General features: G+C 39.2%; 1 protein-coding gene and 2 long non-coding RNA genes across 4 annotated transcripts; 2 read left to right on the plus strand and 1 right to left on the minus strand.

The window, feature by feature from the left end:
• The first annotated feature begins 16,674 nt into the window (after positions 1 to 16,674).
• On the plus strand, positions 16,675 to 21,009 carry LOC138066875 (uncharacterized). Its single transcript, XR_011140492.1, has 5 exons — positions 16,675 to 16,861; positions 17,054 to 17,221; positions 18,043 to 18,148; positions 18,438 to 18,668; positions 19,635 to 21,009. It is a non-coding gene; the product is annotated as an uncharacterized lncRNA (long non-coding RNA).
• Positions 21,010 to 21,908: 899 nt separating this feature from the next.
• Positions 21,909 to 42,615, plus strand: LBR (lamin B receptor). The gene is made up of 14 exons (XM_068940172.1): positions 21,909 to 22,097; positions 26,608 to 26,787; positions 28,595 to 28,783; positions 30,440 to 30,523; positions 31,204 to 31,381; positions 32,118 to 32,311; positions 33,137 to 33,191; positions 34,759 to 34,953; positions 36,426 to 36,529; positions 36,838 to 36,963; positions 37,055 to 37,223; positions 38,315 to 38,395; positions 38,501 to 38,623; positions 40,058 to 42,615. Exons 2-14 carry the CDS (start codon positions 26,623 to 26,625, stop codon positions 40,216 to 40,218), a joined length of 1,824 nt encoding a protein of 607 aa, XP_068796273.1. The 5' UTR covers positions 21,909 to 22,097; positions 26,608 to 26,622; the 3' UTR covers positions 40,219 to 42,615.
• A 248-nt stretch (positions 42,616 to 42,863) lies between these two features.
• Positions 42,864 to 51,076, minus strand: LOC138066876 (uncharacterized). Of its 2 annotated transcripts, none has more exons than XR_011140493.1 (7): positions 50,966 to 51,076; positions 48,150 to 48,424; positions 47,411 to 47,524; positions 46,317 to 46,411; positions 45,312 to 45,438; positions 43,855 to 44,041; positions 42,864 to 43,240 (listed from the first exon to the last, which is right to left on the minus strand). It is a non-coding gene; the product is annotated as an uncharacterized lncRNA (long non-coding RNA). The 2 variants fall into 2 exon arrangements; XR_011140494.1 differs by lacking the exon at positions 42,864 to 43,240 and adding an exon at positions 45,709 to 45,757 and having other exon boundaries at positions 43,983 to 44,041.
• Positions 51,077 to 72,089: the final 21,013 nt, after the last annotated feature.

Consider the following 72,089-nt stretch of genomic DNA (forward strand, 5'->3'; position numbering starts at 1 on the left):
AGGGTGTTGGAAAAAGCATAGAGCTTTACAATGCCGCCTCTTAAAATCTCTTTTGCAGGATGACATCTGTGCTTTTAAGCAGAAGTAAAACTGCATTAAAAAGAGACTTTTGTAAGGCATGTCAGTATTCTTACAAGAAAAGATTAACATGACTATAGCTTCATAGCCTCCTTATGTTTTGATATGCATTTGATATGCTTCAGAAATATGGGCTTTGACGTTTGAGTGTAAATGATTGTTTAGAGCTGTATCCACTGGTTTTGGTAATACACTCTACATTACCTATGAGAAGGGAATCAGAAAAGGAGGACCAAAGGAATCATCAGCACATCAGGCTAACTTTGATCTTCAAAAGATAAGGAAATTAAAAATATATCTGTAAGTATTCAAACGGTAATTTGGTTAAAAAATAGCTAATATGGTTTTGGATAGGATTTGCTCTCTTCAAATCACTTCCTTGACAAGGTCACCTGCGTAGTTGATTAGGAGGAAGACGTTAAGATCGCATCTCAAATTTAATGATGCGCTCAGAGTGTCCCATGAGACTTTATAAGGGAGTTGACAGAGTGTAGTCTAGAGGCCATTACCATTATAGTAATGGCTCAAACTGGTTTGGGATGGGGGATTCTCGCCCCTCCTCCCTCCTCTGCCCCCCCCGGGAAATGCAAGGAGTACTTTTTATTCCCTAACTGAATGCAAAGGGGGAGGGAAGAAGATATACTGTCACAGGGGAGAATCCTGATGAATATCTGTCCTGAGCTCGTGTCTGAGTCCTTTTTAAATAAATGACTTGAGTTCAGCATAAGTCTGATCAAATTGAAGAAGTCTATACATGACATTCAGTATAGGTAAGCTGCAGAATACTTATTGAATGCAATATGAACACAAACACTAATATGTTATGTTTATGTAATATGTTATGTTTAAGCAATATTTGAGGAAATAGGATACTGTGGGATACTAGGCAGAATAAGCTGGGTGTCACAACCGATGTGAGCACATGATGTAGTATTTGTTGACGTTTCTCCCCCCCCCCAAAAAAAAAAAAAAACAACTGAGATGTAATTAAAAGCTTATTGTACAGATGGCATGCATGTGTAATCCTACCACACCTGTGGTTCCTCCCTGGAACTGGTGGGTCTAGCTAGAGTTGGGGGAAGGCGGAGTAGATTAATTGAATTTAATTGAAGGATAAGAGGGATAAAATCTGATGCAAGAGCTAGAATGACCTGCGTGGAAAATCAGAAAGATCCAGATACATTGTTTCTAGAAAAAGTGAAGTCTGAGAAAGCATATTGACCTTTCAATATGAAAAATTTGTTCATAAAGATGCTAGAATCAGTGTTCTCCATGGTTGCTTTTCACTAAGCAAGAAAATAATGTCATTAGTGGCAATGAAGACCTATGAAGGTTATTCAGAAAAATTTCACAATATTAACAGGGCAAAAGTGTGAAACAGGTTATAAAGATTTTGCGTTCTTTTTCACTGTAGTATTTGTTAAGTAAGATCTCAGTGATACTGTGTGAGGCTTTCCTGATCCAGTGTCACTGCAGGAATGGGGCTGGCTGATGTCTGAAGGTCCTATCTGTGCCCACATTCCTGTTACATTTATGGTTGAGTAAAAGCATCCAGGAGATGTAATCTATGCAAATTCTATGCAAGAACACTAACGCAGCCTGCAACGATAGAGAGATTCTTTGATTAGAGGATCTATCTAATCCTTTAGCTCTCAATTCAGAGCTGAAGCTCTGCCTCTGTGAGGACTGTAAGATTAGACGTTTTAAAAAGTTTTCTGTGCTGCTGTTACTTATGCCTAGCAAAGTACGTAAGTAATATCACAAGAAACTTGTGGTCATTCTTCTCATTAAATCAGCATCTGCTCTTTTATTAGTCTAGTAAAGCTATTTAATTGCTGATAAGCTTTTCATCCATAAATCTTAGTTCTCAACAAATGTAGCTCCAACAGTTTCAATAACATCTGCTTTTTGCAAGAGCAGATAAAATGCAGGCAATAGGCATGTGAGTGGAATTCATGTTTTCAGGCTGAAAGGCCTACTCTGCCTGTGGATTTAATCTGCTTTGCCTGTGGCCCTAAATTTGTATTGAACATATTCAAATATTAGATGGTTCTACAAAAGGAACAGTTAAAACTTCAAGGGAGGACAGTAGAATACCATCAAATATCCATAGTCATTGGGGAGGAAGGGAGAAGGGGCTTTGCATCTGCTGCTTTTGTACTCTTTTGTCAAATGTGCAGCTGCTGTGAATTAGGGATATTTTGGCCTAATTGCGTTCATTCTTCTACGTGTTTTTTATTAAGGAATTCCTGTACTTATTTTTTTATTTTTCATTCCGCCACTGACTGAATGGCTCTTTATTTGATCTTAGCCCTCATGTTCCGATAACATTTTCTGAAACGCAAAAATAAATATGTTTCTGAGGAATGTCTGATGTCAGTTTAGGCAATGTTTGGGGGGTTTTATTTGGTGCTTCCTCATCAGCCTTAGATGCTGTATAGTGTAAGTGGATGAGTGAGAAAGGAGGGATGAGGCATTTGAGAAGCTAGACTCAACTTACTGTAATTGAATCCTGTTGCATAGGAAGATGAAAGACATTTGACAATCAGCCAAAAAAAAAAAAAATTCTACCTTCTAACAGAAATACGATATTGAAGCCCTTTTACTTCTGAGAGCTGACCCAAGGAGCTGCTGTTAAAACTGCAAGAAAAAAAAGAGAAGGAAATCTTGGTTATGTGGTTTGAGTTGTGTTATTTCCTGCCATAAGGCAATACGTTTCTGTGCTGGGAACATTCAGTTAAGCTCACGGAAAACTGCATTGCACAGAATTGCTAATCCCGTCAATGTGTTTAGAATGAAGACACACAAGTGTTACCGACCCATATCTAGTAGAGTTGAGGGCCGGTAAGGCAGAGAGGCTTTGGGGAGCCAGTAAAGCTAGCGTGGTTACTTACAGGAGCCGAGGCAATTCAGTGCAGCTGTTATTTGCGCTGCAGAACATTGGCGTTAATAGACGCTAATTGCTTAAACAGTACTGTGTATGGGGGAACTATTGCGGAGAGCATCTCTTCTGCCTAAACATCTGCTCTGTCAGCAGAAAGAGAAGCGCCTTGGGAGCGGTATGAAGAGTTCCTCTTTTCCCAGGTGGGACCGGAAGAACTTGCTGCCTCTCGGGAGCAGCAGGAGGTCAGGCACGCTAATTCCCAAGGGTAGTACTGGTAGCCCTAGAGGAACCCTACAGTTTAAGGAGAGATTATTTACACCATCTGACTTCATACACACAAGTTACACATTGAAGTCTAAACTTGTCAGCCTAGGCTATAGTCAGTGGAAAGAATAGGCATCTCCAGAGGATGAAGGCTTCATCTCTTTCCAACAGTGGCTCGAGAGTTCGTTCTTTCCTCTTTTTCTCCTGTGGGATTTGTTTCGGGCTAGGTCAGTCCTCTGGCCACAGCGTGAGTGGAAGTTTAAATGCGAGCTTAGCATAATCTGACTCAAGATCAGTGAGGTTACAAAGGAGGAGTGGGATTAAGCAACGCGTACACTTCTGTGTGCGCTCCTCCATCCCTGAGAGTAGCATGAGCACAGGAGAGTTGACCTCTGAGACACCCAGGAGCTGAGATGAGACTTTTCCAGCCTGCCCTCCAGGGAGGGGAATGCCTTTCTCCCATGTCCCTCCTTGCGTCTCTCAGAAGCTGGCTGGCTCGCTTCAGCCCCTACAACGTTCAAGAATTGTGTGGAAACCACAGTTCTGGTTTAAATGTGTTCATTCATCTTGTTCCTATTGCCTCTTCTAAGTAAAGCTATTGTAGATATGTCGTCTTGCCTTCCTGTGTTCAGCACAATTGTCTTCGGAAGTGCTGATATAGTAATTATCGCTCTGTGATTTGAAGATCCAGTTCCACGTTATTTGACTTCTTTAATAGCCTGTGGTCCCTAGCTTATCTCTCTCCCACTTCCTTCATGGGTCCTTTGTAACAATAAATTTCATTTGAAAAAGTAATAATAATTCTCTGACAGCTGCAGGAGGTCAGGGTGTGGTGTTGCATTTCTTGCTGCTGGGGGGAGCCACTCCTTGGATAAGTCGCTGGCCCAGCTGTCAAGCCCCAGCACAGTGTTTGGAGCCTTATCAGGCTGCTCAGGCAGCTAAATTGGCAACAGTCGGGAACGTTTCTGCAGCTGGGCTGCTTATATCACTAGGTAACTGTCTCTAGCTGCTGTAGGCCAAGAAATGCAGAGTGTCTATGCTACTGTTTCTCTGCAGTCCCTTCAAGGAAAGGCACATATTGGCTGGCAAGTTTACTAGCCATTGTACATAGCTTTTTTGCCTCCTCTCTGAGGAGAAAAGTGTAAGGATGTTTGGAGGCTGAGAACCAAACAGGGGCATAACCAAGAAAATAACTAATGTGGAGCCTTTGTGCTTAGAACAAGTGAAACCGTCATGCTTTGTAATATTGTGTTTTTGTTTCCACATTTAAGACTCTTAAGAGGGACAGTGGTATTGAAGGATTTTTAGGAATTTTGTTCCAATGACCAGTCGTTGATTTATGCGATTTTGTGAGGTTTCTGTGTAGGGTACCGAGTCAGTCATCAAGACAGCTGTCAATGAACAAAAGGTCTTCAGCATCTCCCTTCCTCCCTCCCTTCCTCCCTTGCTCTCCAGCGGTGCATGCTCACTTGCGCTCTCTCTCCTTTTTTTTTTATTTTTTAATATCTTTACTGCAGTGGCATCTGCTGGCAAGGTTTACAACTGCAGTGTTTTCAGTGATAATAGATCAAGTATCTGGGTACAAGTACAGACATTAAAGATGTTTTATTGAGCTATTTAAAATGCCCCGCAAGGAAATAGAGCCACATCAAGGGAATTAAAGCTCTGAGTAAGCAGACCTGGGCCTCATAGCTGACCTGCTTTGAGGAGGAGGTTGGACTAGCGACCGCCTCAGGTTGCTTCCAGATGGCATTATCCTGTAATCTGTATTGCAGGCTAAATTCTTTCCTTTAAATAACTGTGGAATAGAATAGAGTGAACTCACTGATATATACAAGCACATGTACGTATGTTTGTTTAATTTCCCTGAATCGATATCAGTGTTCAGTGTATCAGACCCTTTGTGAGAGGAGCTGCTAGTCTCCTTTATATGAAGGTCTGACAGAGACGAAAAGCGGCTGAACCATATGTGCTTTCCTTTCAGGCCAGGTAATTTCAGCAGCTTTAATATGGACACTATGAAAGCAAGTAATATGTCCTCAAAAAGGAGAAGCGCAAGCGAAAGGAAGTGACTCAGGAAACGGAGAAGGAGAGAGAGGGTATGAATGAACCTGAAAAATGCAGACGGAGTGCAGCACATCTGCTGCGTTTGTACACGTCTCCCTGGGGCTTGTCTATGTAACGTGTGCGGATGTGTAGAAGACAGCACAGATGTAGTACAGATTATTTCTGAATTAATTTTGCTGTGGAAAACCAGTCAAATACCATGCAAGTTTTGGGAATTCTATTTCACAAGAAAATGAATTTTCAGTTTAGTTATGCTAATCCCAGGCCTTTCCACTTGGGACTCAGCTTATCTTAAATGTTAAAGAAGTTACTTTTTAGGTGAACATTCAATGATTTATACTAAAACAAACAAAACTCTTCTTCCTTCTCGTCCTTCAAGGTTCCCACCGCCAAAAAAAATATATAGGGTCTTCCAAATTTCACAGTTTCAAAAAGAAAGAACACATTTTGTCTCTTTAAAACAGAAGGGAGGGATTCACTCCACTCCACTGAAGGTAATGTGAAAAAATGTTAACGCATCTTTGCATATACGATGTTAGTGGTAAATGTAAAAGCAGTGGCATCAGGGACTTCAAAATCGTAGTAGCTCACTCTGTTTTATAGTTCCAAGTGGTGCTGTCCAGTATTGAAATCTTCTGAAGATTTGAGATTGTATGGCAGGCTGCATATTTTGTCTAAAATGGCATCAAATGTGTTGCACGCAATTAAGCCATTGCATTACAAAGTAAGGTATCTTTTTTCCAACATGCAAATGGTAACTTGCTGTATCAGACCTGTGTGGATATTCTCTGGATTCAGTGTTTCAGATAACTATAGCAAATATGTACATGTGTGACAAGTACAGTGGTGAAAGAGTGAATAATTAGCTAGATGGGCCTATTCCTATAGTACAAAGTAATTTGGCAAGTAAACATATTGCTGGTATATAAATCAAAGGCTTCATTAAAAAATATCATTACTTTTTTTTTTTTTTTTACCTTTTTTCTGAGTAATTGCAAGAGCCATTCATACGTGCAACTTCCTCACTGCGGTAGGAAGCAACAGATAAATTATAAACAGCAAAGAACTGTTTAAGCTATGTGAAAACAATTGTGTATTGTCTTGGTGCTGTGTAAGTGAAGCATGTTTCCCAAAGAGCCATGTTATATTTCATTGCTACAACAAGGTAAACCCAGAACAACTCATACTATTTTCATAGAACGTAACTTGATCTGAGGTGTTATTTGAGGTTTTTATTGAGGAAACTCAATAGGACTGGCGTGTTACGCTTGGGGGATATTACAGTGGTATCTGTGTTAGAACAGAACAACGAATGGCCTAAAGTAGCTTAAGGTTGTCCTGGCTTACCAAATATATTAAGACCCTTGCCTTGTTGTTCAGTGCCTGACAGTTTACTGAAACTTGATTTGTTTTTGACAAAATCCTCACTTGGTTGCTTTCGCAGCAACGCAGAGAAACGCCAAGGGGCTGTGGCAGCTAGCAGGAAATGATCTTGAAGCACAGAAACCACACTGCTGGGGTAGCTATTTCTGTGCGCTGCTAAAGGCTTTCATTTGCTTGGGGTAGGGGGAATCAAAATCCAAAGAAACCAACAAAAACCCTCGGCCCGTTCCCCCCACCACAACCGTTCTGATGCCACCAGCTTGGCCTGTTGCCAAGCAAGAACTGAGTGAAGTAGAAAACGCGGCTGCAGACCTTTACAGCGCGTTCTGAGTGTGGCCCTGTTTGGCAGGACTTCAAGAACCTCAGCGAGTTCACTTTTTAACAGAGACTTGGCTCTACATCGTGTCTGGCTCCACCTTAAGATTTAAACTGATATTTTACATGAACTTTCACTGAACTTGAATCATAGTTGTCACATTTGCAATCTCGTCTACTTCCAGTGGTAGACAAGTACTTCTTGGCAATCTAGCAGCCGCCGCCTCTGTGAGAGGACCCGACTTGACAAGTCGGGCAGCCTGGGTGGAGGATTTGTTCGGCAGTCCTGGGTGTGTAGCTCTTGCACCTATGAAGGTTGGTTGCACATCTGTTATGTCAAAAGCATCCCGCCCTTGACCTACTGCTTCCGGGCATGCTGCTATTGGTAGATCTGAATTTTATCCAATGTGCTGAACTTGAACCTGGGATGAAAAAGAGAAGAAAAAAAAAAAAAGCTTCCAGTTAAGAAAAAAGTAAAAAAACAAAACAAAACAAATTTGTTCTTTTTTAATTGCACAATAGTTGGATGGAGGGAGCCCCGCTCCTGGGCCGGTCCTATTCTGCTCTATCCCACAGTGTTTTTAGCAGGTGGCCGCCTAGTCCCTGGTATGTAAAAAAGGCTGAGAGGATGGCCAGTTTTCAAGCATAGCATAAACCAGCTCTGCCCGAGGAAGCTTGGTGCAGGAGAGTGTGGCTTTTCAGCCCTCTTGCTGCTACGTTACAGAAACATGGTCAGATGTGATTTGGCTCTAGAAATGGAAACTGGGTGGTCTGTAAAACTGTTTCTCTTAAAACCTAAATAGGCAACTGAGACTCAATCACGAAGCTAAAGAGTTCTGGCAAGGAGAATTTCCAAAATTGACAATTGGTTTGTAAATCTAGTTCGATTTATAGAAAGATGTGCTATGCTTTTTTCACAGGAAAGACTCTTTCCTCAAATAATGACTCAGCGTACCTATAGTGCTGGTGTACCTGCATCCAGGAAGCCTAGAGCAATGCAGGTATTTTCTGTTCCTTGTTCTAAGGCAATTCCTGTGAGAGTTGCTGCTGTCTTGCTGGATGCTTGGCTCCAAGTAGTCCCTGTGATAACGATGGAAGACAATTGAAACTGTCAGGGTGCAGGATTTAGCATGAAATGCCTATTCCACCCCAAAATCAAAACATGCATGATTTGTTACAGAGCAGAGCTCATGAGGCCGTAGGTGTAACGTTAAAGGGATGTGATTGTTTTGTTCATATATAATTTCCAATGTCTCTTCAAATTTTTAATTTTGCAGAGACTACCAATATTTTTTTTAATCTCTTAAAGTGTAAATTTCAATGCACCAAATTTACACAGTTTCAGTGACTCATGGCAACTGGGGGAAAAAAAAAATCAAGATTTAAATTATGATTCTGCCCTGTAGGTTTAAAGTTCAGTCAAAATGATTCTGAAATCTTTTGCTTGACAACACAAAAATAGTCTTAAGGAAAAATCCACCTTTGGACGGTTTATGAACTTTAGATAATTTCAGTTTTTTCAAAACTTCTCCTGAAGTTAAGGTCTGAACTGAACTAGCTCAATTCTGTACATGAACTGATTGGGGGGTGGGGGGGGTCCTTTTGCAATCTGACCGGGAACTAGACCTAAATGCCTAGAATAGAGTTGAGGTTGTTCAACTTGAATCAAAACAAATGCCAATTTGATTCCCTGCTATTTGAATCGATCTTTCTACTCCTTGATGCGTATTTCCATAATCCATTTTTTATTTCCCTCTGTGTTACTGTATGCTGTTAATGTTCTTATCTATGCATTCACTTAATTATGTGACTGTTTTCTCAGCTTATCATTGGTATTTCATAACGTGGGTAATTATTTCTCTGTGGGCTAGCACAAGCGCTAATGATGCTTTGTTGACTGTTACTACTGTGAGAGCTGATCACTTTGAGTTAACTTCTGCTGAGTGTCATTAACGTTAGAGCATATATGGTAAGGAAAATGTAGGTCAGAGCATTCTCAGGATTGCTTCATAGAAGCATTAATCATGACTGGGTTTTTTCCTGCGTCAAGTTCATTACAGCTAACTGTGCTAGGCCCTTTGCATCTTCTGTGCTTTCACCAAAAGGATGTTCTTGCGCCTTTATACTGTAACTTTTGATTTGCGTGTCATACGTAGATTACGAAGAGATCTGCTCCTTGCATGTCCCTGAGGTTGGAGATTTTATGAACTCTCTCCAGATGATAATTTTTACTCAGCTACTTGTTCAAAATGCAGCGTTCAGAATCAGAAGCTGTCTCCTGATGAAAGAGAGGATTCAGTTAGTTCCTCTGATTTACTGGCCAAAGCAATCCTTTCGGCTTTCCACGATATCTGAAAGCTGACAGTGACTCCAGTAAGTGCAAAATGAGTCCTTTCTGCACTTCAGTATCTTCATATAAATTAGCGTACCAGCAAATAGTAAATCTTATCACGTTGAAATCACAGATGAAACAAACTTTCTACAAAAATTAGAACCTTTTATTACCGCAGCTTGAAATTATTCTGATAAAAAGCTGACAAATATTCTTGCAATTCTGGTCATGAAACTCATTTTGTAGACCTGTAATACTGTTTGTACGCAGATGCTGTTACATAGTAAAGGCGTTCTTTGCTCTCAGACGCTTCTGTTACCCTTGAGCCCTGCAACATCAGACACAGATTGCAAAATGGTCAAAGAAGAGACTGTGAAAGAGGTGTCAGATGAAGATTTTAAACTGTGAGTAATTTTTTTCAGATAAACAAGGAGGGATAAAGAACTAGCGTCTCACCCTCAAGCAACGTTTTTTTCTGCCCAGCCTGCCTTTTTTAAGGCCAACATCTAGCAAATCACACCCAGTTTTGCTGGGTATGCGGAGCATGGGTCAAAAAATGGCATCTTGAGTAGGCTAGAGCAAGGTCATAGCTGCATATGGGAAAAGCAGCACTACCCCCTGGCTACCACGCGTGCATTCATGGTACACAAGGAAGCTGCTACGCAGCTCTGCTTTCTCATCCAAAGGTACATGAGGTTCCCTGGGGATTTAGATACTGCATAAGTATCTCTTACGTGGTTCTCCACATGGACCCCAAATACAAGAGGGTTTTCGGGGGGTGGTCGAGAGTTTTTTGTTTTCCCCTTGCTCATTGGCACAGTGAAGAAGCATGCTTTGCTCTTGAAAAATGTGTTTGAGAAGCCAGGATCGAGGCCGCCAAATATTGACAATGGGGAACCGAATGAGCGCAATGAAGTAACGGTGAAAAGGGGTGCCTCGCGCTAAGGATGGGGGAAGGGTGTATTTATATATGTCTTGTTTAATGAGCTTTTTCCTCTGAAGTTATAACTGCATATTGAGAACATGAAGCTTCTCTGCTGTCCACAGTGATAAGAGCCCTGCCTGTGCCGTCACAGGCTGCAGCAGAGAAGCGCGGTGGCTGCGACCACTGAGCTGATGCTGGAGCGTTGCGTGTCCGCAGGCTTCAGGCTCTAGAAACGAGCCGTAAGGGACGTCCGGGAACCTGATCACCACAAAGTGCGCAGCCCGTGCGGCGAAGTGCTGCCCTAATCCTCTGCTGCCTCAAGGGTGGGCTAGATACGACCTCGCTCCCTCAATGTCCATAAAGTAACGCTGCCCTGTGTTGTGTAAGTTCTTGCTCCGTTTTCAGCTTATGAGTCTTTGATCTGTGAATTACTCTAGGAAAATGCAAGAGAAAAGGAAGCCTTTTGTTCAGATTCTTGACCTTGCTAAGCAGTGGCGTGCACTTTCATTGGCGAGTCCACAATCTACAAACTGAAAGAAGTTAACTGCTGGAAAGCGCAGGCAAAGCGTAAGCAGTTAATGGGCAGTGTTGGTTTTTTTTGCCTAGGAAAAGAGAGGGACAGAAGCTTTACAGACCATTTTTCTCACTGATAACTGTAACGCTAATTCCTGTGGGTTTCCTGCATGCGTAGCATGAGGAGTCAGAGCCTAGCATTGATTGCTTGGCTTTCCTCTGGTCTAACAGCAGCACCTCAAACCAGAAAGCAGTATCACATGTTGACAGTAAGTTCTCCAGCTTGTGCAACAGATACCCGTAAATGGTCCTGTGTGTTTTGAGTGTGTTACCGTGTTTGGGTTTGTGTGGGAGGTTGCTGTGGAGGCACGGCGGCGCTTGGGATTTTTGCTGAGAGAAGCGTAGTTTGCTTTCAAGTCTCTCAGTGCTGTGTGATGGTTTGTCAGAGGGCTACTCACGGAAATCACGTTCACACAACCTTCACGTGCACGGGTGAGGTATGTGCACGCGCGTGTGAAATGCTGTTTTAGCTGACCGAGGTGGTTAGGAGGAGAGTAGGACCAAGCAGGAATGGAGCTGAGCTGCCACACCACTTGTGCATGTGGCTTGGAGGCTCTTTTGGAGCATCAGGTGTTAAACACAGAAACCCTTTGAGCGCATCTGTCTACATAGTCCCCAGATATATATGAGAGTGATTTGCGTGGCTGCTCCAATGCTAAGAAGCTCCCTTTAGGGGATTATTGTAACACTCATCTCGTCCGCCTTGGGTGGAGACCAGTTGAGCTCCAGCAGTCCTTGGCTCTTACCCTTACGGAGAAGCAGCGTATCCTGCACCCGCTGCACTGGCACAGGGCAGCCTTTTCAGCTCGAGCCAGTGTCGTAGCCATCGGTTTTAGACGTGCGTGACAAATCCTAATATTCAGGTTGGATGAGGAAAAATAAGTTTACCAAGTATTATCCCCCTACGAGTGTCCCCGTGTGACAGGTAAGTTGCGCTGGGGATCACCTTCAAACAGCTTTCTCGAAGAACGGGCCAAAGGATTGCGTGTCTGGGGGGGGGAGGGGGGGTGCGAGACGCAAAAGCGGTTGCATCCTGTGGTCATCAAATTCAGCCTTGTAAATTCTGCCGTTGCTGGCCTGCGCACTTGTAACCAGTCCCGTACAGCGCTACGCGAGCGCTAGGAGCGAGAGCTCTTCACCTGGAGATGTAATGGCTGCTGAAGCTGTAACGGACTGAATGTGCTGCTGCAGTTTCAATAGGCAATCAAAACCTACAGGAAACTTTGTGTAAACACTGGATAAAAATAACTTGCCAAGGTAGTGAACCAAAGCCGGGGCCTTTTTTTTTTTTTTTTTTTCCTCCCCCTGTTGGAATAATTCCTGAGGTTGTCAGGGCACTGGGACAAGTAAACTGCAATGTAAGAACTGTTTTTCTTTGTGCTGCTCTGATTTCAAAGGTGCCTCAGAAAGCAAAGGACAACAATAGCGGGCTGAAGCAGTGTGAAAAAGTCTGGCTAGATTCGGATGTCTTCCCCAGAGGAATGGATCTGAACTTGCAAACAGCAACGCTGGGTCTAGCAAAGCTGATTTAACAGTCTGATGGTGCATAGTACAGAGTGCTTGGTTTTAGTTTTCTGTTCCGACTTCTTATCTGGTGTTCTTGATCTAAGGGGAATAAACGTGTCCAGACAAAAACCATCTAGATGAGTTAATTGTTGTTGCTTGCTTATCCAGCATCCTTCTGGCAAAGAGCGTCAGGGCGCGTTCACACGAATGAGACAGCTGCGTGTGTGACTGCTCTTTACTATGCGCAGCCTTTCAGAGGGCTGGAAGAGGTAGAGAAAGATGTAAAAGAACAACAGACAGGAGGTGGAATGAAGGAGGAAGGAAGGAAGAGGGATAACTTCTGTGTGTGTGTGAGTGTGTGTGTGTGTGTATATATATATATATATATATACACACACACATATATGTTTTTCTTTCAAAGAAACACTGTGTAGGCTATCTATTCCTAAAATAAGAGTCTGGCCTGTAGTGGTTGATATCCATAGGAAGCCAGCCACCAAGGCAGGGCCTTTAGTGCCAGGCCATGAAGTAGAGAGGTGAAGGAGCTGTTGATAGCTAGCTCAGCAGCAATCATACATAAACTACAGCGGTTGAAACATGTACTCCAAAGGAATGTGAAATTTTAGTAATACTTGTCAGTTAGGCGTGGAGTAGTCCACAGTGGAGGCAAAGCCTTGGTATCCTGTCTAATATTGTCAATGCTCCCGAGTTTCTTATCCAAGTAATAGACAGGGTGCTGGCTTCCTTCAATTTAAGTAAAGCTCTTGCTGTAGTTCTCATAAAAAGACTCTTCCGTAGTGTCCCGTGTCTTTGTTACTTCTCCCTCTAATACTATAAATTATAATTTTATTCTGTATCATATAGATCAGAGAGCAAAAACAACTTAGATTAGACTGAATAGATTAGGTTGTAAAGGTAGCACAGCTGTGAATAAACCAGCTGTATTTTGTGTGAACGCTGCATGTGTCATTGCAGAATTTCTCTTCACCTTGTCCTGCTTTCTTTCCCCACCTGTAGGATACTGCAGCAAACCAGCACCTGAAAACACGGGCTGAGGAGCAGAAGGCAGCGCACCACGATGTTGGTGTCAGTGGCTCCTTTGAGACCATTCCTAAAATATAGTATTTTTATTGAGCGGCAACAGGTTGCCTTTAAAAACTCTCCTCCGTTTCCAGACTTTCTTCCTTCCCACTCGTACAGGTATGACCCCATATAACACAGAACAAGGCTCCATGCGAATGGTCCCACCTCAAAGCCGCTAGGCACTTCCTTAGAAACCAGTCTGAACGTTTGTGGTCTCACTGAGGTAATGCTACAGGGATGTGATTTCCTTTGCTGGGTGGTACAGCCCAGCGCTTGCACTCTGCAAACGAAATATAGTTGTGACAGTTTTCCCCAGAAACTGGGGGTGTTTGTGCCCTCCCCCCGGCAGGAAGCTCCACCAGTCTGAAGTGGAGCCTCGACCCAAAACTCAGCTCTGCTCCTCTTGCCCTTCAGCAGGTGCTAAGCAAGTTTGGCTGCTCTGTGATGGGATAGACGAGAGGTGGAAAGAAATGTGCGGAGAAGAGAAGAGAACTGCTTAAAAATGAAAAAGTGCTACTTTTTTTTTTTCCTTTGCACCTGCTCTTTGGCACGTACTGGAATTGGGTAATTTGCAGTAGCTTAGGAAAAATTATTGTAACAAACAGGATCCCTGAAGCAAATACTTAGGAACTGCATTAGCAGGGCAGCTGATGAGGATGCCTGCATTACAATAGTTTTCCTGTTCAGGGAGCAAAACAATAGGCCACAGATGCTTGGCTTCTAGAAACACTTGCTTACAGGCAAAGCTTTTAAATGCTGGAAGTGTCGAAGTTATAAACCAGATTTTTAACTGCAGCCTATAGATTTCAAGTAAAAAATGCCTCCCAGAATTCCTGAGAACTGACTGATAGTTGCCTTTACCAAGTAAAAAAATTTTATCTTACAGGATTTCTAAAGTGTTTGTTAATTTAAAAAAAAAAAAAAAAAGGTCTAGAAATCTTTGATTTGTATAGCATTGTCTGCTAGCTACTGAGTTAAATAAGAGTTGAATCCAATTTATGACCCAGTTGCTCTTCAGCCCTTGGGAGCTGTGACCCCTGGCCTGTCTCTGTGCCCATGCAAAGCAGCACTGCAAGTCTGGAACAGAAGAGCAGTAGTGAAGTGTGTGTGTTAGCTCTAGCATGCTAATAATTACAACAGAAGAAACAGGGCAAGTATGTGCGAGTCTTTAAAGACTAGTAGGGCTCTCATACTGCAAAGGAAGTCAGTGGAAATCACTGGTGCTTATTTACGCTTTGGAAGCGGGGACTAATGAGGAAAGGGTATCAGAAGTAGGACGACCTCTTGCAGTTACGTGGTGCTGTTAACCCCTTGCGCCTTGTCAATACAGAAAAAGCAAAAAGGGGGAGGACAGGAGAGTTGAAAAACTTCCAGTTAGCGAACAGAACAGCTGAATGCATATGAAAGGGGCAAAGGAATTAGCATTTGGGGTGGGGGGGGGGGGGGATTGTCTTAAACTTGCAATGAGTTATATAGCACAGCTAGAGGAGAAAGCCTGCAGCAACGGGAGGAGGTTCTCGGTGCTCCGAAAAGAGGAAATTCTGTCCCAGCAAAGGGAACTTGCAGCACTTGAAGATTCAAGAAGCTGTTGGCAACGGTATACAGGAAGAGAAAATACACGTCTTGAACGTGAAAGCAAAACTCACTTTCAAATGCAAACGAGATTGGCTATGTGATTGCTTAAGTTTACGGTTCAGGTGCCCTGTACAGTATCTTTATTTAAACATAAATGCAAAGGTAAGAAAACGGTTAGAAAAAGCCCTTCTCCTGTGGTTCTTTTTGAAGTGAGAGAAGCTTCCTTGGGTTTTGTGCTTTTATGAAATGCACGTTTTTTAAAATGAGGGCTGTGGCTGACAGCCAAGAGCTGCTGGAAAGCAGAGGGAAGGAAGGAGGGACCTGTGGCGGGTTCAGTAGCTGCCTCAGAACTGGCATGGCTGACCTTAACTTTGTAAGGTGCTTTAGGACACCTTGAACAGGAAAGTTTCCACAACGCTACCCTACCGTGAGCCTGACTGACTATTTTAAAGATATGTCTTTAAATAGTCTTTATTCTGACTACTTTAAAGATATGTCTTCATGGCAGGGTTCTCAGCTATGTTGCTTTATTTAAAGAAAAGAACAGAACTAGTTGAACAGGTTTAATCAGAGAAGTCGTTGATGTATTTAAGAGCAGATCTGTGGCAATACTGGCTTCTAAAGCCAAGGTGCATGAGCTCCTCTCTTCTGAGATGCATCAAACTGACTTTTTCATTCATTGCCTCCGATTTGGGCACAAATGTTTTGGCAATTAATTTTTTTTCTAGAGTAAGAAGATGAGAGCGGTGTAAGGAAAGGAGATATAAACAAACACATATGACAGTCTCATAAATAAAAAAATTAATAATACAAAAGTAAAAAAAAACCCAGTTCTTCGGTGCTTGTACTCTGGTAACAAATTTATCAGCTTTCCTGCATATCCCATTGTTATCAATGTTTGTTTACGCAAATATTTACCCCTGCAAGTAGTGTGATTTTCCTTTCTCAACACCACTAAAAATATGATAGTGTAATTCCGTATAATTTGGAAATTTGGCCTTGGATGCAGTATTCCATCTTGATCCAGTGCTGTTGCGCGTCCCTTTCCTGAAACAAGCTCGGGTGTTGCTGCGGGTCTCGCGTTGGCTGAGCGCGAGCAGCTGGACGGTAGCTCTGTACCCTCCCTATCCTGTACTGCAAAGCCTCTTAAATATTAGCTTCACCTACTGCAAGGAGCTGTGCGCATGCCAACCAGAAACACTAAAAAAATCATGCGTTGGTTCAAAAAATAAGGCTTGAAAGTCAGATTTTTGATCACTTAAAAATATATTTTTGTATGTATTTGTTCACCTTGTCATTTCAAAGCCTATGGACTATATTTGTTTTGCATTTTCAATATATATATTTTTTTTTCCAGAGACCATGGTGATTTAGGGAAGTAGTATTGTCAACAATAAATGGGGATTGAGGGCAAATTGCTCCCTTTATCTAGGGCAGGTGGTTGTGCAGGAATCAGGAAGATCCGCGGTGTCCCCGCTCTCCTGCGGCGATCCCAGCTGGCTGCGGAGTCAGCTGAATGAAGTTGCTCTGTAATCCCCTTTCTGGAGGCTACAGGATGCTGGCTGCAAAACCTCAAGCCTCCCATGAACCTGCTTGCGAGCCGGGGGGGGGGGGGGGGGGCTTGGAACGCAGAAGAGCAGCTACTGCAGTAATTAAGTCGATTATATTTTAAAGCAAGTATGTTTTCTTTCTTATTCTAGAATTAAAGCTACCTTCTGCTCAAGCACAATTCTTTAATACAAGTAGCTCTGGCATGTCTTACAAATAGCTGGAAATACTGTAGCCTCTCTTTGCCCTGTTGTTCCCTTGAAAAAGGGACTATTCCAAGGGCTTACTGCTGGAGTAATTTGGCAGTCACGCTGCAAAAGCTGGGAAGGTAAGCATCCCCGCAAAGGATACAGTAGCCACCACCCTTATCTCAATACCCATTACTTAGAGAATTGCATCAACTTCCCTTAGTCAATAGTGAGTCTTATTTACAAGATCTCATACAATACAAAAAGGGAAGCTGGTTGCACCGTGGTGGAGATCAAAGTCTGAATGTGTTTTTTCTACTTCTCCTGTTTAGAGACGCGAAGCCGGTTTGCATACATCTGCATCCCTCCTCTTACCGCTGAGCACAGCGCTGTTGATAGCCTTGGCCCTTTTTAAAAAGCTGTTTCTGAAGATAAACGTTTTGTTAAAATTCCCAGAACGCAAGCGCTCAACGCGCGTTCACCGAGAGCCGTGCTGTTCGGTAGGATGCCGTTCCTTTGTACGGGGTGGGCGAACGGTTAAGTTCCAACTGCGATCGCCATGAATTAATATCTGAGGAGGAACTTTTTCCATGATCAAGGGTGAAATCCCAGCCTTGCTGAGGTCTGTGCAAATGGACCCTCCCAACGGTTTAACTCGATAAAATCGGCAGTTTAATCCTAAATCTCCTGCTCCTTTTTAGGAACCGCTATATTGCTGAAAAAATATGAAGAAAATTACGCGCACCGGTCTGAACAACCCCCAACGTGCCTGAGCGCGTTCACTTTCTTTGATCTTCGACAGCTTTAAAAAGTGCGTTGTCCTTAGTTGTTCAATGGCACTTTGAAAAGGAAAGGCAAAAGGCTGGTGGCAAAGAGCAGAATTCAGTCTGCCTTTGCTCCCCTACTGCCCTGTGTGACCTAAGCTATCGGAGGTGTGTGTTCATCGCTCGGGGGTTTCATCTTTTAACTGAAAACAGCAGAGGCCTTTCGCCTAGACAGGCGAGGATGCAAGGATAAATCAGTCATATATAATACTGTATATGTGTGTGTATGTTTTTACACATAATGTAAAAACAAAACAAAACACTCTACTAAGGCAGTCTTATGGGTGTTTTCTTCCACAGAGGCAAAGAGCTAATCAAGAGAGGAAATGGCAGCTAATTACCCCACCCACTTCTGAGGCCTCGGCTAAAACTATTTATAATAATGTCTCTGTCGTCTTGGATTAGCAGCTTTATATGAGAACTTTTTTTTTTTTCTTTCCCTTTACAGCACCTATAACAGTAAGGGTAAAAAAATCCCCTCCCAATATTTCTCTTAGGCATAGAGATGGCGAGGTGCGGCGAGGTGCGGCGCGGGCACGTGGGAGTTCCCTGAACTTCCCTGCGGTGTGACTGAAAAGGTCAACTTTGAGCAGGAGAAATGCTGTAAGTATTTCAGAGTGAAACGAATTGAGGGGAGCTTGTGATCGGCTCTTGTTACTGCGGTACGTAATGGCTTTATTTTGCTAAGACTGGAAACGTCTGTATCCTTTTGCCTTGGTGCTGCGTGAGCAGTTAGGTGAATTCAAAGCAGTTGCAGGTCGGTGAAAGACGGAGGGGGGCTGCGTCTCGCAACTGTCTAGGATTTCGTGTCGCTCTGCTTTGGATGTGAGGCGCGTCTAGTGAAGCAGTAGTTTTGATGTATACCTTTATCGGGTATTTTCATACTTCATAGGTTTCCTCTTCCTTCAGAGCGCATTTAAAATGGCCGTGTTAAAACTCGCGATAATCCTGTGGGATGAGGAGAATGCTGCTTATACCCATCTTCAGTGACGGGCAGCCTGTCACCAAGCAATTTAAGTCCAAAACTGGAAAACCGTTTTGAGGGCAGCAGGAGCTCCTCTCGTCTTCTCTCTTGCCGCTTGCAGTTTTTTCTTTTCTGTAGATGAATTTCCGAGTGGAACGTGTAAGTCAAGCACTACTGTGTTGTGATGGTTATAGCTCTAAAAAACAGTCTGAACCTTATGCCATTAAAAAAAAAAAAAGACGCTCAGGTAGGCAGAAATCATATAAAAAACGAATGTTAGAACTTTGGTCAATGAAATTTTCATTAATTTTTGTCTCTAAACCAAAGGGATCCCTTTTAAAAACTCTATTTGAATGAAAACACTTTTGAGATAGGGTTTATTTTACTTGTCAGCCACAAACATTGTCATGCAAATTGAAGAACAGGAAGGTGAAAAATGCAAGATCGACACTGTATATGTAATCATTACTCTGTAACTACAAAAAATTAGGGTCAACGTTTATAGTAAGCTCTATGTGTCAGAAGTGCTTACAGATAAGGAATTAGAGAAAACAAGACAGGTTGGATATTACTTGAATTTAGTTCCATAGACTTTATTTAGCTGAGGGCTCTAGTGAGAGCCCCGAATTTACTTACGGCATTTATACAGCATATGGTTATGACCCTCAAGATCTATGAGCTTAAACATTAGTACACACAGTAGAGCCAGTAGTTCAAAATATTACAGGCAGCAGTTACCAGTTAATTACTGTTCAGTGGGCTTAAATGGCCACCAGTTTCTGGGACTGTTAACCAAGAAGCTGGTGTTGATGTCTCCAGTCTCAGAGGGGCTCATCACTTGGAGAGAGGTCCTCTGTAATGCCAGCCAGTCGTACCAAAACCAGTTAGTATAATGAAGTTCTTGCGGCTACTTATGTATGTTTTAAAAAAAAAAAAACAAAAAAAAAGGCAAGCATAGTATGCAGAGCCCTTCATAGCTCTGAATCAAGCTATTTTAGATTTCAGGCCTGCAGGTGATCACAAATTCTTGTCTGACAATACTCGGACTGTACACAGAGTACAGATAATTTTATTTGTGTTAAATTTCTACATAGTCCATCATTTCATATTTTCTCTTAAACTCAGGCATGATTTACTGCTAACTGTGCCTTCTGAGAAGACTTGAGAACTGCGGTCTACCTGTAAAGCCATTTTTCCTGATCCTTCCTGGAGGAGAGTAAAATAACCCTATGTTTGGTCATCAGTATTGTTTTCTGCCATTCTTCTGAGCCTTGCCATGGTTACCGCTCCTTGCTTCAGTGCCTCTTGGATCACTTCTTCCCAAAGCCTGGCTCCTTTTTCTTCACCTCCCACGGAAGAGTATTTTAGGGATGGAGCCAGCCGAAGGAGTGGTGTGGCAAGCACCCTCGGCAGGGTGAGCTTCAGCGCCAGCCTCCCTCCCAGATCCCCCTTACGCCTCTTCTTACTGAAATCAAAAGGAGAACTGATGGGTGAATTTTGAAGTATCTAACTCTCAAGGGCATATTGCTGTCCCAGTGTTTTCAGGCAGATGTGATATAATAGCGTTTGGATTAATATTTATTGTTAAAATGAAAGCCTGGAATATTTTTTTTTCCAGTTTTATGTTGCATGATCGAGGTGCTTTATTGGCCGATTCCTCTCTTTGAGTCCATTATACAGGTGTTAAAAACCTAACTTGGAGCAGGGCTCAGATAACATCAAATTGGTGGTGATGGTCTGACTGCGTTTCAAATTAGTCCTGTTTAATAGTTGATCTGCGATAGTCCCATAAATATTTCCATGATAATCTCTGAAACTTATACCGCTATCAACAGATTCATTGACAGATTTGTGAGAAACGGTTCTTAATGGCCAAATAGCTCCTTAATCCAGCTTTGATAAACAATTCCAAAAGAAAAGCCGTACTCCGAAGGCATGTTTATTCTCCAAATGGGATTGCAACTAGAAACCTTCATATTTAGGCATATTAATTGCAGGTCTCTTTTGCCAATAGAACAAAGTGGGCTCACTCCGAGCATTAGTTGCTGTAATTAAGATGTTCTACTGGAAACAGTTCTTAACATTGTAATTGTAAACTGTGCAATGAAGCAAGAAACTCTGGTTATTTGAAGCCAGAAATGAAGCTTCTTTTACACAGCGTTATCAAATGTCTTGCAGATAAAAGCTTACTGCCTTAGCACAACTAAAGAGCAAATTTCTTCTGACTGCATCTGTTTAGATCTATGCTAATACATGACTAATTTTACTGAGACTTTTAATCTCACTTAGAAGCCTCTCATTGGCCTCTGTAATTGAAAAATGACACGAATGCATAAGAAAATGCAACCCGAACTATTCGGTTTAAACCCAAGGGGCTATTTTATGGCTTGGGAAAATCAGAAAGTTCATGGCCAAACAAGGCAGGATGAATAATAAGATGCATTTTCTTCGATACTCCACCTATCAAAGGCTCAGTTCCTGCCTTCACTTAGATGAAAAGCTTGCCTTAGCTTTCTAGCTGTCATGCTTTTAAAAAAAGCGAAATTACCTCAAAAATAACAGTGAGCAAATAACTGAGACTAAACCTCAGACTGCTGAAACCCAGTTTATAAGGGCAGAGGCCCTTATTCATAGGTTTTTTTCCTGTCTCTATTTTGAGATTTATTGGTGCATCGATGTGGCATTTCCAGTGTCTGGTGTTGCAAAGCGGTTGTCTTGTCTTAGTGCTATTTCGCTTTAGTGCTGAAGCCTTTTGGGGTTAGAAAACGAACTGTCAGCTGGGGTCAGCTGGGGCCCCTTTCACAATTTTGTGATTAAAGGAGGATTCAGTGGTTTTTTTTTTCCCCCGATTCCAGCAGTAACTGTCCTTAACCAGGCCTTAGCTGGTGCCTCGCTCCCTTTTTCACAGTCTGGTTTTGTTCCAGAAGCGTCGCTGACGTTTCCTGATTTCGAAAGGCGCCAGGAGCGCTTCCCTCGTGGGGGCGCGGCACGTTACTCGTTCCTTTGTGTTTATCTGCCCCGTTTAAATGTAATATCGCACATGTACTATCGTATCCCCGTTCTGGGAATACAGCTTCCCCCGGCTGTGTTTACTCCCACCCCCCCCCGGCTGGGTGGTTTGTGGCGTATATCGCAGGCAGAGCTCAAAAAAAGCCGCCCGGCGAGGGCAGGGCGCCGCGCCATTCCGCCTTTTTTGTTGGGTTCCCAGCCCCGGGGGCCGCCCCGACACCTCAGCCCGCCCCTCCGCCGCCGGGGGCAGCGGCCGGGGCCGGGGCGGGCGGGCGGCCGGGGCTGGCCGAGCCCGGGCGGCCGGGACCGCGCCATCGCGCGGCAGCCAATGGCGAGCGCCCACACGCGATTCAAACGGCGCGTCTTAGCCAATGGGCGCGCTTGGCGCCGGGCCGCGGCGGGAAGGGGCGGGGCGCCGGGGGGGGAGCGGCGGGGGTGGGGGGGGTGGAACGTTGCGCGCGGCCGTAACCGTCGCTCAGGGCGGTTGTTGCCGTCGCCGCGCAGAGCGCCGCGCTCGGGGCCCGGTCCCGCTGCTCTGCCGAGGAGCCTCCTGCCCGGCCCGGTGGGGGCGGGCGACAGGTAAGGGGGATGGCGGCACCGGGGCAGACAGGGGGCGGGACACACCCCCCTCCGCGGCTTTCCCCGGGGGGAAGCGCTCCGGCCAATCGCCGCCGCCTCCTCTCTCCGCCCCCACGCGCGGGTGGCGGGCCGCGGCCTGGCTGAGGCGTCCCTCACCGGGGGGCCGCGGAGAGGGCGGGCGGACGCCGAGCAGCTCCCCCCCCCACCACCGCCGCCGCCGCCGCCTCCGCCTCCACCGGCCGGGCCGCGTGCTTGGGGTCGGAGCGGCCCTCGCCCCTGTGCTTCGCCGCTTTGTTCGGCTCGCTGCAGGCGCCCCCCGCTCTGTCCGGGCCCGCGGCACCGGGACCGGCGCGAAGGGCGGCGGCGGCAGGAGCGCGGAGGGGCGGCCTGGCCCGCGCGGCGCCGCCCTGGCCCTGGCCCTGGCCCTTCCCCTCCCCCGCGCGGAGGCCGCGCGCCAGGCCCGGGCCGGGGGGGCGGGGCGGCGGCGGCGCGCGCGACGCCAGGGGGCGGGGCTGGCGCGCCCCCCCCCCCCCGCCCCCCACCTCCGGCCAAGTGCGCGCGCGGAAGCCCCGGCCCGGCCGCCTCGGTCGGTGGAAGCGCAGCTTGCTAGCGTCCCCCCCGCTTTCGGGGCTCCGCGAGAAAAGCCTGTTTATTAAAGAGAAAGACTTTGCTTCCCAGCTCGGAGGTTTGCTTTGTGAGGGCTGATAGGTTTCTACTTTACTTTGATCCTTCTTTGTGTATGATGTCGGTGGCGCAGCTTTAATTTGCCTGTTTAGCCGAGCTAAGCCTGAAGGGTGGTAGATGCTGACACCGTCAGGGAGGTGAACGAGCTGAAAATGCAGAATGAGTACTGGTGATCCTGGAACAATCCTTCCCAGCTTAATCTCTTTGGCGAATTCAGTAGTAACTTTACCTGTCGGGAGCTCTGTCCTGCTAGTCATGATTATCGGTATTGATTTTTCTGATGGAAAGGTATTATTCCTTTCTTGCATTTAATTGGCTTCCTCTACAGACATACGCAACGTTATCAACTAACGTTTAGACGTTTGAATTAACAATCAGAAACACTAGATTCATCTGAACTTTTCACAACTCTTCCAAGTGGGAAAGCTCTGTTTAGTTCTTTTTTAATTTCTTCTTCAAATTGTGCACCTAGCTTTTAATGACTACAAGCTAGCGTTGTTTTCCTTCTTTTTTTCTTAACTGTAGTGAAATACTTTTCCACACCTTTAACGATAAAGTCATTAAGAAAGGCCAGAAATGAACGTATGGGTCACTATGTTTTACTGTCATGTTTCTCTTTAATCATTTCATTCATGGTTGAATCAGTAGTAGCTTTTCTTCCTGACCAACCTTTAAACTCCAGAGAGGTCTTTATTAAAACTTTCTTGGCTTGGCTGAGGATATGAAATCATTTTGAACCGTTTCCTCTGATCCTGAGTTCTCAAAGGGAAAGCATAATAGTGCAGAAAACATAAATTTCACCTCAGAAGAAACTGAATATAGATTATTTGGAATCAGGTATCGACTCAGTACAGGATTCGCTATATGAAATAATTTATCTTTTAGACTCAGTTAGATACGTATTTTGAACACTAATAAATTAAAAAGCCTGTATGGATGTATAGTGTATAGTAAGCTGAGGCATGATACATTGACGATTATCAGGGACATGCGTGTAATGCTTGAAAAAGTAGTAGGCTCAAAACATGATTTTTTAAACTGGATGGTTTAGGTTTGTTATTTATAAGACAACCTATCTTTATTTTTTTTCTGTCAGTGATGATTTTTTGTTATCTGAAGACATGAAGGCTGCCTTTAAAAGATGTAGCTTTTTGAGTTGGGAAACATGGAGTGAGGTCTGCAAACCTCCCTTACAGGAAGTGCACTGGTGCATGAGAAAGTCCTAATTTTTGGTAGGCTGAGAAGTTACTCTTTGCATTTAGGGTTTGATCTCATTATTAAGTATGAATATGTAAGGAAAGAATTGGAAAAATAAGTAGATCTTTCTAATACTAAGGTTGTTTGTTACTTCTTAAACACAAGATAATATTTTCAGTTACTTTTTCATTTGAAATTTTGTCTCTCAGACATTATCCCAGGCTGAAATATTTAATAGTATTTTTTAAACTTCAGCTGTTTCAACTACATTTTTTTAACTTTTCAAAGCCAACTTTAGCTGATTTTGAGAACAAGGTTTGAAGGACAGGGGTTTTTTGTCTTTAAAAAGAACTAAATCGTCAGGTTGTCTTTTTTCTTTGAGCTGTTTTAGTGTCCGTGGTTGTCTTTTTTCTTTGAGCTGTTTTAGTGCCCGTGTACTTGTTTACTTGTTTCGAAGTTTGGAAGAGAATTGTATTTTTAATCCCTGTGAAACAGTACCCAAACTTAAAACTAATTGGAAAAATTTTAAAGCCTAGTTTGCACGTCCTTAGTAGTGACTCCTTCCTGAATTCGTCTTCGTCGTCGTCGTCGTCTTCTTTTTTTTTTAAAAGGAGTTGAACTCCAAAGATTCTCCTCTTGATAACTTTGCTCTAGGATTTGGCAGCTCGTCCATGGTCAGACTTTGGGTTTACAGATCATGCCTGAGCCAGTCCAGGTCAAGAGAAGAAACATTTTTCTGAAATGTAGGAAGTAGAAAAGCAAAGAGGAAATGAAGGAATAGAACAGGTCATGACATCTGGTGAAAGCCATGACTGGATTTGGGAGAGGAATTGGTATTTGGACCATGTTTAGAGGAGGATGAAGAAACTGGAACTATGAAAGAAACTGGTGGAAGAGTAGTGGTAGAGATGGATCTCCTAAAGAGCTGGCTTTTGGGTGAGAAAACTGGACAAGGAGGCAGAGATGGGGAACTGAGATCACTTCTTGAACGCAAAGATGGCAATGGGGAACTGGAACTAGTTTGGAGAATGAGGGCAGAAAAGGCAGAAAAAAATCAAGGAATTAAAGGGGCAAGAGAGAGAATGGAGAAGAATTTGAAATGAAAATGTGGAATTTGCGTTTCATGGGGTTGTTAAGATAGAAGGACTGGAATGACTTTGAGGGAGTTAAATTGACTGGGATAAAACAGGGTCAGATGAGTGGGCATTGAGAAAGAAGAAGAAATTAAAGTGAGACTGGGACAAGAAACTGTGGGGAGAAGAGAGATGAGCTGGAAGAGCCTGTAGGTATGGATGCACAGAATGGAACCCTAAGTTTGGAGAGGTGATCTAACCGGCAGATAGCAGTGAAGCCAAATAATAAAACTTACTTTTTTCATTCCTTCAAGTGTTAGTCAGCAAAGGGTCTTTCTGTTTTAACATTAGCAATTTGACCAGATCTTTCTGTTTTGACGCTAGCAATAAAATCCACCTGAGGGAATTTTGCTGAGTTTTTTGTTTGCTACTTTTATAATTTAAAATGCTTCATAGGCGTAAAATCTAAGAACTGCAGCAGCCCCAGGAAATGACAGAATGAAAGTTGATTGTGCAGCCTCACTTAGCCCCATCCCCCACATGCGTTATGATGGGCTCTGATTACCTATTAACTGTATTTTTTGCCAAAGAATCCAACTTTTCACTGCAGGTTAGTTAATGTGTAGTGAATGAGTATCTAGTTAAATATTTGTTTTCACCTCATTTTGTGTGCCTTCTCATCTTATTTATGGCAAACAAGTCAAACTGTTTTGAAAACCAAACACACAATATTTGCTGATTTTCCTATTCTAAGTTCTTATGTTCCTGTCATCATACAAATGATGATAGTGTATAAGTTTTTTTTTTTTTTTTTTTTACTTTGCCTTGAACTTGTAAGATACCCTCATTTTGTATGTGGAGACCTGAGTTACAGAAGTTCAGGTTAAAAGTATCTTGTACTATGGATACCTATTTTCAGATGACAGTGACATAATACAAGGCACTCCAGAAAGTATTATACATAGTTTATAACTTTATATAGTTGCAATTATGATTTTCCAAGTGGAAAAGAGACGGAATTCCACCCAGACCAGGAGCCTAAATTGTGATGTTTCCTAACTGTTGCATGTTAGACATAACAATTTCCAGAGAGTATGTAATATGGGTAAAGCGTGCATTGGCTAGGTTAGGAACGTTGTTTTCACGTTTAGAAATCATCGCATCTCTAATTCTTGTAGAACCACAGAAGATAGGGCTAGAGAATACCCCAACTCACTTTTCTTCCTCTAGACAGAATCAACTACATTTATGTAGTTTTTGTCAAATATTTGTTTAGATTGCTCTTAATGGTCTCTGATGGAGATTGCTCATCGTACTGCATCTAGATTAGTATTTAATTATTAATACAGGTAGAACGTTTTTCATAACATCAAACATGAATCATCTTTGCTGTATTTTAAACCTGTTTTTTCCGTCTAGTATTAATGTGGAAAACAGATCATTGCTTCTCTCTTTTCAGGCAACTTTTTGACTATTTAAGAGGAAGAATATTATTTTATAATTAATTATTAAATTAATGTTTAGCTATCATATTTACTAGTTTATTTATTTCCAAGGGTTCCTTTTGGAAAATGCCAAACCGGAGGTTTGCTGACGGTGAGGTGGTGATGGGTCGTTGGCCAGGAAGCGTCCTCTATTATGAAGTACAAGTGACTGGTTACAATGATGTTACTCACCTTTATACTGTTAAGTACAAAGATGGGACTGAACTTGAGTTGAAAGAAAGTGATATAAGGGTAAGTATACCTTCATAGAACTAGCAGTATTTCTAATGGAAGGTTATAGTGATTTTGTGATGTAGATAAAGCTAAAATTTATAATGGGACAGTCACTTTGCAAGTTTTTCAAAGTTGTCCCTTCAGGGAATAGGTGCTGAATAATAACTTTCTTATGCAGCTTCTCGAGTAGAAATTCAGAATGCTGACCCTATTTTTGAGGAAGCACAACTGTTTTATTTATATTGAAAAATCAGTGACACATTAGGAAAAAAAAAGTCTGATCCTTCAGAAACTCCCGTATTATGATTGTTCCTGAAGAACAGTTTTCAGGTAGCTTATAAAGCTGGTAATTAGAGAGTTGATATTAATTTTATTTTTTTTCCCACTTTTAAGTAAGAAAATCTGAAAACAAATGCAAGCTTGCAGTTAAGCATCGCTGTAAATAAATAGCATGTTCCCTTGAAGCATATGCTTAAAATATTTGTGACTAGCTTGCACTTCTCAAAGTCCCCAAAGGTTTCCTAAGGTATTTTGCTCTTTTTGTGACAGTAAGGGACTTCAGAAAAAGGCAAATGTCGTACGTATTTGAGTCCATCCCTTCCTCTTGACACATCTTTATGTTATTTCATTTTCTGTTAGCAATAAGCGCCTTAGTCTGCATACAAGTTTTATCTCAGTTTGAAATGTGATAATGCATGAAACAGAAGCCGATCTGAATGTTCGCCATAGGCCATAGTTGATTTTTACAGCCCGTGTTGACCCCTATGTTAACTTGAGTGTCATTATGTGAACTGCAGTTTTGCCTTTTGGTGCTACTGTACATGTCCCGTAACTGGCTTTTTCTTAATGCCAGTCACTGTTACTGCCTTCAGCTAGACAAAGTTCTTAATTTCTTCAATCTTTGCTAAGTTGATTACTTGGTGCTTGTAGATTAGCTAACTCAAGTGCAGAAAACACCTTCCTTTGTAGTAAAGGAGCTGGTAAAGTGGTGCCTTGTGAAAATTGTACTGTGGAGGTTTTATATGGGAATATTAGCCCTGCCAATTTTACAGAGAAATTAAAATGTATGCTTTGGGAGAAAATTGCTTGTGAAATCAGCTATCTCATCTATAGTTGATCTGTTTTTTCTAGATGGATTTGTGTTGCCTTATACAGATCATTGCATCTTGACATGCCAAATGTTTTTATTAATAAAGTTAAGTAAATGAAATGGTAGAACTCCCTATAGCCTTATACAAATGAGGATAGTAGCCTTATTAGCTTGATACTCGCATTGATAGCTTACATGCAAATCCTGATTTCTGCATCTTTGACAGAAACTGTCAACAGTTGAACTTAAGACAGGGCTCTTTGCCTATCATTAACTAAATGAATATGCTGTAGTTGTTCTTTTTAAAGAGCCTTGTACAGCAAGAGTAAAAGAAATGAGACAGAATTCTGCAGACCTGCATGCCAGGGTCCTCATCACAAAAAACTATTCTTTGGAATGTCTGAGATAACATTTCTGAAGGTAATATTTTAAACTTCCATCAGAAGATGTAACAAAATATTGATATCTGTGACATTACAAGCAATTTACAGATCTAGCAGTCTCACATGGACACCTCGATATTTACAGCTTTAAGAAGAAAGAGTATGATCGTACATGTGGTGTTTGCCTGGCCCAAGTTTGCAATCGATTTGACAAGAATTAGAGAGATCTGAAGTAACTAAGCCTATCCTTTTGTTGCAGCTATGGCAGTACTTAACCAGAAATAGAAGACCATTGGATAAGACCACTTTTCTTCTATAAAACTCTTATTTTCTTCCCCTCTTGTTTTTTCAGTCACAATCATCATTCAAGCACAGGAAAAGCCAGTCGTCTTCAAGTTCTCCTTCCAGACGAAGTGCTAGCAGATCTCGATCTAGGTCTCCTGGTCGGCCAGCAAAAGGCAGACGTCGTTCTTCCTCCCAAAGCAGGGAGCGTAAAGATGACAAAAAGAAAACCATTCAGGAAACCAACCTAGTTCTCCTGGTATTCGGTTTCTTGCTTGTTTGTTTTTGTTGCATTTTTTTAAAATAGATTTTTACTGTTTGCAAAAGATTTGATATATACATGCTGGGTTTCTTATTGTAGAAACCTGCTATATTTCGTGTTCCCTCAGCAACATAATCAGCTGCAAAAATATATTTCAGAATTGCCTTTTTCCTTAGAAAATACTATTCCTCGCTTACCTGGTTGTGAGGAAATTCTGGAAATGTAAACACGTGTTGTTATGTTCCCTTAGAATTTGGTGGGGTTCTGAAGTTCTCGGAATTGAAAGAAACACAAATAAAAGCTTTTAGTACTGAAGTCATATACTAGCCACGTGCTCCCATTTGTAAAATGGGGCAAAGAAACTTAGCCTGCTTTTAAGATGTATTGATCAACACATAACAGTTAGGTATTGGAATCTGAAATAAAATTATTTTTCTTTTCATACTTACTTCATTAAAACATTAATTGAAAACGTGAAGTTTCTGTGGGAGAAGAATTGCTGCAGAATTTAGGGGTGGAATATATATGCCTGATAATGGTGCAGAACTGTGTTCATTTTGAAAACTATCCTGGGAGAGTTTGTAAATTTAGCACATTTATGTTTTCTAGCTAAAATTTAGCATATTTATTCTCAACCTTTTTGTGAAGATTATATTGGATACTAAAAATGGTTCTGCTGTTCTGTCAGTGAAGACTAGTAGGGGGTGATGTTTCCGTATTAAGAGACAAAGAGCATTTCTTCTACCTCTTGTACTATTTAGATAGCTTCAAGTCATATTTGTCTGAGACAGTCCCTAGTATTGGAAATGCCTTTTGCTCACCTATTGAAAAAATAGATTGGTTTTAATTTGGCTAAATTGTAACTATTTAGAACATTCTTTGGCACTGAAGTTACTCTGGAGTAAACTACTCTGAGCTGTGTGATCCAGTGTTTAGCTTGTGACTATATGCTCATTTTAAGTAATTTGTAGCCAGCAGTTACTCTTTACTGTGGTCAAAAAGGTTAACGCCTCTTTGACAATGTTTCTTCCTCTGTTTTCAGTTGAGGATTAGGACTGATCTATTAGTTACTATATGATGAAAGGTAGTCCTTTTCAACAAAGCTTAAGTTGAAATAAAACACAGTTGAGTGGGGTCTTCCTGCAGTCCTGTAAGCTAGACTCATATTAAAGGAATTTTTGGAGAAGAATGTTAAATGGAACTTTTTTTTTTTTAATTTGGTACTCTTATTTCTTTTATAGAAAGATATTTAGTGGAAAACGAAGTCCTGCATAGCATTCACAGGCCTGCATAGCATTTGTCATTTAGAACATTAAATTTTCCTCTGCTTTCATAATAGAACTGGTAAATACACCTCTGTTTGTACTTGGCACTTCCTACCAATGAGTTAAAAACAACTTGGAAAGCGTACTCTGTCTAATTTTACTGTTAATTAAAAAACTTTTATTTCTTTTAAAATGTATTTTCTTCCCCTGTTTAGAGCTGAAACTGTCCGCACTTCAGGTACTGAAACATTTGTTTTCACATGGTGAAAACACAAGCAGTTGCAGTTGAAATAAAACTGTTAAAACGTTCTTAATTATCCGTTTTATTCTAATTCTTAACGTAGATCTTATTTGCGGAAAAATGAAATTATGTTCTTCTTTTTACCAGAAACTGAATGAGAACAACACCAGAAGATACAATGGTGAACCTGACAGTACAGAAAGAAACGATGCTTCCTGCAAAATCTTGGAGGTAATGACCCCAAAGAACGTTTTTATGTACTCTTACTTTGATGTTGCATTCCATCTTAGTTTTCTCAGAAATCACTGGAAATAAACAATACCATAATCAAGGAGAAGTTAGAATGCAACATAAAACTTAGAGTTCAAATGCGTTTACTGTTCAGCAACCCATGTCAGGGAAGAGGGAGATGGAAGTTGCCAGAAGGGAGAGAACTAGAGCTGCGTTACATTGATTCTCCTTTGTTTTTCCAACTGTCCCACACTGGTTACTTGTGTTCGTTCCCATGCTTCTTTAGAGTGTAAATGTTTGCTTGGCGATAGTGAAGTGAATAAATCTGTGTTGGAGAAGATCATTTTTCAGCCAAATTAGTTCTTTAATCCTGATTTTTGTGCTACTGCACAGTTACAGCGGAAGGGAAGGGAAGGGAAGGGAAGGGAATGGGGATGGATGACCTGTAGTGGAAATGCTGCTGAATAGGTAACCATGGCCCAAGTGGTAACAATGATACTGATTTTACAAGGCTCTTCCTATAAATGTATGCATTTAAGCACTGTATAGAAAGAGAGCACATTGTAAGTTGGTGTTTTGTAGTGAATAATGTTCTCCTGAATAAAGTACTGGGGTAAAATAAGGTAATATCACTGGGATTCTTTTTTTAACTTTTTTTTATTATTATTATTTATTATCAGCAAAAGTTCAAACCAGACCTGGAAATAGAGCGTGTGCTTGATCAATACAGCTTGCATCCAAGAAAAGAAGAAAAGAAAAAAGAAGAGATATATTCAGAAAAAAAGATTTTTGAGACAGTAAAAACTATTGAAAAACCATCACGGAAAACAAAGGAGCTAGAGTTTGGTGGAAGAATTGGTATGTGTGAAAACTGTAGTAATATTTGAAAATCGCTGCTTTTACATTTTCACTTATTGACTATACTGTCACGTCAAGAACTGTTTTTCCAGTTTTTGGTCTGGTTCCAGGCTCCACAGTCTGTCGTGTGACAGTGCTTCAAATAGTCTCTAGTCATACTGGTAGAAGCTAAAGAACAATTATTACACTTGGTTCTCCTGTGATAAATAGTGATGATCTTCTCTTGCGCAGTGGAATTTAAATATTTCCTAAATTGAATTTGGAAATAGCTAGCAAACCTTTTATATTTTCAAAAGTTGAGTGCTTCCACAATTCAGCAGTAGAGCATTCTTTATAGAGTTTCTTGGAAAAACAGGGAATTTTTATAATAGCCGTACTGTGTTTAATATAATTTTAACATCCTACCCTAGATCTAAAACATGTCATGTTGTAAAATTTAGGTAAATAAGTTTTAGATGGATATCAGGGTAGAAACAGGATGAGCAGATTATTTGTGGGTGTTTATTTTTAAGGAAATGCAGTGGGTATGGTTTGGTTATATGACCCCATATGGGGGGGGGGGAGAGGGGTCTGTGTCCCATTACAGGTCTTGGGTGGGTGCTTCTGTCTTGCAGGAACAGATAAAGACAAGCTCTTCTTTGCTGCTAGTGTTAATAAAGAGCTTTATTAGTGGGGCTGAAACTAGTTTTTTATTTTCTGTGCTTATTTTTTAATATTGCATGGTGTTTGTTTACAGGAACCTTCGCTATGATATTTTTCCTGCCTGCTACTGTATTCTACTTGCTGTTGCTGTGCAAACAGGATGACCCCAGTCTTCTGAACTTCCCCCCTCTGCCAGCTTTGGAAAGTCTTTGGGAGACTAGGGTGTTTGGCGTCTTCCTTCTGTGGTTTTTCCTTCAAGCTCTGTTGTACTTGCTGCCAATCGGAAAGGTAAGATTTTTAGTAGCAATTGTGTCTTTATGGATAATTAATATGTGGGCTAGGCTGGAAGTGAGGGTATATTCTTAATGAAGTCATTTTGAATACAAATTAATTGTTTTTCCATATTGAATTGGAATATGGCTACTGTAAGTTTGAAATAGCACAATTTGTTATTAAGAATTTTTTGGCCATGCATTCCACAGTCCTACAGCAGAAAAAGCAGAAAACGTGATTTAGCAATTCAGTGTCAAAGCATGGATGAAAGCTGGATGATAAGATTCTAGAAGAATTTCAGGTATCTGACTTCTAAACCTGTAGACAGTTGGGGCATGCTTTTCACACTGACTTTCTGGTTTCAAGTAAGAAAGATCATACATGGTTTAAAAAATAATCTTCACTTCTGGAAAGTTACTCTTAGCCATTCTAGCCATCTGTTTAATCAGGTAAATGGTTTATACCGGACTTTTTTGTGATGTCAGGGATACTGCCAGCTTTTGAAAGAACACTAGAACGAATAGATCATTCAGTCGCACTGCTCTATTGCTACACATGTCTAAAGTGAGAAGAGCATTTGCTCTGCTCTCTTGATACTGGTTAAGGAAAATGAGGAGATGGTTTTGTAACATTGTTATTTGAAACTGTTACCCTTGTACTTTTAAAACCCAAGGTTTGTTTTTGAGAATGAGGCATGATCTTCAGATTTGAACGTGTCCCAGCAACTGATTACTGCTTACCTTGACTGAATGCTGTGTGGCAGAGAAGCACCCCCCCCCCCCCCCCGGCTGTGTCCCCAGAAAGTACTTTGTTGCAACATTAGTATTTTATTCTTCCCAGGTAGTAGAAGGCCTGCCACTGTCAAATGGAAGGAAACTGCAATACAGGATAAATGGTAAGCAAGCTGCAGTTGCTCCTTCTGACATTTGATACCATTATCTAATTTGCAGTGCTCAGTACTATAAGATAAAGATACAAATAACGAAAGATGAACTCTGTGGTTAAACTAGGTATCTGTAAATTTATCATCGAACAGGATGAGCCTTTCCTAGGATAGGAAAGTTAGCAATGATCAGGATTTAGGTGTCCCAAGAGTGAGGCATGACTCAATTCAGGGCACCTACTATGCATCTAGTTGTGAGTTTTGAGGGACATCTGGCATATTTCAGTGCATAACTGCTAAACAAGGACAGTTGCTTCAGAAGTCTTAGTAATACTCATGTAACGAGAACTGTTGCTTCACAGGAGACTAAGCAGTGGTCTGAAGAGGATACTCTTCTTACCCCATATGTCTAGATTGTCTTATTCTCAGAGGTCTTTGATTTACAGACTAATAAAAGTCTTTCACAGTTGATTTAAATGTTCTTACTCTTGCCTGGCAAAGAAACAGTTCTGAGTCTTTCAGATCTGACTTTACTTCCAGTGAATGAGGCAAGTCTTGCATCTAGGTTTAGAGTATGGCTTAAAACACTCCAGCAGTACTGCTTAGCAGGACTTAAATAGCAAAGTGTATTGTTTGATAAATTAAATCTCTCTCAGGTGCAGATCTAAATCTTCCAGCTAGCATTGGACACTGTCCAATCGTAATTGAGTTTACATATTATGTTAATAAGTTGAGGGGAGGGTTGTGATGATCTGGTAAGATACACCATTTTTAAGTCATATTTTTAAGGTGGAATAGGGCTGTACATCACAGCAGCTATGTAAACTACATCTTACAGACGTGGGTCATATTGGGGCTGCATCATAAGTTTTTTGGTGTTGGACTTCTCTCTTCAGTAGTGGCAAAAGTCCTGCAATTTTCTCTGTGTTCTAATAAAGGGAGGAGATAAACTACATGATTTGAATGATAAAAAAGAGTCGTCTTTTTGCTGCTTCAGAGGCTATTTCTCAAAGAAACTTTGAACATTTCCTTGAGGAAAGTGCTCACTGCAGGTGCTGATGTGATAGCTGCACAAAGCTGACTGCGTATAGACATTGTTCCATTGCACTGATTTTGTACCCTCAAAACACAAAACCTTGTGTTCAACTTTTGGCTCTAGGTTTTTTTTTTTTTTTTAAATACTTTTCCTTAATTATCAGTATCAAGGAAGGTAAGAAGATAAATACTTGAAAAAGAAAATGTGGTTCTCTGAGCTGTCCTACTGATAAGTTCTTGTGACTTGCTGTTATTTTCTAGTATTCCGCTAGAATCTCAACACTGGATCCTATAGTCGTGTAAATAACTAAGGAGTGCTCAGAGCCTCCCTGCCTTTTGTCTTTTTGATGGGAAGTACAGGAAATTTCAGGGCACAGGTAGAATATTAGCTGAACTGAAGCGTGTGGGATGTGTACAACTTAACTGGAATGCAGACAAGCAACAAATCTTGGAGGAAGTGAAGATGCAGAAGGACTAGACTGGGTGGGTTCTTCTAAGAATAATTTTTTAGTCTGCTGATATGTTTTTCTTCTACTTCTTTCAGGATTTTATGCTTTTGTTTTGACTGCTGCAGCTATTGGAGCTTTATTATATTTTCAATTTGAATTTCACTATTTGTATGATCACTTCATGCAGTTTGCGGTATCAGCTGCAACTTTCTCTATGGGGTTGAGCATTTATCTGTATGTTCGGTCCCTCAAAGCACCGGAGGAAGACCTAGCACCAGGTGGAAATTCTGGTGAGTTATAAGTGCCTTGGATAATTTATTTCCAGTGGTTTGCTGCAGTTTCATTTTTTATGAATTAAAAGCTAGATCAGATCTAGGTAAATTTGGGGCTTGTTATTATAATACGGTGACTTTCCCTTTCTACCAGTGTAAAATTAATGTTGAAAGTTGAATGCTATTTTTTATTCAGGCACAGATGCTGTAAAATGCTTAAGAGTTTAGTTGGTTAGTTTTGCATAGCTGACTCAAAAATACCTGGAAGAAGCCTAGTTCTCTAGCTATATGAGAGGAAATTTCTTTTCTGTTTTCGGCATTTGTCTAAAAGGATTGTCTAGGTAGCTGCCTAGTGCCCCTCTTAGTGTGCCTTTTCCAGAAACCCTTCAGGACGAAAAGAAAAACTGAAAAATCTAGAAATTGCAGCAGTGGGAAGTCAGGTGTAGAACTTGAAATTATGGTGTATTTTTAGCACAGCTTTGATTTTGCTGTATACTTGTAAATCTAATGAGTTGAACTGAGGTTTTGAAAGAGTATTTTGATTCGAGGTTATCCATCTAAAAAGTTACGAACTATATGCATATGTTTTTGTAAGATAAAGGCTAGATTGAGAAGAGATGGATTAGCTGTATATGTGTGTTGTGTTTAAATTTAGAATGTGTGTGCAGAGTTTTTCTTTTCTAAATAGTTACAGTAATAGTAGCTGTAGCCTTGGCTTAAGCAAACAGAGACACGGGTTCAAGTACATTTAGTTTAACAATCTGTGTTTCGGGTTTAACATTAAACCAGCTGCTTTTAAAAATGATAAAAGGGTAAATAACAGAAGAATTTTTCAGACAAAATACTTAGTGAATTAACTTGAAATGCTCAGATACCCTCAATTCTTTTGTCAGTGCGGGGGTGTGTGCGTGTGCGTGAGAGAGAAATAATGCAGTGATCGTAAATGTTTTTTTCTTTCAAAAGTGCAGTTCTAGTCTTTAAAAGCAGCATAGTAGCATTCTGTATCAGAACGCTTGGTATTTGCTAACTTGGCGCAGGGTACCCTGAAGTCAAGCTATAACGCTTTCCTTCTTGTCCACCTCCTTGGATGGACAGGTTGTTGCCATTGCTAAAGGAATTGTTACTCCCAGAGAAAAACAAGGTAGGAAGAGAAGTTGTAAAAAATGCCTAGTATCTAACATCATGTTCATGGAAAACGTGGTGTGAGCTTCAAGATAAAGCTGAAAATGAAGGAACAAATGTCAGGAAGAAATTAGACTGCATTAACTTCTAAACTACTCAGCTAGGCTGTTTAGGCCTCTTAAAGTATAAACCAGTTAGCTTTGCTTCATGTTTTGCATGTACTCTTACATTTTTCTTGCCAAGCGTAATGCTTTTTGATATAGTAAGAGAACTTTAAGTAAGTTGAGGATAAAATAGCTGCTTTATGGAGAGTGTAGTGGAGGATAAAAGAGAAAAGCATTACTAACAGGAATACGTTTTATCTCTAGGGTATTTTGTTTATGACTTCTTTACTGGACATGAATTAAATCCTCGTATTGGCAGTTTTGACCTCAAATACTTTTGTGAGTTGCGTCCAGGATTAATTGGCTGGGTGAGTCAATAATGTCAGTTGTTTTTGACAGATTTTATAATGACTGTTTCTAGTCACATGAAAATATGAAACTATGCTCTAGCTGCTTTGCTTTTTTGGAAATAGGACCCTTCTTAAGTATTCATATGCTGAGCCTACAGCTTTGGAACTGTAGTTACTGTAGTCTGTGAAACACGTTATTATTTTTTGTAACTTAAATATCAGTCAAACCCATCTGTATTAAAATTTCCTGCAATTTAATAGAAAAGAACACTTTTATGTTCACAGGGCACACTTGCAGTACAGTATTTATAATATTTTTTTACTAGGTCGTTATCAACTTGGCAATGCTCTTGGCTGAGATGAAGATACATAATCAAACTATGCCATCTCTGTCAATGATACTGGTGAACAGCTTTCAACTTCTTTATGTGGTGGATGCTCTCTGGAACGAGGTAAATTAAAGCCTGCTTTAAACTGTTACCATTTCTAATTAAAAATGTTAAAGCCTTTGTGAATTCTAAATTCCTTTCTCCTTGTTTCTAGGAAGCTGTTTTGACTACGATGGATATTACCCATGACGGATTTGGATTCATGCTAGCGTTTGGCGATTTGGTGTGGGTTCCATTTGTCTACAGTCTGCAAGCCTTCTATTTAGTCAACCACCCTACTGCAATTTCGTGGCCTGCTGCTTCTGCAATTACTATTCTGAATTGTAAGTTACAGTAAACTTCATTGTAACTGATGGTACTGCTTTTCTTTCTTTCTCTGAGGTTCAGTGATGCACTGATTGTATTTTCTGTAGTACCACACATGGCGGAATCGTGTTTGGCTATTGTTTAATGCAAAGCGTATGATAAATTTGCATTTTGTAAAATGAAGGGTAAATGATTGAGTCTGGATAGCTGATTGTTCTCTTGAGAGGCATTTTTAAATGGATTCTATTTAGAGTTGCAGAAGTAACTTAATATGTATTAAATAAAGGGTAGCAAATGCCTCTTAGTCTGGGAAAGTATTGCTTCTCATTGCAAGTAATTCTTATAAAAAAAATGAGCAACTTGTTGGCTCTGCTTTACTGAAGCTTGGGGAAAAGAGTTCTTAAACAGGTCTTGCAACTTTCATCTCCTTCCCCAGTGCCCGCAGACACCAACTTGTGATCTACAGAAATCATCCCCTTCCTTTCAGTTAGGTGCTTTGAGAAAGAATTTTGCGTTTCTGGGGCCATGGAAGTACTAGCAATATGACCTTCTAGTTTGTCCCTTTTAACCAGGCAATAAACCGAAACCGAAAAAAATGTAACTGTAAACACAGCAAAGAGAATTGAAACACTGCCTTGCAGAAATGGAGGGAACAAAGAACTTCAAAAACAGATAAAAACTTCGTTGCCTGGCTGTTTTAATATTACTTGTGATGAGGTAGTCAGTGTCTGGGTAGGCACTCTAGCAAAATAATGGGCTGCTAATAGAGCTACAATCTGATAAACTGCTGCATGTCGCTTTCTGTGAACTTTTCTACCAATTTCAGACTCAGTGTTATTAATAAGCAGTAAGTCAGATGCGAATGTAAAACTAGATGTGAAAGTAAAGCTTCTCCGCAATCTTAAACTTAGTCGTTAACATGTAAGAGCATATGGAATGCAGGTTTCCGATAATATTTTGTTAGAGCTCTGAGAACTGGAGAATATCAGTTACATCTCTGAAGAAAAGATTTTGATGTAATAAGCATGACTGAGCATCTGGGTGCTTTTGCTGAAGGAAAGAAAACAGTGGAAAATACTGAAAATGTGAAATGAACATTTATTTTCAGGTATTGGGTATTACATATTCCGTAGTGCAAATTCTCAGAAAAATAAATTCCGAAGGAATCCCGCAGATCCCAAATTGGCCTGTAAGTACACTTCTGAATTTTTCAATTGCTATACAATGTCTCCTTGTATCATTCAAACGCACACTTCAATTGCTGTATTGTTTGTTTACAATACCCTCTTCACAGATCTGAAAGTTATACCCACTGCAACTGGAAAAGGGCTTCTTGTCACGGGTTGGTGGGGTTTTGTTCGTCACCCGAATTATCTTGGTGACATCATCATGGCTCTAGCATGGTCCCTTCCATGTGGTAAGTTCCTGAAGCAAAAGCGGTTTTAATCAATCTACGCATATACATATGGCATTTGACTTAGTTTCAAGTGCAAAGTGATAATGAAAGTCAAATATCTTATGCTGCAAGCTTGATGTAACATCTTTTTTCTCATTAGCTAATATTATCATCTTTATATCCCTTTATACCTTTTATATCTTATTATAGATGTAATTTGATTTGTCAATTATTTCTGACCCTTACTCATACAGTAACAGTGGGGCTTGTTTGCTTGTTTCCGTCTTTGTTTTTAAGGGTACTAGCTGTGTGTGGCGTTTTTAAATGGAGTTCCCAAAAATGGGAGACAAACTGGCTCCCAAATATGTGGAAGGACTTTAAGCAAAATACATCAGAATACATTTATGTGATCAAATGCAGAAGAAAAGAGTTCTGGTTTTGAAGTTTTTATTACTGACCACTTCTTGATTTTTCATAAAGTTTACACCTGGGGGAAATTAGGGAGTCTCTGGCCAGTGGCGTTTTAGTCCTGCTGCTTAGTGACAGCTTATAAAGAATAAAAAGAGTTTTGGGAAATGAATCTGGTCAGGGTAGTCCTGCTGCCTTTCACTGAAGTTGGAAAAATCAGTTTTGCGCTCCTCCTTTACCTGAAGGGGATTTGAGCCTTCTATAAAAGCACAGAAACGGGCATGACACCTGCTCTGAGGCAGAGTGACTCCGCACCCCTTGGCACAGCCCGTCTCCTGCAGGCTGAGGGAAGGCTAAAGCCCAGGGAGCTTCTCTGGAGTGTGACTCGTAACCTAGCGATTAAGGCCCTGGCCAGGAGCCTCAGCAGGGACAGGATGCTGGGGTTTGGGTGCTGGGTTAGTTTTACTTTGGATTTTAGTGAAAAATAGGCAGCACTAGATTAGCACAAACACACACTTGCATGCAAACAGTTAGTTCCCCTGCATGAGAGTGAGGGACGTGAAGCCTGTGGCAGTGGCGTGATCTAAGCGCCGAGGTCTCGGGGGGGGGGGCAAGTGCCGAGCGCCCAGCAGAACCGCAGGTCACCAGCTATCCTCAGAACGATGCAGCCCCACGGGACTCAACGTGGCGCAGCTCAGGGCTGCCAAGCCTTCAGGTTTGTGTGTGTTCAGCTACCTAAAGAATGCAGATGTGTACCAGCTTTGCATACATTAAGAGTGAAGGGTAGATTTTGAGAATCTAGATTTTTTATGGATTTTTTTTGTCTTTTGTGGATCTTTCTTTTCCCATCTGCCTGTAAAATGTATTGCACAGCTCTTGCCCTATCCTGTTTAGTATTTGATTCTGTACAAGTAAAAGGTGCTTCAGTCCTGAGCAGGAATGTCTCATTAGCCTAGTACATACGGTTAATTAATAGTCAAATTTTCTGGGTTTTGTGGGTTTTTTTTCTTTTCTATTTGTAAAATGATTTTTCACTTTGTTCTACAGGTTTTAATCATATTCTACCATATTTTTATGTGATTTATTTCATCTGCTTGCTCATTCATCGAGAAGCTCGTGATGAACATCATTGTAAGAAAAAATATGGTTTGGCATGGGAAAGGTATTGTCAGCGTGTACCATACCGCATATTTCCTTACATCTATTAAAGCACTCCAGAAATCTGACTTGCAAATTACTTCTAAAGCTAGTTTCTTTGCAAATAAAAAAAAAAATACCTCTTACCTTTGCACTTGGTCTATTTGTTATTTAGGCTTTTTGAAAGAAAAAAAGACCAAACGATGGTGTGCATCAGCAGGTATTTACAAGTAATCTTACGTATATGAGTTATGTGAACTGACTGTGACTTCAATTTAAAAAAAAAAATTGTGAATTTTAAAGAGTCTTGGAGCCCTAAGTTTTCAAGTTAAATTTTATCTAGAATCCTGAGTTTACATTTTTTTATTACATTTAATTAAGCACTGTGATGTAAAGTATATTATTTTCTTAATACAATAAATAGAAATTCCATCCAGTTCATTCTTTGGTGTTACTTGTACCATCTAACTTCAGATGTCTGACCCAGTTGCCTGAACTGGAGGCGCGGGGGGGTCCCTTTGGTCAGGGGAGCTGCCAGTGGAGGACTCTGCCCCCGGCGGGTCTGGCCCTGTGAGCTGGTGCCGCCAGCAGCTCGGCCCCGCAGCCCTGCGGTGCCTCCTTCCCCCCTCCGCCCCCCCCCCCCCCCCCCCCCCCGTCCTCCTGGTTCTCCATTTTGATTAGGGAGGTTCAGAGGCGCCTCTTGCCCTGCGCCTGCAGAGGGAGGCAGGGGCAGCAGGTGGGGGAGGAGAGGGGAAGGCGCCCCCAGCAGCGCCCCTGCCCCGAGGGGAAGCCGGGCTCCGGCTCAGACGCCTGAAGGTAGATGATACAAGCACTCGTTGCGGCTGCGGGCTGACCTGCACGAGTGAGAGAGAGCGCGTGCGAGAGAGAGCCCTGGGCCCTTAGCCAGAGCCCTGGTCCTGCACCTAGTGATGAACGGAAGGGTAGCAAAAGGTGCAGCGTGTGCATGTTTGACAGCAGAGAATAAAATGACGACATTGGCTTACTCTGGTCTTTGTAAAATATGTCTTAATGTACCATAGCATTTACTGAGTGTGTATTATAAAGCCTTCATGTTTTTGCTGTACAGTGTTTGAATTTGAAAATGTGTAGCTTTTTTAGGCGTGGGAGAAATTTTTAACTAAATCCCTTTCCAGTAATTTTTTTTTTTAAATGTTCTTTTATTAAAGGTTTTGTAAATTAATGTATTAATTCTTGAAACAATTGAAGTGTTCATTTAAATATTTGTATTGACAGATATGCTATGAAAATGTAGGAAATGCTCCTAAATCCAAAGTGTTTTTGTGAATTTGGCATTGCTACCTCATTTGTAGGTTTTGCCTTTTGTACTGTTGCAAATAGAGAAAATAGCTATTTTTTTGCTATTGCTATTTAAAACAACTTTTTTTTTTTTTTTACATGAGCCTGTGGTTAAACCTGACCACTTTCTAATATATTTTTGTATATATTTGACTTTTTAACTAACGTATGTGTCCTAGTCATTAGTTGTGCTCATTATCTAACTGGCTAACTGGTTGTAAATCAGATTCCTTTGCAGTATTTACTTCATAAGTAGAATAATTTTAAGTTTTACTGAAATAATTTTGCATTAATTAACTGTAGAAGCTAGTTTCTATTCTGTCTTCACAAGTGATAGCTTTTCACATACTTCACATACGAGGTTTTTAGCACGACTCATCCCCAAAAAGCTTACTAGAATCTTAAACGTAGTGGGGAAGGAATTGCAGGTACCTCTGCAGTTGCTTGCAGGAAGGTTCCTAATAAATTGGAATGTTGCTATTATTCATTAATTTTGATTTATTTTTAAATACTGATGTAATTGAAATGTAGCATGTGATTTTTTTTTCCTAATAAAAAAACCCTCTATTTTGTACACAGCCATTTTTAATGATGATTGTACATTTAAAGTGTAAATAAAGCAACTTGCTAAGCTTGATCATGAAACGTCATTAAGAAAAAGTTTGTATGTTGCTGTTGTAAGGAAAATGTTTTAAACAAATACTTTGATTCCTGGAAAAAATAGCAGTGCCTGTAACAACACTGAAAAGAATTCACGTGACTCGTGTGAAGGAACAGATCAAACTGGGATAAACTGGCATCCATAAGCTCAGTGGGCTAATAGGAAACGTAGCGATCATTTAACTGCATCAGTTTGCAGCAGTGTTTTAAAATACACTGAAGCTGGGGTCAGTTTAATCCACCAGTCCGTAAGTGAGGTGGCTGAGGGTGCTACATGCCCTGTTCTGCCATACCAGTTTTATCTGTTACCACACAGGATTGTTTGTTAAAATACAATTTGGAGCCCCTTCTTTTGGGCATGGATCCTGACTGAAGATAACTACAACTTGTTTATTTGCATTCCGAGTTTTATGTAAAATTGATATTGAAGCAATTCTTTTTTTAATACAAAGAAGCCTAGAAGCTAAAATAAAGCTTTCGCTTGAAAATTATATAGTGCTTTTTTTTTTTTTTTTGGCAACTTATCATGGCGTTTGAAAAAAGTGCAAGCTGGTTCTTACTAAGTAAAGAAAGATGCACATTGGCAGATGTTTGTTTTTCATCCGAGCTTGGAGGCTGAGGTGTTGTAAGCTCATGAGGATGCTTCTCCTAGCTAGTCTGGGAATTTTAAGAGAACCTATTTAAAAGGAGGTCTCAATTTCTTCTCCCCTTTCTGTTGCTTTCCCCTCCTATCTCTGCAAGAGTTTACAGATCCACCTTCCAGTGTTAAGTGATACCACACAGGAAGTAAATTGTATGTTAATTTGAGTAAGACCTCAGTGGAAACATGATATGCGACTAAAGGACCAGTAGTGATAGGTTCGCCTACAGAAGCAGACACAGGTACTGAAAACGTTTGCTTAAACAGCATTTACAACAGATCACAAAAACTTTCTCCGAAGCATAGTTCTTACCTTTCATGAAGTAAAAGCCATTTCAGGGAGTGGGTAAAATCTCTCCTAAAGGGAAGGTTCTTCCAACATGTAGGAAGGATGACCCCCCCCCCTCCCCCCCCAATCTTGCACTGTCTACACATAAAGCCAAAAACTGGAATGCTGCTTCCTGGTGGTGAAGTTCCTAAAATTAGAAGAAAAATACTTTGATAGGGCTTTTATAAATATTTTAGAAAAGCTGAGCATTGTTTCTTAAAAATTTTCACTTCTTTTTCTTAGCACTGACGGGAGGTCTAAATATTAATGTCAAATGTTGAAGCATTAACATTTTCTTAAAATGGTGATTTTTTTTAAAAATTTTTTTTTTTTTAATACTTGTTCAAAGCCTTGGAGGCTTCACAAAGATAAGGGTTTTAATTCACTTTAAAATTTTGGCGTGGTGCCTGTAATATTGTAATATCAGGAGCTTTGGTCCCATCTGTCTTAATTTAGCTTAAAAAAAAAAAAAATCACAAAAGTATGGTCAATGTACTCGTTCAGTCTAGTGTAGCTAAAAACAGTTCATTATTTCCAAATGAGACAGGTAGAGCTACACATACAGTTTTAAACTCAGATTAGGGACTCTGTTGCAGTATAGCAAAACTGAACAATTGATCGGCTCTCAAAATTAAGATTTTTTGATAGCTTAAAAAAAAAATGTCAATTTTAGTCACTTACAGGTCTGAAAATATTCAACAAATGCAATATAGAAACGTAAGTGATACTATTATGGAGTACTGAGAGACGAATATGTCATACCTTATCACGGGAATAAGCGATGTCCTGCAGAATAGAAGGGTTACAGAAATCATTCCAACTGCTGAGCAAGCAGCGATGGTCCCAGTGGCCAGTTACACCAGGAGCCTCTGCAGGCTCCTGCTCCGGTCAGGCATCTCGGCCTGGTGTTCCAGGCAGGAGCGTTTGTAACACTTCTGGGTAAACCTTTCTGCAGAAAAGATGGAATTACCAAATCCGAGTCACCTCATGACAACATACCTCTTCCTCAGAAGTCACAGTCTCTTACATTAAAGAGACACACCAGAAGTCAGGCCATTACTTTGCTGGGGGGGGGGGGGGAGGGGCAAGGGAAGGAACAACAACCAAAACAAAACCAAAACCAACCCCCACAACCCACAGTTTGCCCATTAATGTTACCAGAAATACTAACGTTACTAGCAAAGAAAGGGGGAGGAGCCTGCTAGCCCTGCTCTTACCAGAGAAATGTATTGTCGGTCAGTGGCTGAGCCACTACATTCATGCACGCTTTCATCCAGCCAGTTGCTCCTCTCATCTCCCAGACGGTTTTGTTCACGCAGCTGTATTAATGCTGAATCAACTCTTTGTGCAGCAGCTGTTTTGGGTTGTTTTTGGTTTGTTTATTTTTTTTTTTTTACTTAGCTTCCATATACTTCTAAATCTGAAGCATTAAATTTATACAGGCTATTCCAGCCTGAAACCCCACACTGCTTTCTTTCATGTACTACAGCACTGAAGAAAACTAAACTATAATAGCAGGGGTTTTTTTGTTTGTTTGTTTTCTCTTTCCCCCATGATGAGCCACAGTCAGGTTGCTTATCTCTCTTTGTCTGTTACTTCTCCAGTGATCCCCTGCCCCCGGCCAGCAAGTCTTGTTCAAGGCAAGTAGTTTAAGGGTTTTTCTAAAACTTTTCTCAACTATATGTGTGTGTATACACACATATATATGCATATATATATACACACATATATTTTATATAAATGGTAAAGTTGAAAAAATGCACTTTGAGGTAACAGCAATTGGAAAGAGCAGACACAGTTTTAAAGTACTCTGTAATTATGACCAAGTCAGCATAGCACAGAAAAATCTCTGAAGTGAATGACACAATACTAGTAGGGCTGACGCCAAGGTTTCATGGGTAGCTGGTAAATAATCTCAGCTAATCATTAAAAATCTGTAGAAAGGGTAAAATTATCAGTTCTTAACGAACGTTACTATGCTTTTTCTCAGTAACACCTGAAGGTTAAAGGCAAAAGGAAAAATTAGTCATATGCCAAAGAACCTTGTTTGCTGTGGCAATGGCAGAAATGGCAGAAAGCCATTTTCCACTCTTCACGGTGCTTTGGAGGAAGGGGAAATGTATATAATAGAAAACACAGTACAGTCCTATAATTTATAGAAAACATAGTAAAATCCTGTAATGTATAAAAGAAATTATTTTTTGCAGCTGAGAAATCACCTGAGTTGCGGCTGTCCTCAATTTCAGAATCCGTGGTCCTGATGAACTCCTCCTTTACTTCCCTGGCTTTAAATTTCCCTATGGCTAAGAGTGGCTTTAGGCCAGAATCCAAAGCATCTTCCGTATCCTAAGAAGAACAAAAATGTTGTCTACATTGCAATGCCTTTGCTAATTATCTTATCTTTTCTAATGTTAAGTAATTAATACTAGATGGATATCCTGGTTATTACTGTTGGATTTTATTGAAATGTAGCTATTTTTAAAAAGGACAGTGTATTTTTAGTATTCTGATGTGGAAAATAAGCACACCTTCAGGAGTACCAGCTTTCACAATACTGTAACTGGTACTGATAATGCCATTTCACCTTAAATACTTTTAAACAAACACAAACAGTACCTGTTCTGAAACGTCTCACTCTTGGCATCATTAGTACTATTTATTTTTGCTGCAAGTCAAAATGAACAAGTATTTCAATTTTGTATACTTTTTGGATAATTAAAACAATTTTTATAATTCAAAATATCTCCTCCTTGCTGTACCACTCCTCAGACAAGGCAAGGTTATTTCAAATCTAAAAACAATGGACAGCCTGAGTCTAATCTGATCTTCCAAGGTCTTTGCATGGCAGGTAGGTAATTCTTACCTCGTGAATAAGAATTAATATGACATGTACCCCAAAAAAATTAAAAAGCAAGGATTCTGAAAAGGACAAGACATGTTCTTTCATATGTTACACCTATTTTGTTTGTATGTATTCATGGAAGAAATTCAGACAGATGGGTGCTCTTGTCTTTGCTGGCAAAATTAGTACTATTACTCCAGAATGAACGACTGCTATTTCATAGGTAGGCCAGGTTTCAATAGGAAAGAAGGAAGTCATCCTGCTAAATCACATCTACTAAGAATTGCATGCTGAGCAGCAGATGCTAAGGGAAGGGTTGAACCCTACCTATACTCATCCAAATTTGTTTCTCACCAGAACAAGAACAAACCTTTCAACAAACCTGAGTTCTGCACTGTGAATTTTGTCCAGTGTTTCTAGGGCACTAAGGGATTTTTCTGAAGCTGGCATCACAGAATTTAGCTCCACAGTTGTTTGCTAAATTGTAAAAAGGAAAAAAAAAAAAAAATGGAACTCAAAGGCATATGAAAATTAGAACCAACATTTTGTTCTGGCAATATAACTTTAAAAAGGTACCGTGAATATTAATAGAAAAGCTCGTCTACTGGTAAGACACATGATACTCACACAAAGTCTTTGAAACAGAAGAATAATCTAAAGAACCAAATCAGAACTATTTCATGCTTTTTTTCTACTTCTGATTTTGTAACCTTGTGAAGACTCCTCTGAAGACAAACTAATAACAGAGACAACGTAGACATTGGAATCACATGGAAATTTATGCATGTTTTTATATCTGCTTATCACTGCAAATAAATAATGGAACTTTGGCAGACTAAAAATTCTCAGGTCCCACGGAAATAAATGGGAGTTGAAATTCTTAAAGGCTAATGAGACTGCACCCATGGAAATGAAAATCTGAAAAATGATAAAGGAGGACATTTTACCTTGGCATATTCTTCTACAAGCTTTGTTTCTACAGCCATGATTTCTTAATCTTGTTTAACAAGCATTCAAACCTTTTCCCTAACTAGTAAGTCTTTACGAAGCTCTTCCACAATGTTTTCTTTCTCCAAGTTGAGGAAAACCTTTTCCCTAGGAAAAGGCTTTCTTGACAGAATTTCAAGAAGATCTGACAGGGTTACTGAGTGACAGACATCTCTGAAATGAGCCAATGTGGAATGTAATTGTTTTTCACTGTGGCTGAATCTCTTGTGTGGCAAAATTTAGAGATTTCTTCTTGTAGCTCAAACTGATGTTACTGGAGACAAACACACAGATCTATGTAAACACTCGTCCTTCTTTAGCCATGAAGTGATGGGAGAAAAATGTTTGTGTTCAACTTTAATTTTATGAGCAAGCCACTGTAATAAAGTGAGTTAACGTATGGGAATTAAATTTTGAGGTGAAACAAAATAAGTTGTGAATGACATTTTGAAAGGACACTGAATAAAGCAATGATGTCTTTTGAACTACCTTTGATTTTTGCTGTATTTATTTGAAGACCAAGGACAAGCAACTCTTCCTGCATTTTTTGCTTCCAAAGATGTTGTTTCTACGAGCTCGATTAGGCCATCATGAAAACAATCCCTAAGAATAAAACAAATTGTAATATGCATTTGACATTTGTATGCTTTTATTTAGTTTGTTATTAGAAATAACAGCCCAGATTCACCTCTCTGTTTATACCAGCTTTAGTACTGAATATCATCTGTCTGTTTGGAATGAAAGCTGAGATCCTGTGACGGGGAAAATTGCCCAAACTTCTCCTCCACTAGCTCATAAGAAGTTACTATAGACGACATATATGGAGAATGGCCTGTAGAGGTAGCCAAGGAAGCTAATTCACTTTATTTACCCTTTTCCCTCTCCTACCCCCTCGCCCCCGGAAAATTTCCAGCGATATATAATTTGCAGCTACTTCCGCAGATCTAGGTAGCTCTGCCCTAACAAGTACGCTTTGACTTTTTTCAACATTCTGGAATAGCCTTGAACATAGATCTGAAGCAATGATTAAACAAAAAATGGGTTATTTGGTGCTTTAAGAAACGAAATAGACATTGCACATACAATCATGGAAATATTTCTACTCTCTAGTTAACTGGAAATGCAATAATGTTTTGACAGCTCTCCACTGCTACAAAATATTGGTATACACCTGCAGGAAGATTTCACAGGCAGAGATGAAGTTTCTGACTTGCTAGAGAAGGCCTACCTGGTGCCGTACCAACGGGGCTGCATGCAACTCCATACTGCCAAAGTGCATAGCAGTTAACGGATACTGTCTTTTTTTTTTTTTTTTCCAATCTGTTTTGCAGAGTTTTCTTTCTTGTTATCTGTAGTAGTCTTGAAAAAGGTGGCTGTGAACTTCAAGTAGCTACTGGGAGTGGTACAGCAATGCCTTTTCGTTTCATCCAAGTATTTCTTCATTATTCTTAAGATGCTTTTCTGGATTTCAGCACATATAGAGGTGATTGTGCTCGTTAAACCCTACAACAGAGCACAATTTAAGAAAGCAAAAATGTAAATTATTGTAGTTAAGGTTTTAACTTAGGTGTAAGTTAGGTTTTAATTTGTGATGTTATTACATGCACTAGAACATGCTATATTGGTGTTTATGTTATGAACGACAGCCATTTTATGCTAAAAGAAACTGTGTAATTAGTGACAAGAAGGTTAAGGAATATAGATGGCTGAATTCTGCTATCCTGTACAAAATGATAACAATGAAGTCAATCAGATTATAATAGTGTACTTTAAGAAAAAAAATCTGAATCACTGAATTTGATAATAAAGCTTTGGGAAAAATATGCATTGATGTTGAAAAGCAAAAGTCTCCTTTCATTAGTTCTAGAACACAAAATTTCACTGTACATCAAACATATGCTGGGTAAATTTTCCTTTGATATACAGCAGCTCTGTGCAATAAGCATACTTTTGAACCCAAATTTATTTTTCAGTAAGAAGTAAGAATATCTTTATCCAGCTTGAATTTTTTTAAAAAGGACACACATTTTCATGATGACCTCGGCTCCCGTGTGCCTGATTTAATTTTTCTGTTTATATTACATTACTACAGCCACATTGACTTCAGTGGAATGATTTCTGATTTGAACTCAGGTAATCAGGCCAAGATGAGACTCAAATTTACCATTTAAATCATTTAATTTAGCTGTAGATTTTCATGCGCTTCTAAGTTTGAATTCTGTACTAAGAATAAATGAGAAAATGTGTAACTGTGAAGAAGGAGGAAAGAAAGAAAAAGACAAGCTTTATTTACACTGTCTCATTTTGACTGAAAAACCCCTCGCAGGTAAGGCAGGTTTTTGCAACATGCAGGAGAGCTTCTTCAGGCCACTTCTCCCAACAGTTAACTGCAGAGTAATTAACAATGGCAGGATAGGTGCGACACCGTCAGAAACTGAATCCTACAGGACTTGTCATCAAAGAAGTATGAAGATTACTTCACACTCTCTAAAATAATGGTTTAATTTTGGAAGAACCATAGTTACATATAACAGCAAAAGCTCCAAAACAGTTTTCTAGTTGGAGTATTTTTAAGAGCATGCTAAATATAGTTCTTTTTATTAGTGCACGGCCCCATAGTTCAAAACATTATTTACATCACCCAAAAGAAAAACGAGATATATTCAATACAAGGAAAGGCTGCCTTTTGCAGCACTATTTAAACCTGCAGTCCCTACATGAGCAGAATTCTTAAGTCGATTGTCTTTTCGTATTTGCAAGAATGCTGGGAACGCTCCCCAGCCACAGGGGAAATTCATCAGGTGCCCACCACTTTGTCTGTCTTCTCATGAAGAGAAAAAAAAAAAAATCACATCCATAGTATCAAAAGGTTAAGTGGTCCAAGGTGAGCTACTTTCAGAGATACAAAAAAATTAAACTTGCACTTCAAAATTCATAAACGAAATCTGTCTAAATGAAACATACAGAGAAAAAAAAGCCTAGCTGACTTCAGGGATTCATTTACTTCTGCAAAATGACTTGAATGCCTCAATAAAAATGTCCAGCACTTCAAACAATTAATACTGACTATACAGCCTGCAGAAAAAAAAAGAAAGACTAGCTTCTCTGCTATTGAAGTAGTTAGCTTTTCCATCAACAGCTGCAAGCTTCACAACAATGTCATCCAACTCGTCCTTGAGTCAGGCAAGGCAGGCACTTCTCCAGTGTTCAGAAAGCAGCTCAAATTGCCTAAAAGAGATTCCTTGTAAAGGACAGCAATTGATCATCTTTCCATCCTTTGTTCCTCATGTACTTGTACTGCTAGCAATATCTGCATGTGCATTACTCTTCAATTAACAAACAAACAAAAATCTTTGCACTGATTGAATTTTTGGGAGAACCTATTCTGAGCCAAAGAATACTGGTAAACTTCACGTTGTTTCTCTGTTTCTACACTCTAACTAAAAAGGCATGTGTGTGCAAAAGATAAAAGCAGAATATAACAGAAAAGGAACTACTTTTATACTTCTGATTTGGAAATTTTATACACAGGTCTATTCCTGCCATTTTTTCCAATCAGTTTCTAGAGAACAGATATTCAGTCTTCAAAAATATCAGAAGTAAGTTTTCAAAAATTCCCAGTTACTGACAACTCCAAATACAGATTTGTCTTCAGCGGACACACAAAATAAAAACACAAAGACTATACACTATGTCAAACAAAAATAGATGAGTAATGCTGCATAAAAGTACTTTTATGAATTCACAAAACAACTGTGAAACAGCTACTGGACAGTACTTCTTGCTCTATGTAAGACTACTTAAAAACCAAAAGCAAACAAAATATCCCTTTTGACCTTTTCCTGCTCCTGTTAGACTTGATGCAAATTTTTATGTTACTGTGAAATAAGAAACCCACTAACAATCAGTAGAAGCCTTTAGACTAGATATACATAATTAAGAATTCTGTACCGTGTTCACATCACCATTACAGCATATATAAAAAAAACCCTATATATAATATATAGTCTTGGGGGTTGGGGTATCACATAAAAAAACATTTACCTGAACTACATCTGATTCATTGGTGAGAAATACAGCTCTCTGCCCCTCTAGTCCTATTTGTCTGTGGACTTTCTTCAGCTCTTCTCTGACACCTAAGGGACTCTACTCACAGCTAACAGGAACCCTGACCAGAACGTGGCCAGATGATAAGTAATGTGCAAGTCACAGATGTTACTTACCCATTTCCTTCCAGACCAATCTGTAAGAAGAGGTCAAGTGCTATTCATATAGTACATGCATGATGAAATTCTTCTGTAATTTTGAAAACATACAAATTATTTAGAAGAAAACATATATAAAGGAAATAATTGGATAAGCAGACATATGAAACAGGCAAAATGGCTGTAGAAGAATATGAAGTCTGAAGTGCTGGATGGTACAAAGGCATCTGCTTTAGATCATCAATTTATTTAAATTTAAGGCACTGAAATGACACACTACCGCATTTCCAGACTGTGATGTATAAACATTCTTGTCCAATTTCAACTTACGGCATTTTTCCACTACTATTTTTCATAATAATACTTACAGCCATTGCATATCTAGAACATTAATTACTGTTTCTCTTTTGGTTTTCAGTCACAAATGACAAAGTTTTAGAGCAGCAGGCAGATGCTGTTTTCATTTTACTGATAGAAACTGAGGCACAAAAAAGATTAAATTTACAACCTAATTGGCTACATAAGTTGCTGACCCAGCTAGAGATTAATTACTGAGCTAGCAAACTCGTCTCGGCTTTTGTTTAGTATTGTATCCATCTTGATTCCTGAAGTTATCAGCAAACCACATGTGTTGTGTCTCTGATATAGTCAATTTTCATGTCAAATTTCCTAGGTGATTCCATGCTGTACTTCCAGAATTTTAGGAAAATTATACCTTCATGAAAGTCATCCATTTTATCCTTCAATTTTAAACAGCCTATTTTTCCATACTATATCAAATGCCAACAACAGCCATATGCTTGCTAAAAGATTTTCTCTGTACCAAATGACACCTTTAACAAGAGAATTTTGACAACTCTTTACATACATAAGAAGTGATTCTGGTTTTTGTGCCGTAGGCATGGCTTTGGGGAAAAAATATGAGATTATAACATTCAGTCTAACCATATGCACTGAGTAGCTTCATCTGTTAAGAAAAGATCATGAACTGTGACGATTATGTGAAACAAAAACATATAATGGGTTTCCCATCTATACAAATGCACAAGTATTTATAGTTTAAAATTAAAGGTTGTTCATTCTGTGAGGAAACTATAAAAACAGAATGAGTCTATTAACTTACTTTCATCTACCTTTCCCTGAATCCTCTCTTCAGTAGTGAAACACTCCTACTGAATTAAATACTTTCAAAATCAGTACCTTTTTGCGAGGTTTAGGCTACACTTATCCAGCAGTTATAATGAATTACCAGATTTGTGGAAGTGTTCAAATTGAAGTTACGCATCTGCCATCAATAATGTTGCTTCAAAAGTTTTCCTATGAACGTAATTTGTATTCAGACATGACGACTTCACAGCTTTAAACCCTAATAACCTACATCACGGCAAATTCGATTTCTTATTTGGCATAGTCAAGAGAGAAACATTAGAATTTTCTCAGATAGTTATACCATTAGCTCAGGCAAATAATTGCTCGTCAGTGTTGTGCATAAGGATTTTTTTAAACATACCTACAACTGTCCTTTAGCAATGCTCTGTTGAATTTTGGGGGATCTATTTTATTGTCTAAATAATCCCATGAATAAAGGTACTATTTCCAATGGGGACAGACTACTCTCACCATTAATCACGCAATACTTGCATCTGCTTGCAGCAACCCTTCCTGCGGCCATAGCACAATCTACAGCTAGAGGCAACGTTAAGTATTTTAAGTATATTTCTGGCTTCAGGATTTGAGGCTTTCAAGGATGTAGCATGCAAAGCAGAGTTGTCGATGCTCAGTCAGCTTCAGGAAGCCAGCTATCAACCCAATTTAAATGCCTTTTGCTAAAAGCCAGAAGTAACCTGATCCTTAGTCGACACTAGTAATGAAACTCCAATCCTCCTCACACTCGAAACCAATGAGTAACCAGAAGAGAGCTTCAAAGATTCACCGCACTTACCCAGGGAGTAAGGAAAATGATGTGAGGTCCATTCCTTGAGTTTCTGAAACAATCTGTGCTGCATTGCTGTTAACTTATTCCTTAAGTAAATGGGACTTATGTACTTCATCATCATGCAATGACCTTTTATTAGATAAGCAAACAGGGTAGCAATTAATGTTCCTACAATTAACATTTTAGATCCTTTAGACTGAACAGGTACAACAATTTCATAGCTCTGAAAACCCTAATTCAGATAATGAAAAAGCGCCAAAGCTACAACATCCTTTAGTGCCTTTCAACAACATCACGAACAAACAGAAAGTTTTCAATAGTGTCAGAAAAAGCAAGGCTCTGTATAAATAGCATTATCAGGAATTAATTATAATTACTAATTATTATTATTAAGCATAAAACTATTATTAAAACTGAAATCAAATCTGCACATATTTTTGGATCTTTAGATTTATCCGTTTTGATCTCTATTCAAAAAAAAAAAAGCTGTACTGGATCAGATCAACAATTCATTTAGTCAATATCCTTTTCCAATAGTGAGAAATAGCAGATTTTACAGATGGATTGGAACTTCCCCAAAAGTATTCACTTGTCTCCAAGAATTCATGGCTCTGAGACTTCCCAAATGAGAGACACTAGCTTCGTACTTAATAGCGTTCAGTAAAATTTTCTTTTATGAGTTTCATCAATCAGTGCTTTGAACCAATGTAAACTTTTTTCATTTTATGTTAATAAACGTGTCATTTGAAGAAAATGTGGAAAGACCAAAGAAAGAACAATACTCTCAGATCAAGATTTTAAATCAAGAAATAAACCTAATATAGATAAATGAAGAGTGGCAGAACAGATATCATTCTGTTAAAACATTAAACATTCATACAGTGCCTCATCGCATATGCCAAGAATTCCCGTGCTTAACTGCTCTAGGCTATTGTATTTTCTAATATTTTACACTTATTTAAAACGTCCAGCAGAGGGCTCTAATATGCCAAACATTCTCCACTGAAGCTCCCGGGAAGAGTGAATACAGAAATAGCTTACAGAACAGCATACAATCTCTTTGCAAGAACAAGCTGCATGCAGTGTCTGCATTTTCTTCATAAGACCAGAAGGAATTATGATTAGATATAGTGCTAGATTTTTTGAGACAAAAATGAGACAAATTTGTTAAAAATGAACAGCCATCATCTGCAAGCAAAAATTTGTGATTATACTTCCCTCAGCATGAATTTCAAAGGTTCAGTTACAACATTAACTCTTTTCCAATATGGTTTCTTATTTCTACTTTCTATTTCAGTTCTGAGTCATCAAACTTAAGAGGAGACATCCATTCCTAAATTGTGATACTATCCCAACACATTTTTTAAAAAACTGGACTTTGCTCATTCTGGTTTCTCACAAAATAATAGGGCAGTCAATTTGCCTAAGGAGAAGCTGGAGATTTTATTTCCTTTGCAATATTACAAAAGCTTTTCAGACATATCTCAATAACATGACAACTGAAGTCGAGAAGTACAATTCTGAATAGGGAAAATATCATTATCACTTTTATCATTAAGTGCATTCAAATTACTATATTTTTGCACTTCATCCCTTTATAGCAAGTACAGTAACCATTTCCTTTTTTCCTTTCTTTTTGACTAAAAAAAAAAATTTTTTTTTCTTACAATTCATTTCAGCACATTTCAGTTCCAGAGCTCAGGATCTGCCCAAGGATGATTCCACTGATTCCTGCAAGACTCTGAAGCGCGAGCACATATTAAGAGAGCACCTAGAGGATGGCTTTTTGTGAGGCTACTATCAGAGACTGATGAGAGTGATCCAGTAGGCAAATCCCCCCCTTTCCCCCAAAAAATCCAAAGAAGTGAAAAAAGTGCACCACAATGGCACAGAGATCATAGTGTCAAGGTCATTGACAGACTGGGTGCAGACAGGGAGACAGTGGGAGAAAATAGGAGCAATTTTTGCTCCTGTAAAACAAGCGAATCTGATGCCGTGATTTCAGCATGTTAAGGGCTCTGATGCTTAGGAGGCCAATAGATGACTCCCTCCGTTTCCATTTGCTTTGAAGTGACTGATGCCAAAAAGCTTTGTGCTGGAGGCAGCTGCTGTATCGCAGTCATGTGATGCGCAGACTGTTAAATCAGGTCTTGGTGCCAGATCATCAGAACCATGGCATCAACCTAAACTTTGATCTGCGGCAAAATGAAGTTCTGTAACCTTTGCGGTGGGGCTAGCGCAGGGATGGAGATTTCTTTCTGGAGAAGCTTTTACTTAAGTCTTTTTTGGCTTCTTTACCAGATGCATCCTTGTGTAACGTGACAACTGACAACAATTTTCACAGAGAGGGTCTATGGCTTTTTTTTTTTTTTTTTTTTTTTAAATTCGGAGACTGTCTATAGAAGTTTGGGGCCTGTACCTGGGTTCAGATCCACATATTTACCTTGGAAGTGAATCTGTGGTCTTATCTTCCTGTTTCTAAGGGCTTAAAAAGAGCTGGAGGAGCACTTTTCCCAAGTACAGCATTTGCTCAAGAGCCATCCAGTGTTTACGGTTCCAAATCCACAAGGCTTTGTCTAGGGCTTACTCTGAAATCTGCAAGGTTTTCTGTGGTTTCTTTGCTTTCTTTGAATTAATACGGTAGAAAGTGCAGCTTCAACTTCTCCCTAGATTCAGCTCTTAGCATGCAAGAACAAACTATTATCCCTCATGTATACCCAAATGATTATTAATACTCCTGTAAATATAAAAGTTTTCTTAAAATCAATTCCACAGATGATTATCCCTGTTAAAAATAAGTGGAAAAATTATCTCAAAATAATCAGATAGCTCCTTTGACAGAAGCTTATGAAAACCTTGTTGTTTCACGGACAAAGAGAAGAGCAGCCATTTCTTTTGCGACAATAATGGACCTGTGAGCTTGTAGCAATTCCTGCAGCACCTATTAGAAATTTTCAATTCACACAGTTTATATGAGGTTCTAAATGGATGGAGTAGCTAGCAAGGATCACAATACCTTTCAAACTTTCATAAGCAACAATGCTGTTGAACAGAACTAGATCCTTTCTTATGCTTCACACTTGGGGGGGGGGGGGAAGAAGTATACTGTGCCATACTAACAGTTCCAAACATTTTATCTTTTAACTACTTGTGAGCCATGCTGTGGGCCAGTCTCTCCAAAGATGATGATGGAAGCATTTTGACCACAAGCAGCTTTCTAGCAGTTTGTGTGTTCCAGATATAGGCTGGCAATACCGCTATTCTTTTCCAAGACCATCTACTCATACTGAAACTAACCGGACAACAAAGTATACACTGCATCTTTTATGGGTGGTAGGAACAGGTACATGTGACCAGTGCATTACAAAGATGTAGGAAGTATTCTGACAGTGGAATAGAGGTTCCAGAGCGCTTACTGACGTAGCATAGCACAAACCTGACTGTAACAGCATGCTCTGGGCAAGACATATTACAATTCATTATGTTGAACGGTCTTAAACGCAGGTAATAAAAGTTATTGCCTGGAATTTTATACCTTTGGAGGCATAAAATTTTCTACCTACTACTTCTTACAAGGCCCATCTTTTTGGTGTTAATACTAGAGACAGAGGCAACTACTTGTTTAACCATTTTCTTTCTAAGCTTCCTTGATAACATGAAGTCAGGGAACTCTAAAAGCAGTCCCTCTTGCAGTTCCACAACTGCAGAACACTCTACTACTTTCTGAAAAGATAGGTCTTGGTACCTTTAGAACGCCACAAAATTGCTGATATATTTGTACATCTTTAACAACAGCACATGATGTGCACTTTAACAACAGCACATGATGTGCATGCTTTTCCTTTTCTGAGTACATCCATTTGTCCATCACTAATTATAGGTTTGAATAGAAGCAAGAACTTCACTATCAGCAATACTGTGTCTGCTTCTTCTGGGACTTAAAGTAAGATCCTGGATACCTGATTATTTTATGCAATGTAAGAAACATAAGAACAGACACATTGAATAGTATCAACAGTCCCTCTAGCCGTGTATCTTGTCTCCTGCAATGGTCAGAGATTTATAAAGAACAACATAACAACAACACAACCCCCATAAAATTTCATTTCTTTCATACATTTTCCAGGATTCTAGGACTTAAAGATTTCCCAAGTCAGTAGTTATACCTTTACATTTAACAGCTCTTGATGGACCTTTCTTTCACAAATTTTTCTACTAATTTTTTAACCCATGTACACCTTTAACTTTCTCAATATTCTTTGGTTGCGAGATCCACAATATAACCACATGTGCTATGTGAAAAAATACCACTTATTTGTTTGAACCTGCTATCTTACATTTCTAAGCTAGGAATTGAAGTAAGATGGCTATAAAGAGTGAGAGGTTTTTCCATGTGGGCTAAAATAAGTGAATTTAGATTTCATTGAGAACAGATCCTTTACTGAACAAGCCCCCAGGAAATCTAAGAAAGTATCACTTTTCCTCTCTGGGCAGATGACGAGCAGAAATGACTGTGAAATGTACCTTAGCAGAACGAACAGACAGCCTCCCCAGTTTTAAGACACTAGAGTCACTGGAAGAGGTCTCAAAAAGTGACAGAAACTTACTCAGCATCCCCAAAAACCTCTGTGTGGCTATTTAACTTTATTGGTGGGATTCTTCTCTAGTGTTATATAATATTCTAATTCACAAAAGAGCAAGTACTATACATTGGGAATTATCCAACCTCTACTGTGAGGCAGGCACCAAAGGTATGGGTAAAACTGTAGCCCTGATTTCTGTAAGTTCAGATTTGGATTGTTAAAGCTCAGTGGGAGCATAATCCATATTAAGAACATATTAAGTGGACTTTCAAATGCCTGCTTCACAATCTTCAACTAAAGGCATACTCCATGAAAACCTCCCATTTTTTGCCTGAGCTCTTACTGAATGAGCCCTAACTGGTTCAAAGAATTCCATTTGAATGGTCTCATAACATGTTTTCACAAGTCAGTTATGCCGGGGAGAAATTCTCTTAAAAGAAACATGTAAATCTTAGGACTTCTAAGCATCTGACACGCAAAGATAAGGAATGCTTTCAAAGGATTTTGCTCTGTTGGTATAAAAAGAAAAAGCACAACTAATCTTCAGTATAAGAAAGTTCCTGCAGTGGAAGCATATGATGACATTATAGGCAAATTAATTTTGTGACCTACCTGAAATTCAGATGCGTGTCCTTAACAAAAACAGTATAAAGAAAATCAGCTGTCAGAGCTTTCACTTCTTCCTTCTCTAGCAGACATAATTGCTGTAAAGACAAATGAACATGGGAAAATTTTGCCAGGGATTTAAAGTGCTTTCCTAATAAGGAATAAATAGGATTTCTCGTAAGACTAAAGTCCCACTGGTGGACTGGATTAGAAAAAACTCCCCAAACATCTACCACGAGAAAAATGGAACTATTCTTCAATCTGAAGATAAAAGGCTGAAAAAGCATCAAAATCAATACCCATCGGTCTAACAGAGATCTGATATTTTCAATTCTAGGAGGTATTTTCAGTTCTAAGGGGATTCAGAGTGAAAGACAAGGATGTTAACACAGAAGAATGCCATCTAGTTGTAAACCCTGCCATACAGCTTAGCAAATTTGGCAAAAAAGTTTTACTCGACAATTTCCTAATAGTAACAAGATATTGCTAACAGGATTATGGCAGCTCTGTACTAAACCTTCGAGCCATCCAGCATCCAAGTCAAGAAGAGTAGAGAACAGATTCTGATGTCTCAGCTGACCTAAATGTACAGAGAAATAACAGGCAAAAAGGCTCTGGGCTCTGAATTCATTATCCTATGAGTCCTGGAAAGAAAACTACCTTGGCCAGGCTGTGACCAACAAAAGAGCAGTTTGTTTCAGCTTTTTTTTTTTTGTATTTTTCCTCCTGGTGGGAGGCACAGGAGTTTGCCTAAACTATCCTGCCATGGGATCAGGAACAGATCTGAAAGCAGGGCAGAGAAGACAGTGACTCTGGAACAGTTTTGGGTGTGTCCCGTTGATCTCTGGGGGAAAAAAAGGTGGGGGGAAAAATTCCCCTCGAGCCTGGAATACCTTTCATCCATGAAAAATTGTTGTTGAAAGATCATGACGACTTTCCCATTTATGACATGGTAGATTGTTTGCTAGAGATTTCGGACCTCCGAGACATTAAGTTCATGCCTTAACTTTTTTCTTTTTCTTTTTTTTTTTTTTTTTAAAAAACTTCCCAATAACTTGTGAACGTTGGGTAACTGAAAGGTAGACATTAAGATATGCCTGGCTAAACTGGGTGCAATTTAACGACGATAAACGCAGTCCAAGTTGTAGTACATGTTTGCTCACACTTTTCAGCCAGGCCCCTGCTATTTCAGTTTACTTCCTCACGAACAAAGAACGAGGCACTTGGGTTGAACAGACACAGACTGCAGAGTGGCTCTATAACATTTATACGTGGCAGCAAGTAGCTGTTTTATCAACATCAGGATACGAATTCAATATAGCCTAAACTTGAAAAAGCAAACGAATCCATCTAAATCCCTTCTAGGAGGGTGTCCAAATTGTGCGGTGCGTTTGGATTCGTAACATGCAGCGACTGACAACGTTCCAGCTAGAACTGTGATACAGTTTGCCAGAAAGAGTATCAGGAGCACAGTGAGACAGATGTGACTAAGCATAGCTGCAGAAAACCTATCACGCTCAGCCTAAGCTATTTTACCCTTTTCCTCTTAAGATTTTGGCTTAAAGAATCCTAAATTTAGAATTGAAAATAAAAACAATCAATTTTCATAAGAATGGAGTCTCAAATTCTAGGTATTTCTTGTGAAGGGAAATGATACAACTTCTAGTTTTTCAAACTGAAGTTATTTTTACACTTAAAAATCTTCCTCAGTGCTGAAAGGCAATTTAACCACTGTCCTGTAACTGAAAATTTTCTCACAAGTGTTCTCCCACTAATTTCTCACAAGTTGTACTTTTGCAGATGTTTTTCAATCAATCAAACATGTCTTCAGTGAAATCAAACTAATAAATTAACTCACAAATAATGACATACAACCTATTTTGCGGAGGTACTTCAATGCCTTCCTGCATTTTATTCTCCAAAGTTGATCTGTTAGTATCTAAAAGCCTTTGTTGTACAAGGGCTCTAACATTTTGAGTCAAATATATTTTTTCACTTTCATATTGCATTGTGAAGTGAAAAATATATTTTGCTCAAAATGGTAGAGTATTCATTCTTCACTAAACTTTAATTTGATGCTCTGATTCCTCCAAAATATCTGAACTATCACCTGAAAAATACATTGCAAGGACTGTAAAGAAGGCTGAGGTAGAACCAATGTGCAAAATATGAGAGAAGACAGTAACTAATCTAATTTCTTCCATTGCTTGAAGGGTCACAATCTGCAATGAAGGAAACATCCTGGGTGTTCTATGGACAAAGAAAAGAGAAAAACTTAAAAGATAACAACTGGGCTACCATGTCACAATAAAATTGGATTTTAGAAACCCAAATGCAATTACAACTCCTATTTTTCTACTTTTAAATCTTAATCTTTTCTCCATCTGGAATAAATGGAAGTTTATTTGTGACAGAAGATTATACAAGAGTTTTAAAATACTGCCTGAAGATATATAATCTTCAGATGACACGGAGGGAACAAAGAGAAGCATTTGAAAAAAACCAAAACTTACCAGCAATAACTAAACCTCATATGCAACTCTTTTAGGAGTAATTGAATACTTCTGATTCTAAATACACAAATCTATTAGCATTAACACAAATGTTTCTGCACGTATTTAAAAAAGGATCTATAAGGGACAAAGATAAAAAGTCAAATAAGAAGATAAAGAACAGAACAGAGAACAGCAAGAAAAAAAAATCAGCGGGAACATGCGAAAAAAGGTATACTAATTTAGTTACTATTAAAATGCCATACTTAGAAGTTCTCCACATCCTTTGTGGAAAACTCATTTTAAACGTATCACAAAAGCATCAGCGATTTATTTAATATGAACGACAAGACTTACATTAGATGGTTAGAGGTCTGTAATTTTGCTTTCCATTCTTCCGAAAAGAGTTAATAGAATAAAGAGAGAAGACACGACAGACACGCTGTACCTTCTGTGCAAGTTGCTTAGCATCATAAAACCCTCCTAAATCTAAAAACTGTCCGGTTCACATGGAGGTTGAACACCGTACTCCGCTGCTAGTGACATACTCAGATCATCAATAAACACTGTCACCTTAGAACAAATAAAATAAATCTGAATTATGTTTTGTTTTACTCAAATTATTTTATATGGTAGCACTTAATGATAGTACGTAATACATTTAACTAGATTTCACATGCCGTTTTATCGAAAATATGTATTTGTTTTGTATAACTGTTGTCTTTTTCAGACCACAAGTCATATAGGAAACTTAGGTATGATCAAATACCTATAAGATACATGAGGTACTCTATCTCACCCAAATGGAGACGACAACAGGCTGAACCAGGTCTTTGTCTCCCACAGCAAATCCTGCAGGCTCTTCCTGTAGGGCTATACTGGATTTCAAGAGCAAGGGAAGTCAGTAACAGAAAGTTCTCTAGCCTGAAAAACAGGAGATGGTTCCAACACCATGTATTAACTCTTTGTTTAAAAAAAAAAAAAATCCAAAGAGGAATAAATTGATGTATGTTTTTGGATGATGCTCAAGGTGAAAGCTGCTGTAATAGACATCAGTGAAACAATACGATACTGTCAGACCCGGAATATTCCACTAGGTAAACGCTCTGGCTATTGAAGTTTAATATTTTTTTTTTTTTTTTAATAGGACCTGTGAGTTTCATCAGAAACTGTGGAGATCAAGTTACCGGTATATTATAAGTAACATTTCTCTTTCAATTGCTTCCAAGGCATGTGAGGTGCTGTAGCATAACGGGGGTGTGGGGTTGGGGAGACAAGATCGTTAATCTAAACATTCTAAAATACCCAATCACAGTCAAAGGAAACTCTTAGTGCTCTGCCAGCTTCTTACATGTCTGTAACTATGAGCCATGAGCGTATTACCGTCGAGCAGTATTTTACCTGTTCGGATTTTGATGCCCCCACGATATCTTTACTTTTTCCTGCAAGCTTTTGAAGAATCCGGGTTTGGGTTTGAGCAGCTGCGGTGTGGGCACCAAACTGTATTTTGGAAACTATAACATTCTGGCTTGTTTTAGCTGATGTAGTAATGTAGTTAACTTCACGTGCAAAAAATGTCTGTTTAGTCAGCTTCAGGGCAGCACCATATAGAAAGTTGAAAGTCAAAACAGAGCTGGCAAACCACTGATCTTACTTTCTTCATTAATTTGATAGACTCTTAGTATTCCAATACTACTGATTTCCTCATTGTCAAAAAATACAGAAGTCAAAGTTTGCTTTTTTAACTCTGTTCTGTCATTTGCATACCGTTTCCTAGATAACAAGCAGATAGATATTTTACCACTAATTTTAACAGTAAAACATTTTCACTGAATTCCTTATCAAAATTACAGCAACGTACTAAGAGTCAAATTTAAAAAAAATCACTTGCATTAGCATTTACATCGTTACTGACTTTAACTTATCTTAAAGTACCGTAAAATACATAGCTCTAAGATTTCTAGGTGATACATCATTCTGTTACAAGACAGCTATTGTAAACATAAGCTGGCTGCCAGAAAGACAGAGAAATGATAGTGAATCCAACCTTCACTATAAACAATAATTGTATTTTTCCATATGTAGATAAGAATTGCTTCATGTCAATTTGTCATTTACATTTCTCACATTCCTTTAATCTATGCTAAAATAATTTAGATCCAGAATCCACAACAATGATAAAGCCATTCTTTTGCCTAACGTTTTACCTCTAGCGATGGACAAAAGGAGATCAGGCAGATTCTTCCAATGGCCTTTCGTATTCATGGTAGTGACATTTGGATGACGTATGGTTAGGTCAAAAAAAAGAGAGCAACAGCTTAAAAACTGTTTCTATTCTCCGAGAAATGCAAGACGAGGCTCGGGGGTAACTGCCCACTTAATCCCACAGCTCTGTAACACACCAACGCAAAGGACTGTATCCCAAAAGCCTGCTGTCAAGCATTCATATGAATAAATATGAAAAATACAGAAGATGATGCTCGATATTGTAAAGCAACTTTGACAAGCGCACCGTTGTGGCAACCATTTCAAACATACGCCTGGTGCAGAATTGAACTTCCATGGTGCTTGGCTACGTTTACCACAAAAGCACCTCGGAGTAAACTCTCAAAGAGGATAGGTGATCTGCTAATTATCTCACAAATATTTAATGTGACTTAAACAATGTTGAGTAATTGACATACCCATAATTTTGCTTTCAAACTGAAATGCAAGTGTGTACTTGTACACAATAGCTGTGGTTTTAATTGAAAACTAAGTGTTTTTCACACCTGAATCTTGTGCTAGGGACAGTATTTTCTTCTGGACTCCTTGGACAACATCAGACATTAAGCAACTGGCTTTCTTCAAAAACCTAGTCAAGAAAGCAGAAAATGAAACAAGCACAACTGAATTTTGTAACAAAAGGTGCCGGAAAGAAAAAAAAAAATCCATTTCCATAGTATTTTTCTCTCTCATCTGGAATCAAGATGGCAATATATAATGCTCTTACCCACTATATCGTTAGAACTACGTCCACATTTTTCTGATTGGCTTTCTTTTAATTTGGACATATTAGTTTTAATGCTAACATTGATATGGCATTTTTATCTTTTTCTTTTCTTTTTTCCTCTTGATTTGGGTGGGAGATAAGGAACGGGAGGTAGTTTTTCAACCTGGGCACACAGAAAGCCTGTAAAATTTCTAAGCAAACTTGTTTCACCCATATGAGAAAAACTTGGTCAAGGAGTTCAAAAATTTGAGGGACAGGGATGACGAAGAAATAAATGCACACACACGTGCATGCACACGCACTGGATGATCACATAAGCCTCTTTTCCTAGGTCTAGCTAGGCTAAGAACAAGCATAAGAAATTTTAGCTGAAGTGTTCCTTTCACTCATTAAACATAACTGCAAACTGAAACTTAAAATGTTCAAGCCACAATATAGATATAATAAAAAATAATCTCTACATACTTATTTCAATTTAAATATAGTTTGATCAGATCACTTCATAGATTTTGAACACAGATAAGAATTAGTCCTGTCTGTAACCTTGCTATTTTAGTTGTATTACGCAAAATGATATCTCCGAAATTTGTTCCCGATTTTACAAAGAATCTCCTTTCTTTCTGAAGTCTTTCAAGCATATGCTGAATCATGGCACTCTTTCAAGTACCAGAATCTTCTAAAATCATATATATAGAAACACTTCTGCCTAAACTATCAGCAACGCATACTGCAGAATTGAGCGTCCACCATTATGCACAGTTTTGCATACCTCATGCTGCAAATGCAACGAAAGACTTTTGAACAAGGTTCACAACTGCTGGAATCAAGGGTGTAGCACGCAGATCACAGTAAGAATTTGTTGGAATATGTGCAGCACTGCACTAGAAAGCAGTGCAACCTGGGATTATCAAAAAATACTTCAAGTAAACTACAGTATTTGCCATATATTAAAATATTTTACTTAATAGTCGCTATAAATCAATAGCTTCTGTTACCTATAGTGAGTACTGGCAATTTATTCACTAAAAGAAGGCTTGCTAAAAAAGAGCAGAAAACTGTATCTATACAGGGAATAAACTTTAAAGTCGCTATTCTTTGTCCTTGGTACTCTGATTTTTCTTCCCTAGAAGTTGGACAATCTGAGAGAGATACAGTATCTAAATAAGATTTAAAAGTAATTGTATTTACTTTGTGACGTTCTGGAAAATTTCCATTAATTTATGAAATAAAACATATTGCTAAAATATGCCCAGGCTGCCTTTTCTTCAATGCAACTCAAATGCAAGGAAAAGATGTGTAGCCCCAGCTTAGACTTAAACATTTTTCTTTAAAGGACCGAGGCTTTGGCAATAAATGCTACAGCGTGTCTGTTTGCAGAATGTACTCTTTTTGGAAAAGAAATCACACACTTACCCAGCAGTCAATTGCAGAAGCTAGTGTAAAAATTCACCACAAAAATTCACCAAAAATTCAACAACCACAAATACACTAACTGGGCCAGGAGGAGTAAGCAACTCTAGATTTCTGCAAAAAAAAAAAAAAAAAAAAAAGAATTCCCAAATCTTCTATTTTCACAATCCATGTTTTCATACCTGTTTTTTTCTGTTATGACTGGCACTGTTCTAGGCTCAGAGGGAATGAATTATAACGTGATACACAGAAACTTCACAATGCAAAAGAGTGTGCTGAAGTTCATTAAATAGAAAGGAAATATGATTACAATGACTATGATTACATAGGCATTGTAATACATACAGCTTCATAATTACATAGGACTATGCTTACAATATGCTAATAATGACTACGTGTGCTAACATCATTACAAGTTCTAGAATTTAATATTCTGCTACTTTATGAAGGATATTAAAGTCACAAAAAATATCAGCCAAAGTAGAAACCGTCTGACATACGCTAATACTCTACCTTTTCTCAGACATGGTATTCATTTGAATAGGACTGTGCCTAATCCTTAGAATGACGTACACGGTTTGTGAAAGATGATCTGCCACTAAATTTGGGAATAGAGATACAACTACTCATTAGATTTTCTTCTTAAATGTGCAAAATCAGATTTAAATAAAAGGCTTTCTAAACCAAACTTGCATATTAATTAAAGTTTCTCTCACCTTGAAAAATTAAGTAACATAGCAGAAGCACAATAATTTTAATGAATGATCTGTAATATATTTCATATATAAAACTATCAAGGGGTGGTTCTCCTTCCAATATATTATGTACAAGATTATTGAAACCATGTATTGTTTTTACTAGAGTCTCATCCAAGGTGTTTATGCCAATCACAGAATCTTCCTTATAATCCTCCGCTCATGTCAAAAGATCTTCTGTTGCTCAAATAAATGCAAATATACAAAGTTTCCCTAATAGGGATGCAACTTGTCAGGATGCTTTCCAGAAACTATTTCTTTTCTTCCCTAGAATGAGTTAGATGAGGGGGGGAAAAAAAAAGAATCAATAATTTAAGCAGATCATCATCATCATCCTCAAATATTTCACTGCCATCAACTAACGTGTTATGATTTTGTAATACATTCCACTTAGTTTTATAAACACACGTACTAGTTGGCTGGCATTTTCAGTAGTGCATGCTTACTAGAAGTCAAACAGGGTGTGACTTACATCGCTATTAAGAGGGTAAACAGTTTTGCAGTACTGCTACCAAAACCTCATCGAAATACATAAGATGTTAAAAATAAGATTCTAGTTTTTATATCGCTTTCTGAAGAACTGTTCCATGTTTTCAGAAGTTACCATGCTCACGCTCTACTACAGCTGCATTTGCAGCACATGTGCTTAACCTTTCTGAGGTTCATGTATTTTTTTGTTAGTTGTCTTTTGGTTTTGGTCTCAGCAGTGTTCACATTGTGGGAACTCATTCTGTTTTCTTTACATTTTGCTAAGATCATAAAGGAAAAACGCAAATCGTTTGTCCATTTTTCTTTCAGCTGCAGATTCTGAGGTTGCACTGTCTTTCATGGAAGATCAAACAGGGAGTGGAATGGAAAGCAGAACGTGCAATGATTTCACCATCTCAAATAACTTGATGGTAAACAAATTTTCCTTCTCCTTCAAGTGTTTGTCCATACACGTTCCAATGGGTTATGACATCAAAGTAGTTTTCAGGTCAAACAGAGGTGAGATCCTCGAGCCCTGCATGAAAAATCAGTTGCAGGATCATTTTCCCAAACAGAGGATCCAATCTTGAAACTGCTACAGGAAAACGTAAGCAGAGCTCCATGTGACATCCTGCCATATGCCTGGAATTAAGATGTTCTTGAGCCTGTACGTATTGCTTCAAGTCTTATGGAATATCTACCAGCCGCACCTGGGGGCTTCACCTTTGCCATCTCCCAGCACACTTTTATATCTCAGCTCATTTACTTTGCCACAGGATGTGAAAGCAGAAAGTATAATTGGGTTCTCAAAGAGATCACATAAATTATTGGAATAAAGATAGGTCCATCTTTAGCTGTTTAGTAAGATGTTCTGAACATAAGAACTTTCAGCTCCAGCTCAAGAAGTATCTTCACATTGCTAGGGTCAAAACAATGGTCAGTAATGACAGCTGAGACAAGGGTTAGTTGATTGTATAATTAGGAACACACATTTGCTTGTATGACCTCACTGCAGAGTAGGGAGCAGATATTGCTCACAGAAAAAATCTCCCAGTTGAAGAGCAAATATTATATATATGTCCACATACGAAACAATTTCTTGAAGGCTAATTAATTCAAAGTAGCAGAAGTCTCTGTTCATAGAAAATTACTGCTTGTTGTCAGCAAAACTGTAATGGAACAGAAATACATCAAAGGGATTTCTCCTTGAATAATGTACAAAATTTAGGTCTTTACATTCTTAAATTAAAAACATCTATAAATAGGCAATTAGCTGGCTTCACTTCATTTAATAGTTCCCTTTGCATACTCTGCAAATTGCAGAACGTTATGCATATCGGAGAAAACAGCTTGGGAAAGATTCGATATGCAGACATTAAACAGAGTAGGGGTTAGCAAGTCTTTCTGTAATAATGTGTTCTTTCTTCTTAATATCAAAGAATGCAATTTTGCCAGCTTCTGAATAACCAGTATAGATGATATTTCTTCTTTCTTGAAGCAAAATACTTAACAGTTCACTGTGAATCCAATATGCATCTATTTGGCTGACCTTTTTTCTAGAAACCTTTCCGAAATCAATGGTTTGGCTTCAACTGTCAATTGCGTCTTGGATTTTTCTGCCTTTCCTACCACACTGTCCTGGATTTCAACAGCTAAAAAAAACCCAGAAATATCTGCCACGTGAAAACAGATTATCTTAACTAAAACTACAGTTTATGCTTTTTTGCATATAAGCTATATAGCTTTTAGCTACATAAACTTTTCATTTTGTTAGACTAACAGCTTTAAAACTTCACACTTACGGACTGTCAGATGATAATTACTTTGACAATGAGGGAGAAAGGAACCATGCAAAATATTCTATGGTACAAGATCTTTTATGCCTAGAAAATATCTCAAATGACTGAAGTAGTGAAAGGTCTTTTTTTTTTTTTTTTTTTAAGTTCTCTGTCAGTGAAACAGATTTTTTGGACTTAATTAAACTACATATAAAGAATATTTTATGTACACAAAATATTCAGAGCTGTGACTGCACTTACATTTCCAAATTAACTTCTAAGAGACAACTAATTTCTATAGAAGAGAAGAAGGTCTCATTGGAGACCCAGATGAGCTAGAGAATGACAGGATACAGAATATGAGGCAGATACAGCTCACTCATGCAAATACAGTGCATCTTGGGAAATTTGGGATGAGACAGTATGAAATCAGAAGCTCTTCTAGAAAGACAGGAAAGTGACTTCCGAAACCAGTATTCAAAACACCAGGCTGGAGTTATTCTGAAAAACACTTGGATCATGTCATGGACCACATCATTAAGAAAGTAAATACAGTGACTAAACTTCACCTGTTTTGATGAGATGAATATAAGATTAATTAATACGCAAATTATCTTTATCCTTCAGTGATAAGAGTTCACTGCAACAGCAGGAATTTTCCTAAAGAATTGTCTTGTACATATGTTCTTAACAATGCAAGGCAACTCCAGATTCACCATTATGAGAAGGAATTTACTTACTTACTGTTCACTCGTTGTTACCTACTCTATCCAAAATTTCCACATTTCAAGGATTCTGCAGAGATTTTTTTTTTTTTTTTTTTTTACAATAACCATCTACTGCACAGGAAACGGCTACATTTTTTGAGCTCATCTAAAAAGTTGAGCCCTTTTTCCAAGCTTATTCCAAATAAACTTTCAGGATCTCCTGCATCTTTCTGTGTAATTACTCTGGGAACATTTAATAGCCATGTCTTTATATAGGGTTGCCATCCTCCATCATTTTGATCCTGTTAGTGAAAAAGACCATATTTTTTCATGACCTCTTCAAATATACTTATATTATACACACACACACAAGATATAAAGCTTAATCTTGCCCCTTTGAAATAAACGCTTATTGTCATCAAAGATTTCAAAAAGACCAAGAACAAACACGAAGAAGCGTTTAGTCACCTGCCTTCTTAAAGTCTTTGCATTAATACTTAGTGCTCATTTTAAAGCTAGTAATCAGAAGAAGAAATTGGCAGAGATTTGGCTGTAGTCATGCCACCTGTTTGCTACAACATTAAATTGGCCCTGAGGGCAGGGCAGATCGCTTGTTATACGTAGCGGAAATCAAATTACTCCATCATTATATAGTAACGAAAAAGTAGGACAGGAACCACAGCAGACATATGTCCTTGAATCACCATGTTGCTTAGTGCTACTCCTAGGATGGTTCCATTTATATTTCATCTTTGTGACTTTGGTGGCAGTTATGGTCAACCTAGCGATGTGAACACAAAGCCTCCGAGTGTAAAATTGTGATTTAAAAGAAAGGAGATTATTAAATTAAAAGAAAACAAATGCTATGTGCATGAAGCTGTCAGAGTAAAATGGCACACATACAAATATTGCAGAGAAAACACTGAAAACTGAAAATCATATAAAGTCAACAAGTTAGCTGACGTTAATATTTTGCTCTCTCTTACTGTCTTAGTGAATGTCTGCTTTTTCCCTTTAAAATAATAAATTTTTGTTTGAAATAGGAAAAACTGATTTTTCTTTAAATTCTTACCACAAAAACGATTGTGTGTACATTAACAGTATAAGAACTTGCTTGAGAGAGACTATCCAGTTCAAACATCATTCTGACCCTGATAACAAATTCTTTCACTATTAGCAAGACACAAGGTTTCAGTGTCATCCAGTGCAGTATCTAAATTTTCTATCCAAATTCTGTCAGCTGGAGCATCCAAGATTATCCACTGCCAATGAGTAACTGTTTCACCAAAAAACAGGTTTTCATGTTACAATTTCATAAGCAATACATGCAGAAAAACAACTTTTCCAATGTCTCACTCCCAAATGTACACAGGCTCACAATACACCCTCCCTACCTGCATTTGCAGCCACTTTTCTAGTGGCTGCAAATGCCCACCTTTTAGTTCATAAAAACTCGCTTTGTCATACTGTATGTATGTGTGTGCATGTGTGCGTACATATACGCACAAACACATACATATGTATATAAATACACATAGACACAAAGAGCTCATTAGCACCAGAATCCATCTATAAGGTAGCACTCTTGGGTATCATAAATACGATGTAGTTCATTCCCTGTTACTAAACATTTCTGTTATACTAATGACTTATTTGATAGCTAAAAAAAAAGATACAGAAAAGCCTGCTTTTATAAACCTGCTTGTACAAAAAAACATGTTTTTCTAATGCTGTTTTTAACTGAATGTCATGTCCTAAGAGAGATGAGATTCATCATAAAATAAAGACGCTGTACTTATTTCAGTGAAAAGAAAAAACCTACGTAGCACTTTAACAGTTTCAAGGTTTTAATTCAAAAATACCCTTGTCAGAAAAAGCTTTATAAAAGCAAATGAAACTCTTCTGCTCGATTTCCTGCCTGACAAGAGAATCCAAGCTTTAAATTTAGTGCATGTGCATGTAGTATTTCACTCATATAAGCATTTTTCAGATCTGCTTCACCTATTGCCTATGGAATCTTGTTACCAAACAAGCTCCCATAGCTTGAATTCAAACAAGTCATTAATATGTTCGTTTAAATATGTTTCTCCTTCTAACTTTATCATTATTACTAGTAGTAAAAGTGTAAGTTTTATAGTACTTATTTTTATAGTAAGTTCTCTTAAGTCTGGACACTGTGTCTGAATAAAGCTGAAAAAAAGCCAAAAAGGACAATATTGAACCTCTAAATCAAGTCTATCCTTTTGACAACTTATGAGTCGGAACTTAAATCCAGAGAATAAGCCCACTGTGTCTGGTTGTTATCAACTGTCTGCAGCTGACTAACCTTTCCAATCCTGCCATAACTAACTAAGATGAAGGGAAGAGACAGGAAAGAGAAAAATCAGTTATTTTCACGTGGATCCAATATTTGCCATCAAGTCTTGTTGCACCATACTACAGCAGGGAGCATGTCAAATTTGGTGCATAGTTTACAAGACAGACAGCTTTATGGTCCCAAGAAATCCTAAAATTATCCTCCTACAGAGGAGGGATATTATGTTCAGTGCCAGAGCATATCAGAAGGCTCCCTCCTTCTGGAGCGCTTGGGAGAACAAAAGGAAGGACCATGGCATGTATGGTTTGGTACCAGGAGCTCTGTGATCGGCTTTGGTGCTGGGTAGCCCAGGTTTGGAGGACGCCTTCTATCAAACGTATTCTCATACACCGACAGAGGGCCAGAGCCCATCAGATGCACACTGCAGAGAGAAAGAAGTCAGTTTTCTCGAACCCTACAAAGACACCTGCAGTTAGAATGGGCATTTACACTACCACTTAAAGACAGAAAGATTATGCTCTGCCCCAGTTGACCATACTGGCACTAAACACCTTCTGCAAAATTCAGAATACACAAACATTACTCACAAGAATAAGCTTCAAAGTCAAACTTCTCTGAATATTTTATTTCAGCATTTTTGGCAGAAGTATCTTCCCTCACCTTGCAGGCTACAGCTGCCAATGACAAAGAAAAATAACTGCTGGAGGTAGAAAAGGGCATAACTAGGACGCTAATTGTGGATTGCAAATAGAGCCTAACTTTAGAAAAATTGTAAAAACAACAACAAAAAAAAAAAACAAAAAAAACCCTAGGCTTTGCAACCAACCTGTTAATTTCACTTGTAACGCAGACAATCTTTCCTCTTCCCATATAACTCTAAACACCTTTCTCCCCTCCAAGTTTCCTTAAATTTCTCCTC

The sequence above is a fragment of the Struthio camelus genome, chromosome 3 (genome assembly GCF_040807025.1).
Source record: "Struthio camelus isolate bStrCam1 chromosome 3, bStrCam1.hap1, whole genome shotgun sequence".
Lineage (NCBI taxonomy): Eukaryota > Metazoa > Chordata > Aves > Struthioniformes > Struthionidae > Struthio > Struthio camelus.

Coding starts and splice junctions, on each gene's coding strand:
- LBR (XM_068940172.1), top strand. CDS start 26,623: ATGCCAAACCGGAGGTTTGCTGACGGTGAGGTGGTGATGGGTCGTTGG. Junction 33,192..34,758: donor ACTGCAATACAGGATAAATG/GTAAGCAAGCTG, acceptor TACTTCTTTCAG/GATTTTATGCTTTTGTTTTG. Junction 34,954..36,425: donor AGCACCAGGTGGAAATTCTG/GTGAGTTATAAG, acceptor TTTTATCTCTAG/GGTATTTTGTTTATGACTTC.